General features: G+C 49.8%; 1 protein-coding gene across 1 annotated transcript; it reads left to right on the forward strand.

Annotated features, from left to right (window-relative positions):
- The first annotated feature begins 1,389 nt into the window (after positions 1 to 1,389).
- Positions 1,390 to 53,206, forward strand: NRAP (nebulin related anchoring protein). The gene is made up of 54 exons (XM_078859424.1): positions 1,390 to 1,534; positions 3,638 to 3,732; positions 4,833 to 4,920; positions 9,112 to 9,216; positions 11,436 to 11,534; positions 12,339 to 12,422; positions 13,540 to 13,644; positions 14,896 to 14,997; positions 15,844 to 15,939; positions 18,559 to 18,675; positions 19,173 to 19,277; positions 19,879 to 19,989; positions 20,992 to 21,096; positions 21,931 to 22,029; positions 22,782 to 22,886; positions 23,318 to 23,425; positions 23,556 to 23,663; positions 24,036 to 24,233; positions 24,366 to 24,470; positions 24,803 to 24,901; positions 26,016 to 26,120; positions 26,887 to 26,994; positions 27,116 to 27,223; positions 28,616 to 28,813; positions 29,214 to 29,318; positions 30,068 to 30,166; positions 31,210 to 31,314; positions 31,846 to 31,953; positions 32,090 to 32,197; positions 33,099 to 33,296; positions 33,670 to 33,774; positions 34,416 to 34,514; positions 34,708 to 34,812; positions 34,955 to 35,062; positions 35,190 to 35,297; positions 36,046 to 36,243; positions 36,759 to 36,863; positions 37,244 to 37,342; positions 37,885 to 37,989; positions 38,775 to 38,882; positions 39,938 to 40,048; positions 40,503 to 40,700; positions 41,524 to 41,628; positions 42,785 to 42,883; positions 43,569 to 43,673; positions 44,311 to 44,418; positions 46,557 to 46,868; positions 48,293 to 48,397; positions 49,180 to 49,278; positions 50,174 to 50,278; positions 51,039 to 51,146; positions 51,402 to 51,725; positions 52,266 to 52,412; positions 53,059 to 53,206. The coding sequence occupies exons 1-54, from the start codon at positions 1,466 to 1,468 to the stop codon at positions 53,155 to 53,157; spliced, it is 6,510 nt and encodes a 2,169-aa protein (XP_078715550.1). The 5' UTR covers positions 1,390 to 1,465; the 3' UTR covers positions 53,158 to 53,206.
- Positions 53,207 to 72,089: the final 18,883 nt, after the last annotated feature.

A 72,089-nucleotide genomic window follows, 5' to 3' on the forward strand; every position in this document is an offset into this window, starting at 1 on the left:
AGGACCTATTCAGTTTACCGTGACTGGTGTTGTCCGTGAGCGGGAATCGGGTCACCGGGTTCGGAGCGCAGCGCGCTTATCCGTTCCACGATCACACCCCAGTCTGCCAAGGCTATACGGGAGATCTTTGTCTTAAGTCAACAGAGACACCATATTGCCAGTTATGAGAAGTGAGTGGGCCTGGGCAGGAGATGTCACTGGAAGTGACGATGTCCGGTAGTTGAGACCAGAGGTCGCAACCGGGTACCCGATACCCGTACCCTACCCGATACCCGGCTACCCGTACCCGGCCGGGTACGGGTACCCGTTTGCGACCCTGGTGCGGCCGGGTACGGGTACGGGTAGACCGTGAGTCACTGGTGAGTAACCGTTTGTCACTCATTTCCCAACGTCTTGTCTCTTCTCACAATTCAAGTTCCTAGACTCAACCCATCCGCGCCTGCAACATGGCTTCATCCCAGAGGTCGCAATCAGGTACCCGATACCCGTACCCTACCCGTACCCGGCCGGGTACGGGTAGGGTACGGGTACGGCCGGGTACGGGTACGGGTACCCGTTTACGACCCTAGTACGGCCGGGTACGGGTACGGGTAAGGAATCAAACCCGTTTGCGACCTCTGGTTGAGACTCACGACAGAGTGACAGCAAAAGGAGGGAACGCGTTTGAGGGTTACGTCCACCGCGGAGATGGAGCGATGAGATCAGCCCATAAGCAGCAGCTGAGATGGATTCTTTCTTCACAGCACCATGAACGATGGCGAAAGCTGTCGAAGACTTTCATCCAGCAGTGGGTAGATCCTGGCTGATGAAAATAATGATTATATGATGAATGTTGTAGTTAATAATACAGAACTGAATATAGATTTGTAACTCATCGGTGTTGATGGAAGGACATGTACCATTTTGCAGTTGTTTGGAAAAACTTCTTGAATGAGATATTAGCAGCCATCTGCATGCTATAATTACAAAGTGTGTTTGAACACACGTTTCAATTTAATATAGCAGCAAGAGCGCATGATTGGATTGAAATAGACCAAATCTGTTCAGCTTCCCAAAAAAAGACCATGCCAACTACGGAGAAAAGTTTCACACACCATATTCGGTCAGAATCAACATAATGCACACTTGCTTAAAATACGCGACTGATTATTGTTCACAGAATGCTTAGGAAATTGACAACAACAAAAAAAACGACTGTACATTGAGATAGGTTGCAGCAATATTTAATTTCTGACCTCTGACGGCAACTTGGTATTATTGGGCAGTGCACATTCCCGGCTGGGCTAAGATTAGCCGGGCGACATGATGCCCTGAAAATAGCCACCGACAAGCAGAGGCAGCGAGAGAGAAAACGGGCAGTTGGGAAGCGAGCGTGAGTAGTAGATTGGATCTGAGCGTGTGCGTTGAGTGTGGAAGAGATAGCGGTGAGTTTTGAGTGTTTCGTACTCTTGCCTGAGATTTCAAGATGAACAAGCCGTGTGCACGATGCCAGCACCCAGTTTACCCACTGGAAAAACTTGACTGCCTGGGCCAGGTAAGATTTTCTTTTCTATTCTTTTAAAAAAATAAGACAAACGGCTGATGTTATATCTCAAGTTATGTGGGATAAGTCGCACTAACTATTAGTGCCTCCGATTAGCACGGTTGGTTCGAAAGAAGTTCAACACACGTACAATTGCTATTTTATTTTACCAAGTATAGCCCATTGAGCTATGATCTCTTTTTAGAGGCGACCTGGTCACACGTGATAACTAATCGAAGTGGCTTATATCAAATGTGGGGATTTATACTATCAAAATAATGTAAACGCATGTTTCTAAATGTGGAATGCAAAACCGGAGAAAAGTCAACGTGACCATGGGGAGGGAGAACACACAAACTCCAAATATACAGGCGTCAGGGTCAGAGTCGAACTCGTGACCTCCTGCGTTATCAGGCGAGGGAGATAACATCTCACCATAACATGCGGAACATCTTACAATACATTGGAAAGTCTTGTTCAGTCATGTTTTTGTACAAATCGTTGTGTAAATTGGATGCCACGGAGAGCAACGGTTGATGGGAATGAGAAATTTGGGAAAGTTTTGTTTTGACAGTAAAGCATGTCGCATAGCTGCTATTATTTTTGGCTATAAAACACGGTAATAGAAGTGATTATACTTTTCGGAGGTGCCTGTGGTGTTAATATTTAGAATTTAATATGTTAAAGCTGTGACAAAATGTTAATATTGTACAGGATATTTAAATACAAAATTTTATTTTCTGTAACACAAGTGCATATTATCAGCCTAAAACATACTCTACTTATATTTAAGTGTATTCACATTGTTGGTTAGAAATATATTCCGTTTGTTTCTTATCCCATTTAAGAACGTGCTAAGATTAGCTTATCAAATGCACTACATTAATCAAATACAGCCAATGTGTCCCATTTCTATAAGTTCCACATGTGAATACATCAGAGTACAAAAGGAAATATAAGTACCGTACGGTAATACCAATATTTAGAGGTGCAACGGTTGATTGTTCCACGGCTATTAGATGAATTGTGATGATTTACGGTTGAGATTTGAATTAATAATGTATTTTTTTACATTGTGGGGAATGTAGCGGCCTCTAGTGACTGCGGGATCATCACACGAACCCATTACCTACAACACTGTATATAAATCCAAAAAACAATTCTTACAAACATGATTCGATGCATGTTTTGCGAGATTGAGAATCAATGTTAATCAAATTACTCGACACATTGTTACACCCACATCTGTGATACCAGTAGTTGCAACACATTAATGGCGTTTGTATTTAAAATTAAATATTGGATATTATAATCTGGTGACCTATCATTCGTCAAGTGGTGAATCCACATCTGTTATACCAGTAGTTGTAAAACATTAATGGCGTTTGTATTTAAAATTAAATCTTGGATATTATAATCTGGTGACCTATCATTCGTCAAGTGGTGAATCCACATCTGTTATACCAGTAGTTGTAACACATTAATGGCGTTTGTATTTAAAATTAAATATTGGATATTATAATCTGGTGACCTATCATTCGTCAAGTGGTAAATCCACATCTGTTATACCAGTAGTTGCAACACATTAATGGCGTTTGTATTTAAAATTAAATCTTGGATATTATAATCTGGTGACCTATCATTCGTCAAGTGGTGAATCCACATCTGTTATACCAGTAGTTGCAACACATTAATGGCGTTTGTATTTAAAATTAAATCTTGGATATTATAATCTGGTGACCTATCATTCGTGGTGAATCATTCGTGGTGAATGATAGGTCTACCATGTATGAAATCATCCATGTTTCAGTGGCACATGTGTCACAAATCCAGGTTTGGTTCAGTGGTGTCGCTATTCTAGTGGACAGTAGCGGCCCTCCGAACCAAGAGGGCCCAGGCGCCAGTGGGCCCCATTAAATGTTTGCATCAGGGCCCATTCCAACCACACGATGCCACTGGTCTGGTTAAAGTTATTCAGAACTTTGCAGTGAGAAACATTCCTAAAAATAAACTACATAGCCTAGTACAAAAATTCTGCTATTCTTGAAACTTGGCCTGATTGTGTTCATGGATAATGTGCACTTGTAAAATGTATTTTGCTTTCTGTCCTGACAGACATGGCACAAGATGTGTTTCTACTGCGAGGAGTGTGAAACGGTGCTCACAGTCAACAACTTCAAAAGCTTCGAGAAGCGACCATACTGCCATGCGTGAGCTTGAACATCTGTGACATCTGTTGTATTTCACTTTGATGCTATATGTCTATTCTGCATAAGATTTAAGGAAGCCAAGGAGGAACCACATGCACTACAACAGGACATACTATCGTGTCTTATTTACACTTGATCATAATTGGCAGTGTACGGTGATGGACATGTGTTCACAACATGACGTTGTTAAAAACAAATCCATGAATAATCCCATGAGCCCAGACGAGATATTTCACTTCTCGGTTCCACCTGAGGTGGCATAACATTTGTGGTTCCAGTTTCTTTATCTTTCCATGACCTGATGACCATTTGAAATGAGCGGATTATACAATAGTCCATTCTTATTAGCCATATAAATAAATAGGCACCTTAGGAGGTTCCGATTTATGCTCAGGCCCATGGACTATGACTGGAAGATTCCGGAAGAACATTAATCGCACAAACAGGCGGTTTAACATTTGAATGAGAAAACAAACATCGTAAACTTGGAAATATAATGAAATACAACACAGAGAGTCGGCCAACACAACAGTCAACACCCCACCTGGTTTATTACGTTCTTCCAAAGATTGCTGGATTTGAGAGAGAGACAAAACATAGACACACAGAAAATGTGTGCCTATGTGTGTGTGTCTCTCTCTGTGTGTCGCTGTGTGAGTCTCTCTCTGCTTGTGTGTCTGTGTGTCTACGTGTCTATGTTTTGTCTCTCTCTCTCTCTCAAATTTAGCAATCTTTGGAAGAACGTAATCAACCAGGTCGGGTGTTGACTGTTGTGTTAGCCGACTCTCTGTGTTGTATTGCATTATATTTCCAAGTTTCCTTTGTTTGTTTTCTCATTCATTTGTGCCTGATGATGGTTGCTTGTGTTGTAATCGAAACGTCGTATTCTATTATTATTAAATTACATTTCTTTCCACGTGACTTTACCGAAAGAACCAAAGAGTAATTATGCAAAACTGTCTCTTCCCAACAAGTCTTTGGTGTAATCCAAGAAGTGCACTTCTACGGAATGTCGTCCACCTGTAAACTAAGTGTGTTATTGCACGTGTGCCTGGTTTATTGATGTCTAGAACTCACGCTTCATTGCTTTGGTTGCGCAGGCACTGTCCCAAACCCAACAAGTTCACGAGCGTGCTGGAAACTCCTCTCAATCTCAACGTGAAGCAGCAGAGCGTCAATGCCAGCGAGGTGAGCCCATCGCTACATCCACTCGACCTCATCGCTACATCCACTCGATCTCATCGATACATCGACTTGACCTCAAAGCTACATCGACCTGACCTCATGGCTACATCCACTTGGCCTCATCGCTACATCCCAGGAGCTTGGGCCTGGGTACAAGTTCCTGGACGTTGTTGCTTAGCCCCTAGGGTTGGCAACCTTCCAAACTGTGATCGAACCGTCCAAACTGTGACCATGCTCGCCTGTGTCTGATCAATACAGGGCCCAAAGCAGGACACCTCCTGAAAATGTGGGTCAGTGAGGCTTTCCTGGATGAATTCATTGAATTATTGAACTGTACAATCAATCACTGAGCCTCCACCGTGCTGCGTGGAACGTGGGGGGTTATTGGACTAAACTTCAGCACGGGATTGGTGAAGATAAGGAGTGTACATATGGGGCCATATAAACGGAACACAACCAATAGATTGTGCTCCACTGCCCTCTGCTGGCCACAGCTTAGCACGGCGGCAGCCTGTAACACTTGTTGAGCCCAGCACTCATCCAGGGCTCAACCTGGACAAAGTGCTGAGATCTGATCGGATCGTTCGCAATCCAGTCGATGCGGCCAAAGGCAGAGGAGATCGCATTGCCATTACGGCATTGTGGATTTAATCAGTCTGATCTAATGTTAAGTTAGAGCAGCATTAAATGCCGTGCTCCAGTGCGCATGCCGTTTGCTCCTTCTGGCCGTGTGCTTGAAGCGTGAGTGAGTCCCTATTTCAGCACGAGTGAGACTCGATATGAGATTCCAAACCGAGGCGTCACATGGATAACAGTGAAGCTGTTGTTGTGGCCTCGTGGACGTGTGGAGCCGCGGATGAGGTGACAGGTTATTCTGGGCGAAGCTCAAGTGGCGTGACCTGTCCACCCACCATTAGCAGGGCCCCATTAGCGCACAATGGCAAAGATCCCCCGTATAGCCTCGCCGTGCTTATCGCGCAAGTGCTGTTAGCGGGCACCAATGAAGGCTGTTACATGTACATCATTGTAACATGTACACAGTATAATACAGGTTTTTTGGGGGGGTTATATTGCGTAAATAGATAAATGTGTCGTTAAACCCGCCACCACCCGACACAGCCAATTAGTAAGGTTTGTCACGTAAACAGAACGTGCCAATTCGTTACTATTAAGGCGACAGCCTGCGTGTTAAAATGTAGACAGTAGTGGCTAACAAATTGCACTGCAAACCCAGCTATCTGGATTCCATTCCTGGTCACGGCTAATATCAGTGCCGACTGATGTCTGAATCCAGTTCTGGGCCCGCGCCTATGGACAAACAAACGACGCATGTACACGTAAACAACAACAACAACACAGCAGTAAACAAGCACAGACTAAGGTACATTCACGTAGGCAAATGGCAAAGACCACCCTATAGCCTACATAGACTGTGGGGACAAGTGCTGTTAGCGAGCACCTATGAAGGTTGGAAGAGCGTGCAAGGGGATTTTGGGGTGAGAACCACGCCTAAGACGCTTGTATCTGCCCAGCGCTGATGTTCGAACACACTCACACCGCATCAGGTCGTAATTTATGGCCGGGTCGACATAGGGGAAGCCCAGGACCGGTTCAAATATCACTGGACACTGATGCGAGCCTTGGCCAGGAATCGATCCCAGGTCGCCGAGTTGGTAGCGGCGCACGCTAACCACTCACTACCCCTGGGTTCTCAGCACCGGTGTGTGCTGACCACCGCTGACACAGCACGAACAACAACAACAACAACCGCCGTTCGCCACTAATAAGTGGCGGGTACTGAGCTTGTGCCGGGCTAGGTGCCACCTTGAGTCCACGCGAAGTGTGGCTGGCTGGCTGGCAGGAGAGAGACGCTGCGTGCACGGTCCCAGCTGTCTCTGCCACTCCTGCTGCTGCTGCTGAAGCCGAAGCTGTTTACGGCGAGAAGGACGCATTGAGCTCCCGTGGGATCCAGTGACAGCTCTTGAGATTATTTTGTTAACATTCTGAGGTTTACTTCCCCCCCCCGCTCTCTAAGTCGATTTTATTTAGAACGGACGCAATTTTGCACCCGGAATTAAGCTGGGCGTGACTGGGAGCTTGTTCTGATATTGGAAATAAAGAGTGCAACTTAGTCAATTCAGAGATTGAAATATATTCTCAAGCTCCCAGTCATCTGGTCCAACACCATGTGAGACTAGGCTCTAAGAAAAGCTGTCTCGGGTGTGGACCAATCAATTTCAAGGACAGTGCATACATTATCAGAGTTGTGTTTTTGTTTGCATTCCGACCGCAGGTATTGTGGTCAATGCAAACATGACTCCTTGTAAAAAAAGGTGTCAGTTTTGTTGCCAGATAAAAGGGTAAAAAACCAATGATCATATTTTGCTACTGGAAAAGGAGGTTCCAATATGTGATTCTATGCCGTTCATGCAAATGAGACGCTAATGTTAAAATTTGGCTTCGTGAGTAATCAAAACCACAACCGAGACAAAATAAAACATTAACAATGTGAAGGAAGCGATAATAGAGAGGCGAAAATAAATATTCTCGTTTTTAATCGCGGATTTGAATTCTGGAAAATCATACACACACCCTGGGGTGTTGAATCGTTCCATTCCGAATGTAAATCCACTTACGTTTACAGCACATTTCAGTCACAATAAACTATAACTTACAGCCCTTTGTCAATCCACTGCTGGATGAAGGTCGTCCATTCCCGAGTCGATCATAGAAGTTGTTCGAACTTTCCTCACCACGCTGGTCAGTGCCGGATGGTAATGATGGCCCACACATCAGTCGGTACTGGTGTTAGCCATGGCTGGGAATTGAACTCAAGTTGCTGAGCTCACTGTGCAGTGTGCTAACCTCTGTGCCACCCCCCCCCCCCCACTAGCAGTTATTAGCGGCACGCTACTTAATTAATTAACGCATAGCTTTATGCATGCGTGTAGCACGGACAGACTTATGTCCGTATCTGTCTGCTACGGCGTAAACAATAACACATTAGGAAAAAAAAGTATAATGTGTAACGCATGGATTCTGCAACACTTTCCAGTATGTGTGTTTAACTTTGGAAGTGTTGTATTTAATTAGGAGTAAGGAGGCCGACGGGTAATTGTTATGTAATTCCTGTCCACCCCTTATCAGTGCCCTACCTTACTTACTACAGAACAATGCAGACCTTATTGGTCACCCCGTACCCCTTATACATCTCAACGTTCACCCTACAGAGTCCCATCACAAGGGAGAAACACAAACAAATAGACACTTTTTTTAAATTGCCCGTATTGAAACGGCTGTGCGCCGTTTCCCTGTACAAGAATACGGGGCTAAAACCGTATGGGTCGACGGCTACGTTGTGTTTTCATATATCCCATGGGTATCCGTGACAGTGACATGCATTTGCATTCTCGCAAATGCAGTGCCTGTAGTCGTTTCGCTCCACACCTCCAAGTGTGAGACACCTCCACTCTGATGGATTTGTCCGGTCTTCAACAGGGATAGTCCCGATCGGCGACTGAACTCACCCTCTAGGCTCAAGCTCAGGGTGCTTGCAACGTTGCGTCTTCCTGTCACGGACAGAGGGACGGGGGTGGGGGGAGTCGGCAACGAAAATAACTCGACATTTTTGTTGGGGTATATGTAAAAAACAAACTCAACATTTCAAGAGGCGATGCGATGCGGTGAATACGGGACGGCGGTCCTTGATCAAGAACGTGACGAAGCAGCAGCAGCCCTTCACAGAGCCGCACGCACTTCCGATCTAATGCACACGCGCTTTCAACTTTGGTTCCACGGCATTCGGAAGCGATTGACGCCGATCCTATGGCTACATAGGGCGCGACATAAGTTCAACATACATACTACACCACACACTCAACGATACACCACAATACACTACACTATACACTACAATACTGTACACTGCACGATACTACATTAAAAACTCATTTTCTTTAGAATTTTTTTTTGTGTTCAGATGTGTTGTCCTTTCCCCACGCCTCCGATTAGCGCGGGCCGGTTACGTACGGCGCGAAAGAAGTTTCAACACCCACACAGCACGTACAAGGATACAGCCACGTGCACGCTGCGCACACACAGCACGTAGAATGATACAGCTACGTGCACACACACACCGGAGCCGATCCCGAAGCTCGCCATGACCAGGGCGTCCCATCCTCGTTGTGCGCGCAGAACAAATACCGCGAGGCGAGCGAGAAGTTCCGCACCGAGTACCACTGGGACATGCAGTCGCGCGAGATGGAACACATCCGACAAGTGGCTCACCTCTCGAGCCAGGTAACGTAGGGCCCACCCACCCCGGTCCCCGCTCGCATCTCCCTCGCCTGCCTGGTTACGCACGAGGTCGTGGGTTCCGATCCCGACCCCTGACGCCTGTTGTATATTGAGAGTTTGCGTGTCTCTCTCTCTATCTCTCTCTCCCATGATGGTTATGATCAAATCACCAGGTTATAATGTGCCGTTTTGGAAGATCTGGAAAGCTAAGCAGGGATTTAAGCCTGGATAGCGCTTGGATGCGTGATCACCTTGCACGAACAGGTTGTTATAGGCTGCGGTCAGCAAAGGGGCAGTGCAACACAGTTCATTGTTATAATTGAATGACAGTGTGTATATGGTTTCACGTCTATGGGCGCCGCGGTGGCGAGATGTTAACTACCTCGCCTGGTATGCAGGAGGTCGTGGGTTCGATCTTGACCCTGACCCCTGCTGTATACTACTCTATGAGACCTCCTTTACCAGTGGCAAAATCTAGTAATAGGTTTTTACCCTTTCAACTGGTACAAAAACTGACACCTTTATACAAGGCATCATGTTTGCAATAACCACAACACAAGCAGTCAAAATGCAAACAAAAAGAAACAACTCTGATAATGATATGCACTGTCCTTGCAGTTGATTGGTCCACACCCGAGACAGCTTTTCTTAGAGCCTGCTGTATAGTTGTAGTTTGCGTGTCTCTCTCTCGCCGTGGTCGCGTGAATTTTTCTCCGGGTCCTCCGGGGTTTTCCTCCTCATCTAGAAACATGCGTTTCGAGTATTTGGCTGCTACTTTAACTTTCAACATGATAAAATACTTCGTTGAGCTATCATTTGTGGCCAGGTCGCTTCTGAAAGAGGGCTATATAGCTCAGTGGGCCTTACATGGTGAAATAAAATGTGTTTATAGTATTTCTTTATTTATAGTTTATGAACCATCGGGGCTCTCCAGCTCTAACCTCCACAACCCTCAGCCAGTATTTTCGATGCTCAAGCAAGGTTAGCGTGGTGCGATTATATTTATCCCTCTGAGTCAGAAATTGCCAGTGCCTTTGTTGCATGTACATGTGTACATCTACAGCCCTTGTGACGATCCACTACTGCATTGTAACAACTGTGACCCATCAGGCAGGTCACGCACACATTGATTGTACTGTGGGGCCCGATGCGGTCTGCATCGCATCCAAACACAGCGTTGCGCTGTACTTCTATGCTTCCCGCTATTACCAACTCCCAAGAATCCGCACATCGCGTGAAGGCCTCCATCCAGCAGTGCGTGGGCAAAGGGGGCTGCACGTGGCCTGCCCCACACATTGGTGTGACCTGCGCAAACGTGATTTGAAAAATGAGAAGAAATAAAATATTTAAAAATACTTAAAAAAAAAACACGCTTTAATGAAATGTACTGTCCGAGCTGCCCTTCCCCCTGCCCCCTTCCTCCATCGCTCCTCCCCTCCTTCCACATCCCCCGCCCCTCGGCGTGACTCCCCGTGGCTTGCCGTGACGTCAGGGACCGTGGTGATTGACAGGCAACGCGAGTTGAGCGTCGACAATTAGTGCCGTAAACGTGGACAATTTGAGCCGTAAAAAAGATTTTTCAAAAAAAATTTCATTTTCAATGATAGAATATAGTATTGTCATCAGTATGACATAGCTATACCAAGTTTGCAGTCGATAGGACATTGGAAATACGGTTGAAATTGAGTTACAATATTTTAGCATACGACAACGCACAGAGTAAGTTAAATAAAAGCGTGTAAAATGTTTAAAAATATAATGGTAGGTTTTTACCCTTTTAACTGGTACAAAACTGACACCTGTACCAGTTAAAAGGGTAAAAACCTACCATTATATTTTGCCACTGGTAAAAGAGATCTCATAGTGTTTAAAAATATGTTTTGGATTTTTATGATAGAATATAGTGTTGTCATTAGTATGACATATGCATTTCAAGTTTGCAGTCGATAGCACATTGGGAAATGGGTAAAAAATGAGTTACACGATTTATTTTTGAGGATACAACAGACGGAGTTAGTTAAATAAAAGCGTGTAATAAAAATAAAATAATAATAAAAAAACGTTAATATATCGTGCTGTTATTGTGCACTCGTTGTATTTGTTGCGTTTTAACAAACACCCCTCCACGTTAAAAAAAATGTTCCATCCTGAGGTAGAAAGTACTCGAAGCCCGTGTTGCTGAAGCTTGATGGCTCGTAACCGAGGTGGCGTTTGTGCTGCAGGTGGAGTACAAAAAGTCATGGGACGCCCAGAAGGAGTTCTACCATCTCCCTCCCGACGTTATCGCCAGGAACTCCGCGAGCGAACAACTATATGAGCAGGTGATCACAACCTTGCTACACTCTTACAACACCTCCCCCGCGTGTCGTGCAGTCAACTCGAGATTCTGTGTCGGGTGGAATACCCCAGTTGCGGATTCACCGAGCTTTGGAATATAAATCTTTCTGCGGCTGTGCTAGTTTTCATTGTCAGATGTTACTCATTCGTCGAGGCTCAGTGAGTCCGTTCCCAGTTTTGACCGATTTCTTTTAGAAACAATTCAAACAGAACGCGCATTTTTTTTTACATATTTCTCCCATTATACATAGGTAAACAATAAACACATTGATTCATCGTTGATATTTGGTTTAGGCCACGTAAAATCTTGTTAGGACCATCCACCACCTGACAGTGAAATACGACGTGTTTAGTGAAGAGAAGACATTTCATCGTATAATTAAAGTACGTTTTGCATTTTTGTGTTTTAGTTTTATCTTGGTCCCCTGCATTTACCCTGCATAATTGAGAGTTGACTCTTAAACCCCAAAGTGATGTTCCTGGAAATACCATTGTCTGTTTGTGTATTCCAAACGTTCACACTCAGAAAACTCTGGGGTTGTTGTTTAATAAGTTTATTTGCTTAAACAGCTGATAACTCAGGAGGCCATGCCTCTCTACATGCCGTATGTTGAAATTCTTTCACACCTCCGATGAGCACGGTTGGCTACGTATGGTGCGAAAAAAATGTCAACATATATTGTATTATTTTTATTTTTAAGACGGTGTTGTTAACGAATGGGTTGAGGATAATTTTTTTTTTAAATGTGCAAGATAAACCTTGGTCGCGATGCCCCATCCCTCATCAGGAGATGTTGGTGGAGGGGAATCTCGTCTACACGGAGACTCCCGAGTACAAGCGCATGGTGCAGGCACAGAAGAACGTCAGCGATGTACGTCCTGCACGCACAAAGACAAAGATCCCCCGTGTAGCCTTAACAGGCTGTAGGGGCAAGTGCTGTTAGCGAGCACCTATGAAGGCTGGAACGGTACACGAGGGGGTGGGTGGGGTGGCCAGCACCACGCCTGACCGCCTTTGTCTCTCTAGTGGCGATGTTTACTACACACCGCACCAGGTACTCGTTTGAGGCTGAGTCGACCTAGGGGAAGCCCAGGACCGGTTCAGATAATCGTCACTGGGTGTTGGCCGTGAGCGGGAATCGAACCCATGTCGCCGGGTTCATAGCGCAGCGCGCTAACCGCTACACTACCATTCCCCACGGGCACACACACACACACCCATATCATCGTCGTCATCGTAACCGTCATTGATTGCTTCATGTCTATCGCACCTCACACAAATGGAACAAAAAAAGTCCCGTAGCGGCGAATGGAATTAAGAAGCACATAGGTAGCTATGTGCACAGGTCGTACTCGTTACGCACAAAGTGCTTGACACAAAATACCTTGCTGATATCGTGAAGGAGCATAAACCATCACGCAGACTCCGGTTATCTTCACAGCAGCGGCTTTTGTCTAGGCGTCGAACAAAGACGGCTCATCTTCTTGGTTCTTTCGGTAAAGTCACGGAGAAGGGACTGCTGCTTGCGTTGTGGCCGAAACGTCGTGAGAATTATTTTATTATGTTTTATTATTATTGTTTTATTATTTCCCTTCTACGTGACTTTACCGAAAGAACCAAGAAGATGAATCCCTGCAGTCACGAACGCTTTAAATCGAAATAAAGACGGATCACTGCATCGCGTGCTTTCAGATGCGCTTCTGCGGCCGTCTGGAACGCTCTTCCTTCCGATATTAGGAAGCCGCTGGAGCTATGCACTTTTAAATCTAAAGTAGATTGAAAACACACTTTTTTTAAGAACTGCTTTTTGTGTTTAATTTGTTGTCCTTCCACCCGCACCTCCGATGAGCGCGGTTGGCTACCTCCGGTGAAAATGATAAAAGCTGTATATAATAATAACAACAACAGTAATAAATGGAAGTCACAGTGAGGCAGGCGGGTGAGAGTGTTTACGCTTGCCTCGTGGGTGGATGGATGTGTGTGTGCAGGTGCAGTACAAGCGCGAGTTCAAGGAGAAGAAGGATCAATTCACGTCCGTGGCGGAGAGCTGGGACATGCGGCACGCGCGCGTCGGATCCGCTCTCGCCAGCGAGGTGAGCCGCGCGCACGCGTACAAAGATCGCCCCTTTTGTAACATCATGCTACAGGCCCAGCACGAGCTTAATCCGGCACTGACTGGCACCGTTATTAGTTGGAGCCTGTTATTAATCGGCGCTGGCAGCTAATATGCAGCCAGCCGATAAACGACCTCGTCACGGCATTGCCGACGGACTTGAGCTGTCTTGATGGCCGCCGTGAAGGAGGGCGCGCACCTGGATTTAATACGGAGATGTTCATTTGCAACTACATTTCGTTTTTGATGCAGCAGTCTGCATGCGCTCCACCGAACGGTCCGACGTGGTTTGCCGTAGCTTCCACAGCATCTGCATTGGCCTGATGGGGTTGTGTTGGCTTGTGGCATTGTTGTTTTTTTTGTTATTCCCGCGGGATTTCTGGCAGTGTCTATGATCCTTGTGGTATAGCAAGCGACGTGCACTGATTGACAACTTTGCTGGCGTGTTGCTCATCATTATACAATTACAATTTTTCTTCAAAACTAGTATTGCAATCTGTTGTTTGGCACTTTTTAACTCGGAAATGCATTCGTCACGTAAAATTACTGAGGATTTAAGTCAGCTATTGCGCAAAGTACGTTGGGACTGAGAAGCGTTTAGACAATTGGGTGTACAGCCACTCAAAGTTGTGCACAGCTTGCAAATTAATGAATACGTGCATTTCTGGAGTTAGCTATGATGGTGAACGTTTAGTATTTTTTTCCACCACTCATCATCATCATCATCGTCGGCAATGTTCAATCCACTGCTGGACGAAGGCCTCCCAAAGCCGTCGCAGTCTCTCACATTCCTGCAATGTAACAATCCACCTGGCAACTGCACACGAGCTGATTTCATTGTTCCATCTCCACGATGAGAGTCCGGTAAAATCTAAATGTATTGATCATTCTTAAAACAAACAAAAAATCCTTTTGTTTGACAAGCGCATCGTGATGCACTGTGAATCCACGACACTCCCACGTGCTTCCCTGAGATTACCGCTCCGTCTCTCCTTCGGTGGTCTCGTTTGCTCGCGTTTCTTCCCACGGCTGACGTTCTAGTGCGTGCTGGTCTTTCTGCCGAAGTGTGGCCGGTAGCGAGTTTCGCGCTGCCGTGCCAAGTGGTGCGTCCGCCTTGCGTGGTGCCATGCTTAGTAGTGCGGCCCGGCCCGAGTGATGCCGTGCCGTGCGGTGTGGCCGGGATGAGTGGTGCCAGACCGAGCGGGGTGTCCGGGGCTGCGTGCGCGAGCAGGTGAAGTATCGCGAGGCGTACGACAAGGAGATGAAGGGCCACCAGGCGAGCGGAGGGCTGGAGATCACCGCCGGCGCTCAGAGAGTCATCGAGGAGCAACAGGTGGGTGGGTCAGGATGGCACGAGGCGTTCGTAATAAGCAAATTCAGCGATAGGCTAAGGGACCCTAACCACTGCTCCCCCGATGTGGGTAGGGGTCAAGTTTTGACAGGTTTTTGCGTACCTACTCAATGGAATGCTCCCTTAGCGCACCGTGCTACAGACTCGACGACCCGAGTACGTTTCCGGCTCAGTGACAATTATCTGAACTGGTCCTTGGCCCTCCCCTAGGTTGGATCAGTCATAAATAAGTGCCTGGTTCGGCACTGGGGAGACAAAGGCGGTCGAGCGTGGTGTTGGCCACCCAACCCCTCGTGTGCCGTGCCGGCTTTCGTAGGTGCTCTAGAACAGCACTTGTCCCAACAGTCTGTAAAGGCTATATGGGGGATCTGTATCTTTTTATGCGTGTGCACACTGTGTGTTTTTTTAACAACAAAGACAAAGACCCCCCCCCCCCCGTGTAGCCTTAACAGACTGTAGGGGCAAGTGCTGTTAGCGAACACCTATGAAGGCCGGCACGGCACACGAGGGGGGTGGGTGGCCAACACCACGCCCGGCCGCCTTTGTCTCCCCAGTGGCGATGTTTACACATCGCACTCAGGTACTCATTTGAGGCTGAGTCGATCCAGGGGAGGCCCAGGACCGGTTAAGATAATCGTCACCGGTGTTGGCCATGAGCGAGAATCGAACCCCGGGTCGTCAGGTTCGCAGCGCAGCAAAGCACTAACCTCTACAACACACACACGCACACGCGTGTGCATTGCGTGTGCAAAAGCTCCGAGACTTATTCAGGCGATGCACAGACTCCAATGCCCCCCCTCCCCCCCCCCCGTGCGTGTTGTCCGACAGGAGGGGCGTCAGCTGAGAAAGATCCGCGGTTCGTTCCCGGCCAACGAGACCCCAGGCTACCGCTGCGCCAAGCAGGCCCACGAGCTCGCCAGCGACGTGAGTGCCTCTCCTACCCGACTACTGCCTCGCCTGCTGGGGGAGTGGGGGGGGGGGGGCACGGGGGGCGGAGGGGTGGGATGTACACGGGGGGGGGGCAGGGGGCGTTGGGGGCACAGCGAAAGCAGTGTTCGTATTCATTTAACAGTGGGAGCTGGTGATGAGAAATGTGGCCTCAAAGTGCACCTAGCATGGCACAAGAGCTGTGGTGACGTCACCGCCACTTAGTGGCGAGCGGCAGTTGTTGTTGTCAAAATTATGATTACTGGAGGGGTGCTGGAGAAGGTGGTGGTGCTGTTTTGGTGTTTTTGTGATGCTGGTGTTTGTCTTTGGTGGCGGTAATGGTGTTGTTGATGGTGGTGGCGATGTGGTGGTGTTGGTGGCAGAGAAGGCAGACGGGCGTTTGAGGATGATGGTTATGGTGGTGGTGGTGTCCGCGATTGAGTAGGTGATGGAGGAGGCGATGGTGGAATTGCCATGCGGTTGCGGTTAGCGATCGGGGAATCTGGTGGCAGAAATCTGGTTACGCCGGTGGCAAGCGCAGTTTTTGTCACCCGAGTACAGAGGCCGTGTGGATATGCAGGCAGGACCCTGGAGCTCTAAGATGTAAGTCCCGTGAGATTCGAAGAGGATAAAACAGTCCTTGACAAAGTACTTTCTGGCTGAGCCAGGTGCTAGTTAGGCTCATACAAGGTCTGCACGAGCCCGTAATTTAACACTGGCCCACGAAGCCGGCGGAGTTTTCGGAGGGTGATGCATGCCCCACGCATTTCGGAGAATCTTCCAGATAGATTTGTGGACCGGCCTGTCGTGCCAGCCGGGAGCGTCCCCGCGGTTATTTGCGACCGCGTAACCCCCATTAAACTGTACGGTTATAATTAGCCACACCGCCAACCCACACGCCACTGCCACCCCCCCCCCACCTCGTGACCTCTCGTCGAAATGAGCTATTTCCCACTAATTTACGGGGGGCACTTCCTTTTAAATACCTGGGTGTAAATTGTAGGTTTTCCCACTTCTATGCCAGGAGTCGGCATCCGAAATAACATGAAGAGCCTTGACAAGGCGATCTTCCTCCCCTAACCCAGCTTAAATATACGCTGCCAAGCTTGGTGGTGTTCATTCAGACGCTGTCTTTCCGACAGACCTGTTCTTCACCTGAGGACGGCTGCTTGCGTTGTGGCCGAAATGTCGTGAGAATTGTATTATTTTATTATATTTCATTTTTATTATTTTATTATCTCCCTTCTACGTGATTTTACCGAAAGAACCAAGAAGATGAATCCCTGCAGTCACGAAAGCTTTAAATCGAAACATTTGGAGCCTTTTATAAAAAATTTATGCAAAAGTGATATTTCAGGAGCCACAATGGCACGTCAATATGAGACGGTCACGAAGCTCCGGAGATGCAGGTTGCCGACCCCTGTTCTAGCGGCGTCCGGACAGCGTGGTTGATTGATTCAAAACACCCTCCAGAGGGGCTCTCTCTCGAGAGTTGCCTCGAGCCGGAGGACTTTTCGCCAGCAGTGGCTTGAACCGAGATACCGTGGGACTGCATCTCTACCCTTGGTACTCAAGCCGCGTCAAGCCGCGTCATCATCGTCTCGTGCCGCGGCACCGTAACGATGAAATAGTCCGTCAATAGAGGTTAAAGCTTTCGTGACTGCAGGGATTCATATTCTTGGTTCTTTCGGTAAAGTCACGTAGAAGGGAAATAATACAAAATATAAATATTGTTTTATAGTTTTATTATTTTATTGTTTCCCTTTTACGTGACTTTACCGAAAGAACCAAAAATAATGGAGGTGCAGTCAATCCCCCCCCCTCCCCCGTTGGAATCAAATCCCGGTTGGCTGCACTGAAATGAGTGTGCCTAGGGGCTTACGTTAAAAACATAAGGGTACAAAACTCTTGGAAATTAAGACTCTTGGAAGATGCCAGGGTAGTTTAGTTTTTTTTTTCCATAGCGATGTGCCAAAGGGGTATGGGTTGAGTATCAGTGTACGCGTGAGGCTGTACTTTCCTCTCCCTGCTCCATGCAGAGTGACTAATTGCAGTCGGAGTGTTATTTAAATTCGGTTTTCAGTTACCTCCATAGCTGCCAACTGGTCCTCATCGTGTCGCATAACAAACAGCAGCCTTCTCGGGAATTAGCGGGTGAGCAAGCGGAGTGGTGATGGGCAGCAGGCAGGGTGAGCGATCGTTTGTGTGTGAGTGGGGAGGTGAGCGATGATAATTGTTTTTTTTACCCTTTTATCTGCCAACAAAACTGACACCTTTTTGACACCTGCACCTTTTGGGCGTCATCTGGTCCAACACCATGTGAGACTAGGCTCGAAGGAAAGCTGTCTCGGGTGTGGACCAATCAACTTCAAGGACAGTGCATACATTATCAGAGTTGTGTTTTTTGTTTGCATTACGACTGCAGGTATTGTGGTCTATGTAAACATGACTCCTTGTAAAAAAAGTGTCAGTTTTGTTGCCAGATAAAAGGGTAAAAAAACAATTATCATATTTTTCTACTGGCAAATGAGGTTCCATTGGTGTAGAGGTGAGCGATGTCGGTGAGGGATGTTGGTCAGCGTCGTCTGAGCCCGCTCGCGCGTGCGTCGTGCGCAGGTCAAATACAAGGCAGGGAGGGAGCAGATGAAGGGCGCTGCGCGGTTCCACTCGCTGCACAGTGAGGGAAACCTGGAGCTGCAACGCACGCAGAAGGTCAACAAGCTCGTCAGTGAGGTCAGTACCACAGCCACATCACCACCACTCATAACAACAACAACCATAATTATAATGCAATCAAGTGAAGCTGAAGAATCTCAGTTCCGTTAGACCGTTTGGAGCCGCATGTTCGAGGCCAACCTGCCATTTGAGCGATCTAGATTTGGAAAAGGTTTTTCTACCAATGCCCAAAGAGCCGCGGATCCAGAATTGGACTCCTCAGCCACGTCAAGAGCCACCACCAAAGCTGATGGACATCATCTTCGGACCCCGAGGGACTGCCAACGACTAATAATACAGTAAATATGAAATCAACTTATAATCATAAAAAATGATCACGTTATATTTATGCGGGTTGTATACTGCAGGTCGAGTATCCAGCATCAGTGAGAGTAAAGTAAAACAACAACAACGACAACGGCAACGCAGCCGTTGCGTTGCGATTCCGCTGAGCGTGAACCCCTCGCGGGCAATCCCCGTGCCACCCCCCCTGTGCCCCCCCTCACTTTCGACAGAACGCGTACCGGAGGGACATGAAGAGCGCCAAGGGGCACAGCGTGAACTACTGCGAGACGCAGCAGTTCAAGAGCGCCAGCAAGGCCGGGGATCTCGCCAGCGACGTGAGCGCCGCACACGCAGCGCCCGGGATCCCACCGCGCGCTCCGGTTGGGCCCTCGCGGAAACGTGGCGGCTCTTCACGCTTCGCGGTCACACTTCGCTTCATTCGACCCGCGCGTTGGGTGGAGGGGGGCTGCACGACGCGAATTTTACTTTTTGCGCTGCGTTGCACCGCTAGCTGGGTAGTTAACCTCGCGTTCAATAAACCCTCGGAGCCAGGATGAACGTCCGACTCCAAACGTCATTTATTGAGTTTAACGAGGTTAACTACTCAGCTAGCGGTGCAACGCAGCGCACAGCGAGGCCGAGACAAAAAAAAAGACATTGGTCAACGATCTTGATTTGAATCTTTCGTGACTGCAGGAATCCATACTCTTTGGTTCTTTCGGTAAAGTCACGTAGGTATAAAAACTCCGTGATATATTATTTTTTTTTTATTAAACTTTTCTACCTACGTGACTTTACCGAAAGAACCAAACAGTACGGGGGTCAACAAATTTACGTCGAGCGTTGCGGGATCCTTGTTGGCACGAATGACGTGATGTAAAAATGAAAGTGTCATCATGAAGTATCGCCGCGTCTTCGCGTGGTGTCGGCGAGCAGCTCAAGTACAAGGAGGCGTACGAGACGCAGGTGAAGGGCCACTACGCCGGCGTGGCAATGGTGGACAAGCGCACCGAGCACTGCATGAAGGTGGCCAATCTGGCCAGCAAGGTGAGCCCAGCCACCACGTCCCCCTCTGCCCAACCTCCGGCTCGTCGCGATGCCGCCAGCCGCGGCATTGGGCTCATTTAGCGTCTAACCCTCGGCAACGCGCTTGGGCCAAGCGTGGCTGGCTACGTACGGTGGGAACGAAGTTCAACAGAACAACCACAACCGCCGTTCGCCACTAATTGGCGGTGATGTCACCACGGCGCTTGTGCCAGGCCACCAGGGACGTGCGGTCCGGGGAGGCAGGGGAGGCACAGCCTCAACTGTCATACTCCGATGGAAATAGCTGTTAAGAAAAGTAAAAAATAAGAAACTAAAAATTTAGATCTTTCCACTGATCTGTGTTATAAATGTCATTTCTGTACGATTCCAATCATTTTTATAGTCAGAATCGCCAAATTTGCGGAGCTCCGCTGCAAATACAGGGAGAGACGAGAGGTGAGGCAGCGACGAGCTCAGCCTCCCTCTGATTGCGCAACCCCTCAGTAACTGGATGGAGCGTGGGCAATAAGCGCGCGCCTGTTACTATCACAGTATGTCACCAATGTAATGTTTGTAGACCCCTTCATTTCATGTCCTCGCCTTCCATACTCCAGGTAACTTATTTCACGTATGTGTATAAATATATTTAGGCTCGCTGGTCTCGTCATGAAACTGCAATGAAAAAGCACCAGGGGAGGCAGCTATCACATCTACCTCACTGAGGGGGCCGTGTCAGACACGCCCCCCTCACTGCAGACCACGTGAACTTTAAGGCCACGCGAAGTGTCGAACGCCCGCTGACAGGAGGTCACCTGGGACAGACCCAGGTGCCATGGCTCGACTGACTGAAATGACCGGCAGATGCACCACCTGTGCCCACTACTGTGCCAACTTGCTGTGTATTAGCCGCCCAGCGCTCAGCTCCATTGAAGTTCAACAAACGTGCAACGAGACGCGTGCACTACGATCTTGACACTTTGTCCTTACTCATCTAAACAAGCACCACGAATTTTCTCTGCGCAGAGGAACTACCGCGCGGAGTACGAGGAGGACAAGGCGTACGTCAACTTCCCAGCCACCGTCACGCCCGCGTACGAGTCGCACAAAAAGCAGGAGCTGTACCGTGACGTAAGCACCCAAATACGCTCGTATGGAGAAGTCTGAAACATCATGCACACGCACCCGCAAAGCGCACTTGACTACAGCATTAAACAGCAAATATCACCAGTCGCTCGTCCATGACTGCAGGGTTAGGGAATTGGTCCAACACCGAGTGACTGCTCTGACTGTACCAGGCGCCCTGGTGTGCATCATGGGACCTCTGTTGGCAGTCTCAAAATATAAGAATAGGTTTTTACCCTTTCTGGCAACTAAACAGTTTGTGTTAATACGTGAAAACACCAAACTGAAACCTTTTGCAAGGAATCATGTCTGCGTGAACCACACATGACAGTGGCATTGTCTTTGTGCTGTTCGCCTTTTGGCGTTGACCTCTGGTCTAACGCTGTTTGAGACTAGGCTCTAAAGAAAGCTGTCTCTGGTGTGGACCAATCAGTTTCAAAGACAATGCACGTACTGTCAGAGCGTGTTTTTTGTTTGCATTCTGACCACAAGTATGTGTGGTTAATGCAGACATGATTCCGTGAAAAAGGTTTCAGTTTGGTGTTTTAACATATGAACACAAACTGTTTTGTTGCCAGAAAGGGTAAAACCTATCCTTATACCTTGGTGTGCGTCACATGTATCTCGCGCGTACTCTACGATTACACGATGCATAATAAATCCTCATCCTGCATCCATACTCAATAGCTCCATCTCTGTGTGATCCACCAACCTCACTCACGAATCGCTCGATTAGAGGCGCGCGACAGGACAGCGTGACGATTCCGTACATCGAGGGACTCCGGCGCCCTAGGATAACGCCTGCCGCTGCTACAACCGTGGCTGCCCGTGTTTCCACAGCCCCAGTACCGCCAGCGCGTGGAGAAGCTCAAGTTCACCAGCGTGTCGGAGACTCCCGAGATCGCGCAGGCCCGGATCAACGCCCACCAGCTCAGCGACGTACGTGGGGGGGGGTCAGGGTCGTTTGAAGGAAAAAAAACTGAGGTGGTTTCCGTGGATGTGACGGAGCTTGGTTGTGTTCGCGAAGGAGGAGTTTGTGCCAGGGTGATGAGGTTGTGGGTGCCACGGTGGCGAGATGTTAACTACCTCGCCTGGTATACAGGAGGTCGTGCTTTGATCCCGACCCTGACGCATGGAAAACTTGGCGTTTGCGTGTTCTCTCTCTCCCTGTGGTCGCGTGGATTTTTCTCCGGGTCCTCCGGTTTTTCCCCCCTCCGCATTTAGAATCAGCGTGCATTTAGGGCATTTGGCTGCTAGAATTTCCCACGTGATAAGTCACTTCGTTATGTGGCCAGGCGGTTTCTGAAAAATAGCCGTATAGCGCAGTACCTGCTAAAAAATGAAAAAAATTGCTTAAGTTTTGAAGTCGGGGAAGATCGTTCACATCGTCAAGGATGCGGAGAGAGCATTCGTGACCGCACCGCTCTGCGTAGGCCGTCGCGGTTCGTGCCGCGATGGGTTTTCCGGGTCGTGCCGCGCGTCGTTGGGCGCACTGTCCGAAGTGCCGCTTCTCGCGGCCGGCAGCTACTTCAGCAACTGCTCCAGAAACTCCTGAAAAAGGCCCACCTCTGCACGCGGAGCGAAACGTCGGACAACGTTTGCCGAAAGACGCGCGGCGCAGCCCGCAGAAACGCTGCATTTCTCACGTCGTCGCCTCGTTTCCCCCCCCACCCCCCCGTGGCATTCCGCAGATGAACTACCGGGCCGACTACGAGAAGAACAAGACGCGCTTCACCATCACGCAGGACAACCCGCAGATGGAGCACGCCAAGGCGAGCGGAGACCTCCTCAGCGACGTGAGTGCTCGTTACCCAGGCGTCGGCTCGTGTGTGCGTATGTACATACGTGCGTTGAGCGATTTTTGCACCGCACGTAGCCAACCGTGCTAATCGGAGGTGTTCGTGGGAACGTAAGAATGTACGTATGTATTTTGAACTTCTTTCGCAACTGTATGTAGCCAACCGTGATAATTGTAGGTGCGGGGGGAAGGACAACAAACTAAATACAAAAAGCAGTTCTAAAGAAATGAGTTTTCAATTTAGATTGTTTTTAAATGCAAGCTTAAGTGGCTTCCTAATATCTGAAGAGTGTTCCAGACTCCCGCCGAAGTGCATTTGCAGACATTGGTGTGAGTAGGTGTTGTGCCGTGTCTGTTTTTCCGTTTCTGCTGCTTCGTGGAACTTCGAATCATGATGGATGCCTCCCACGCCGCGGTTGCCTTCACCAGATCAAGTACCACGAGCAGTGGCAGAAGACCAAGGGCAAGGGCTTTGAGATGAAGATGGACGACATCTCGCTCCTGGCCGCTCGCGCCTCCGGGGCGTTGGCAAGCGACGTGAGTCTCTCCCGCGACTCGGCTCCCCCCCCCCCTCCCTTTCCGGCTTCCCGCGTGGCGATGGCTACCGTCGACCGTGGCAGCGTGGCGGAGGCCCGCGGCTGACGTGCCGGATGTTCCGTGTGCGCAGATTAAGTACCGGGAGGCTTACGAGAAGACCAAAGGCCGATCCGTGGGATCGTCCGAGTACGACACCAAAACCCTGCACTCAATGCACGCCGGCAGGCTGATGAACGAGGTGAGGAGTGAGCACGGTCAGGTTTTGCGTGCTATGAAGAAGGGTCATTGTCTGAAACGTCGCCTATTACCGTATACATACTTTTTCCGTTTAAGGCCACATTGTTTTTGACGAATGCGTTGTGCCTGCCCGGAGTGTGGTTTAAAATCTGTTTCTGTGCACCAGATCTCACTTCCCACCATCGTGACCCATTCCAGTTATTCGTCGATCGAGAACACCATTTTCTTCCCCAGATGCATCCATTGCCTGTCAGTGAATGTAGCCGAATGGGTCCGTGCGGCAGTGTGAGTGTTACTTATCCCATTCCAATGAATCTTTCATCGTCTCTGGACTCTCCCTGCCCTCCCCCCCAACCCCGCACCGTCCCCGCAGCGCGAGTACAAGAAGGGCTTCGAGGAGGCCAAGGGGCGGCTGCACATGCCCATGGACATGCTGCAGATGCAGCACGCGCAGAAGGCGCAGAGCCTGGCCAGCGACAGGGACTACCGCACGCTGCTGCACCGCTACACCGCGCTGCCCTCTGACCTCAAGGTGGAGTGGGCCAAGAAGGCCCACCAGCTGCAGAGCAACGTGAGTGAGCGACCCGCCTGGCTCGTGCTCGCTTGCTTGGCCTCGGCACTCCAGCCAGAGCCGCCCTTGTCGCTGACGGTCACTGTGTGCGTGTGCGCGTGTGTACGTGTGTGTGCGCGTGTCTCCGCACAGATGGATTACAGGGCGGACCTGACGTGGATGAGGGGTGTGGGCTGGGGTGCTGAGGGCAGCCTCAACATGGAGCAGGCCAAGAAGGCCGGGGACATCCTGAGCGAGGTGGGTCTCAATGATGTCCACGATCTCATCACAAACTTCCACGAGCACCCATGTTAAGATTATGTGAATAAAACCAGAATCTTGCAGTCTATTAGGAATGACTGTGTGCATCTAACCCGTGTTTGTGTGCGCGTGTACGTTTGTGCGTACATCTCGGTCGGTTCGCCCACAACACATGGGGTCTGTCGGGTGACCTCCTGCTAGTGAGCCTTTGACACTTTACGTGGCCTCAAAGTGCACATAGCCTGGCACAATCGCTGCGGTGATGTCACCTTAACTCAGTGGTGAATGGCGGCTGCTACTGCTGTTGTTGATGTTGTTCGTGCGATCAGCCCAAGTACCGCCAGCGCGTGGACCAGCTCAAGTTCACCAGCGTGTCGCAGACTCCCGAGATGGCGCAGGCCCGGATCAACGCCCACCAGCTCAGCGACGTACGGATCACTTGAGTTGATCAAACTCTTTCTGTTTAGCTCATAAGAAACCGCACCAGTGCCGCTTTATCCTAGCAGCAAAAGTAGCACATGCTACGGGCCCGGCACTTTTCAAGGGCCCCGCGCTAAATGCTTTAAAGCTATAAATTCCAGTTCAGTGATTCTGCACCTGCTCTAATACTATAGTACTATACTGCCTTCAACTTTTACGAACGACTGGGTGTTTAAGGTTAGCGATTTGTCGTATTATCTGACTGTATAGTAAATAAAAAAAATACAATTACTTTACTATGCAAGTAAAAAATGTGTGTTTTAATATTTACGTGTTATATTTTTACTTAGGGCTGCTTAATAACATATGCTACAGGCCCCGCACTAGCTTAATCCGGCACTGAACCGCATCAGCCAGGAAAATGTGTGCGGGGCAGAAACACGATGGTAATTATTAAAATAACAAGTATAACCCGTAAAAACAAAGTTTTTCACTATAAATCCCTTATATGTGTGGTGGCTAGAGTCCTCTCGTCCTCTGGCTTGAGATGGCTGCCACCTATGGGTCAGATGATTGCATTGCACCATTAAGCAATTGGTAATTAAATATAATATTTTTGTCCTAAAAAGTGTAAAATTTTGGGAAAAAAATGTCACGAACATTAATTGTCACGCACAACGAGTCTGTGTGGAATATGTCAGCTCGATTGGATCACGGGCAGTGGGTTAAAAAACGACCAAAAGATTTGCACGGTCGTAAGCAAGCAAGCGAACTTAATATAAAGGATTTAAAAAACGTTGGATCTGAAAAGCGCAATAAAAAGTCTCTGCATCCTTTGCGCATCAACATTAGAGGGCCATTATTATTTCCAGCTCGCGGCTGTTCACAGACTGTGCAGGATATATGCTAGAATGGTGTTGTCATCTCAACAAGTTATGCATGGCAGCATCTCTGTTGTGCTTTCATAGCCTCAAACGTTTTTTGCGGAATTGTTTTCATCGCATTCATATTAATCAAACGTGTATGTTTGGTGATATAAATAGTAAAAACAAAAAAACGCGCAGAACCCTCGAGCTGTTGCGAGTGTGTCCTTGCTCCACACCGTGTCTCCCGAATGTGCAGACGAGCTACCGCTCTCAGTACGAGCAGAACAAGTCTCGCTACACCCTGACGCACGACACCCCTGAATTGCTGCAGGCCAAAGCCAACGCCAGCACCTTCAGCGACGTAAGACATCTTGACAGCCGTCGCACAGCAACGTCTTAAAAAGTTTCGACGGTGACACGATCCTTGAACAACAAAAAACCTAATCAGTTTCACTGTCATCGCCTTTATTAATTACACTGGTCAAAACAATTTTTCTGGCATAAGGTATTCTAACGGTTTTAAGGGGTGCTGATTCCAAATCTGGCATCAGTTTTTGACTATCACATCAGGTTTTTGAGATATCAAATATTGCATTTTCAATAAAAACTGCAGAAGAAAAATATTAAATAAATGTGGATATCTACATAAAATGATATTATAAACACACTATCCTAAAAATACAGCACCATATTTTAACACTAAAGCAGTCACTGACTCGCAACAACTTGCAATCATAAGTGACAGAGTTAATTTCGGGTAATATCAATGAAAATGGGGTATGCCGATAGCATAAAAATGAGATAGAGCAAATCTGAGATCAGATTTGGAATCAGCACCCTGAAATTAGTCTAAAACAGCTGCAAAAGTGCAGGCCAGAATTTTTTTTTTGTTGACCAGTGTTATATAAGCTTCTTGGAAATAACATCGATCATTGTGTTTGTGACAATTCAGGCTTTGTTGTTTTACAGCATGGCTATACATTTCTCCCTTTACATCCTAACCGACTCCCAAGACACTAGGGCTTGAACATTTCTTTTTAAAAGCCTCACATAGCTTCGTTCGGGAACGTACGAACGGTTGCCGTCGTTTGTGACTGGTGCCTCTACGCCGTGTTTGCCTTCACCAGCTCAAGTACCACGAGCAGTGGGAGAAGACCAAGGGCAAGGGCTTTGAGATGAAGATGGACGACATCTCGCTCCTGGCCGCTCGCGCCTCCGGGGTGTTGGCGAGCGACGTGAGTCTCTCCCGCGACTCGCCCCCCCACCCCCCGGTTTCCCGCGTAGCGACGGCTACCGTCGACCGTGGCAGCGTGGCGGAGACTCGCGGCTGATGTGCCGGATGTTCCGTGCGCGCAGATTAAGTACCGGGAGGCTTACGAGAAGACCAAAGGCCGATCCGTGGGATCGTCCGAGTACGACACCAAAACCCTGCACTCCATGCACGCCGGCAGGCTGATGAACGAGGTGAGGAGTGCGCACGGTCTTGGGTAAAAATTACACCTTGAAAAAAAATATTTAACAAAGAATATAATAGGTTCTTTAGCCATTCAGCGGGGCTGGTTGTGAGCCGGTAAATTGCTTAGGAATGGCGTGACAATACTTGTGCGTACATGGTCAGCCTCGTGCCACCTCTGCTCTTTTGTGCGGCGCGCTGCGCAGAGGACCAACCGATTTTGGGAACCGCAAAAAAGTTCTAAATCGATGTCCACGTTCTTTAGCCGTCCAGCGGGACTGGTTGTCACCTGCAGGATCGCTTTGGTGCTGCCGCTAAATCAGCGTTCTTCATTGCAACGCCCGCGGGGCCACTGGCGGCCTTAAGCACGGCCCCTGACGTGCCCCCCCCCCCTCGACTATACACAACGAGTGACAAACACCCCCCATCATAAGCATCATCGTTCAGTCAAATCACAATGGTTATGAAATGCGTGGCGGCCCTCGCACGCTGATGATGTCTTATCGGCGATAGTGGCGGCCCCCCTCCACCTCTGAAAATGTGTGAAGAGCCACTGCTGCTAAATATTCGCGATGAGCGGCGGTTGAACCCATGTGCTCCGGCGTTTGCTCCGTTCTGCGGCCGCAGTTGGTGCTGCCCCCGCTTCACGAGCTGTCGGTCATGACGTGAAGTGAAGCAATCGACCTCAACGCAGGACCCCCTTCCCAGAGAGGGTCTTGAGTCTAGACGAAGTTCTGCTGGGTCAAGGGCTTTATTATTATTATTGCCTGTGCAGTCTTCCGTCTCGTCGTAGTATTGCGTGGTGTGGATATCCGAGCTCATCTGGATCTCTGCAACAAAAACTAAAACTAGACGATGACATCCCCATGACAGCTCATCTCTTTTTAATTGAACAACAGGAGTTTTGTGATGCGGTGTTCGCGTAGCGGCACACAAAGCACATAATACAAACTCAATGTGTTCGTTTTAACACGTAGCAGGCTATCGCGACCAATGTTACTCTTAATAAAGGTTTTTGGGTTAGATCGCGTAAGTATAAATGTGTCGAAACCCTCCACCACCCAACACGGCCAATCAGTAAGGGATTTGTCACATAAACCAAACGCCAATTAGTTACTACTCCAGCCCATCGGTGTGTTGAAGAGTGAATCCACAACATTTACAAGTTGAGTTCCGTGACGTTTCGCTGGTAATTACACCCGGCATCATCGTCAACATCACTGCTCTGAAGGGGAAACAATATACAGAGTAGGCGGTGTTTCTTCAAGATCATGTTTAACCTTCTGCACTGTGGGATGATGCCCGATTGATTCATATGCAATAAGGGTTTCGAGTGATTTATCTCAGCACTATGATCTCATTGTTGAGCACTCCTGATGTGGCTCCCACCACCGTCCCCGCAGCGCGAGTACAAGAAGGGCTTCGAGGAGGCCAAGGGGCGGCTGCACATGCCCATGGACATGCTGCAGATGCAGCACGCGCAGAAGGCGCAGAGCCTGGCCAGCGACAGGGACTACCGCACGCTGCTGCACCGCTACACCGCGCTGCCCTCTGACCTCAACGTGGAGTGGGCCAAGAAGGCCCACCAGCTGCAGAGCAACGTGAGTGAGCGACCCGCCTGGCTCGTGCTAGCTTGCTTGGCCTCTAGCCTCCATCCTGTATTCCGTTCGCAATGCGTGCGTGTGTACGTGAGCGGTAGGGCAACAGTTAGCGCGCTGCGCTACTATCTGGGTGAGTTTGATTCCCACTCACGGCCAACACCGGTGACGATTATCTGAATTGGTCCTGGGCCTCCCCTAGATTCACTCAGCCTCAAATTAGTACCCGGTGCGGTGTTTAAACATCGCCACTGTGGAGACAAAGGCGGCGGGGGCGTGGTGCTGGCCACCCACCCCCTCGTGTGCCGTGCCGGCCTTCATAGGTGCTCGCTAACAGCACTTTCCCCAACAGTCTGTTTAGGCTACACGGGGGATCTTTGTCTTTGTGTGTGTATCCGCACAGATGGATTACAGGGCGGACCTGACGTGGATGAGGGGCGTGGGCTGGGGGGCGGAGGGCAGCCTCAACATGGAGCAGGCCAAGAAGGCCGGGGACATCCTGAGCGAGGTGGGGCAACGCTGACCTCATAACTTTTTTATTTCACTTGCTGATTGGGTCTGTGATGTGGGGATTCCTCGGAGTGTCACCAACGCCTCTGTGTCTTCCATTGACGTTGTTCTGCAAATTTCATCAACTCCTTTGTCATCGCCTGTGCTCCTCTCTGTGCATTGCGTGCGCAGCGAAGAGCACGGTGGGACGGTGGTTGTTTTTTTTTGCAGGATGATTACAAAAACTCCTGTTTAGATTCTTAGCCTCGCACACATACGTACGTATGTTGCACTTTTTTCGCACCGCACGTAGCTAAGCGTGCTAATCGGAGGTGCGGGAAAGAAGCAACACAGCTGGCAAGAAGTAACTGATTCTGCCCTAGGCTTCCCGTAGGTTGACTCAGCCTTAAATGCGCGGCTGATGCAGTGTGTAAACATCAGGACTGCAAAGGCCAACCTGGTCGGGCGTCGTGATGGTAACACGACCTCCTCGCGTTAAGCGATGGCCTTGATGAGAGCTCACTGATGGCAATGAATTTTGTGGTTGTTGTTGTTGTCTTGTTTGTTGTTGTAATTTGCTGACCCACCCCTCCTGGACACCTGTGAAAAAGAGCTTCATAGCCCATCGGATACCTCCAGTCTCCATAAATATCCCGATTCTGAATAATGCCAACAGTTCCATGTGGCGTCACGGCGGGGGGGGGGGAGAAACTTCGTCCTAATCTTCGTCCGTGTTTTTGTTGTTGTTGCTTTCACGACATCTCTCAGCCCAAGTACCGGCAACGGGCGAAAGACTTCAAGTTCACCAGCGTGTCGGAGACGCCGGAGATCGCGCAGGCCAGGATCAACGCGCGTCAGCTCAGTGACGTACGTGCTGGATGAGGACGTTGATGAAGGGGGCGGCGGGGGTCAGAAAAGACCAGGGAAATGTTATCCTCCGATTGCCTTTCGTCTACGTTGGGTCATCGGGCGCGAGCGACGACGGCTAATATTCCTGTTTAACCTTATTGAGCAAGTCGAAACCGATTTAAAGCTTTCGTGACTGCAGGGATTCATCTTCTTGGTTCTTTCGGTAAAGTCACGTAGAAGGGAAATAAAATAATACAAATAAAACATAAAATACAATTCTCACAACGTTTCGGCCACAACGCAAGCAGCCGTCCTCAGGTGAAGAACCGGTCTGTCGGAAAGACAGCGTCTGAATGAACACCACCAAGTGGTGTCCTTCCGACAGACTTGTTCTTCACCTGAGGACGGCTGCTTGCGTTGTGGCCGAAACGTCGTGAGAATTGTATTTGATCAAGTAAAATTTTTATTATTTAATTATTTCCCTTCCACGTGACTTTGCCGAAAGAACCAAGAAGAAGTCGAAACCGGTCAAAATTGGCCTACTTGATTTTCACGTTCGTTGGTCTTTTTGTCCGCGCTGTGGATGCCGTGAATGGTCCACTCCGAACGCTCTAAGAGCGGTGCGTCGCCCTATGTTGGACGACGATCTGCGGATGGGAACATCACAGGAGCTGCTTCTGAAATCCTTCATCCTTACCGGCACTTTCACACCGGCATGACTCCCAAACTGATCATTTGAATTCTTACAGCCAAGAGTTAAACACGTGTGTTAAAAAAATCAAGTCTTCCATCCAGTCATAGACGACCAAGCTGAGACCATCAACTTCATACACTTGAGAATCTGTTTTGATAACGGGCGGCTGCTGGGATTCACACCCAGGATGTCAGTGGTGCCAGTTCAGGGCTCTGCCACCTCGCCACCTCTAGGGATTGCCTCCTTCAATCAACGCCGGTGCCAAACGTTGCTTCAGAATGCCCATCGTCGGAAAGGACTGTCTTGTCAGAACAAAAAAAGTAGTGCGTATGCGCCCTCGTTCACTGTCCATCTGCTGTGTGTGCAGACGAACTACCGCTCTCAGTACGAGCAGAACAAGTCTCACTACACCCTGACGCACGACACCCCAGACCTGCTGCAGGCCAAAGCCAACGCCAGCACCTTCAGCGACGTGAGTTCCGCGTCGCGTTCTAGAGAAAGCACAACACGCGATTCGTTTTCGTTCACGTTGGATTAAAACGCACCTTGAATAACAGGTGCGCCGAGTTGTTTCGCCAATTCAGGAAACACGATCACAATACATCCCCTTGTCCGCGAAAGCGCATTGGTCAGTCTCCAACAGGTGGGAAAGGAAAAGGAAGCTGGGGTGGGGAAGAGGGTTGATGGGAATCAAACGACCTCAACTGGTGGAACAACCTCGAGCCAACCCGGTCGGCGTCAAAGGGGTTAATTGGCCGGTCCAGGTTCGGATCTGGGGAGTAGAGACAGAGCGGCCACGGTATCTCTTCCAGGGTGACAGCCGCCGCAATTATATTGGCAGTGAAGTGTTTCGCACCTCATGTCGCCGCTGAGTGAAAGTTTCGTTCGGAGGAAGTGTGTGCCGTGCCTTTCACTTTGTACGCACGTTGAACTTCTATATAGCCAACCGTGCTCATCGGAGGTGCGCTCCGCTTGCTCGCGTGCGCTCACCTCTCCCCCGCAGCTCAAGTACCGCGAGCAGTGGGAGAAGACCAAGGGCAAGGGCTTTGAGATGAAGATGGACGACATCTCGCTCCTGGCCGCTCGCGCCTCTGGGGTGTTGGCGAGCGACGTGAGTCTTTCCCGCGACTCGGCTCCCCCCACCCCCCCCCCCCCCCCCACGGCTTCCCGCGTGGCGATGGCTACCGTCGACCGTGGCAGCGTGGCGGAGGCCCGCGGCTGACGTGCCGGATGTTCCGTGCGCGCAGATTAAGTACCGGGAGGCTTACGAGAAGACCAAAGGCCGATCCGTGGGATCGTCCGAGTATGACACCAAAACCCTGCACTCCATGCACGCCGGCAGGCTGATAAACGAGGTGAGAAGTGCGCACGGTCTTGGGTAGAAATTATTCCTTGAAAAAAGAAAATGTGCGCTCGTTGAACTTACGCATATTTAATAAAGACTATAATAGGTTCTTTAGCCATTCAGCGGGGCTGGCTGTGAGCTGGTAAATTGTTTAGGAATGGCGTGACAATACTTGTGCGTACATGGTCAGCCTCGTGCCACCTCTGCTCACGCTTCAGCGCCGTTCGGATTGCCGTCCTCGGCTATGCTCTGGGTTTTCCGTAAATACTCTCTCGAGTTGCTTCGTTTCCTGTTCACCCGACTGAACTAAACACCTTAAAAGAAGAATAAAGAGAACATACTCATTATATGGCTGTCACTCATTCATTCAATCCATTCATCATAATTTACTGTCACCAACTTCGCTTTGACCGAATTCACGCATCATCACAGATTTGCCCCCATTGCTTCCTCTCATCTATTTCATTCACCTCATCACCGCCATCACATTCTATATTCTCTGTAAAGCGCCTTGGTTAAGGCGCAATCTAAATTTTGTTTCGGTAGGATAAGGTTCGCAAGTTCGAGACGCCATCGCGGACAACTGGATATTATTTTTTTAGTTACCACCTCTGCTACCTACAAAATATCTCATTGCATATTTCCCTCTATGAAGGTGTGGGAATGTGCCAAGGCGTATGGCAAGGATATTTCGTTTACTTGAAGGAATATCAAAAGTATTCCATAATATCCCTTCTCGGGGACACTCAAAACACACACGGGGCGACTCACGGCTCTGTGAGAGTTCCGTACGGCAACTTTGTCTCATCCCACGACGCAGACAGCCAAGTTGGATTGCCATTTGGAAAAGACATTTTGAAAAGAAAATTTTATTTTTCACTCATGCCCCACCCCCCGCACCGTCCCCGCAGCGCGAGTACAAGAAGGGCTTCGAGGAGGCCAAGGGGCGACTGCACATGCCCATGGACATGCTGCAGATGCAGCACGCACAGAAGGCGCAGAGCCTGGCCAGCGACAGGGACTACCGCACGCTGCTGCACCGCTACACCGCGCTGCCCTCTGACCTCAACGTGGAGTGGGCCAAGAAGGCCCACCAGCTGCAGAGCAACGTGAGTGAGCGACCCGCCTGGCTCGTGCTCGCTTGCTTGGCCTCGGCCCTCCAGCCAGAGCCACCCTTGTCGCTGACGGTCACTGTGTGTGTTTGTGTATGTGTGTGTACGTGAGTGTGCGCGTGTCTCTTTGTGGGAAGTGGCGGCGTAGTAGTTAGTGCGCTGCGCTACGGCCAACACCGGTGACGATGCTCTGAACCGGTCCTGGGCCTCCCCTAGGTCGCCACTGGGGGGACAAGGGCAGCCTGGCGTGGTGCTGGCCACCCACCCCTTCGTATGCCATGCCGGCCTTCATAGGTGCTCGCTCGCAGCACTTGCCCCAAGAGTTAACGCTACACGGGGAATCTTTGCCTTTGTGTGTGTCTCCGCACAGACGGATTACAGGGCGGACCTGACGTGGATGAGGGGCGTGGGCTGGGGGGCGGAGGGCAGCCTCAACATGGAGCAGGCCAAGAAGGCCGGGGACATCCTGAGCGAGGTGAGGATCGGTGACTTCGAGGGCCTCGTCACAAACGACTCCGGCACCAGTACGAGATCGTCTTTTAGAATCTACCACCGTGTGCAGGGTCTCAGGAGTAACCGGTTCAGCACTTCTACCTGGGATGTGGCCGCGTGGTAGCGTGCTTGCTGCTTGTTAAACAGCCTAATGGTAAAAAGAAAAATCAATGTTAAGAAGTAAATCAATTGAAACGCAGCCTCGCTGTTAGAGCCCCACGGCCGCCCTGGTTAATACTGCAGGTGCATTACCCACAATGGACGTTAAAGGTTACCGTGACGCTATTCGAAAAAAGTAGGCCATCCGTGCCGATGTAGTAGTTCACATTTTGATAAATTCACTGACGCATTACCTAATCGTGAAGCCGCAAAGCAACATCGCTCGCATACTTTGCCGGCTAATGCCCACTTGCAGGCCGAGGCTGCGTTCCCCTTGTGCTGCTCAGGACAGCTGCCACTGGGGGTCCCCTTAACTTGATTGTAGCAGGGGATTGGAATGGTCGAGATGAAGATGTTATGCATTTAGTCTCTTTGAGTTCCTGGGGCATTTAAGAACCCTATGAATGGGAATCCTTAAATCCTTAACCGTGCTCTGTGCTTGTGTGTGCGTCTGTGTGCGTTCAGCCCAAGTACCGCCAGCGCGTGGACCAGCTCAAGTTCACCAGCGTGTCGCAGACTCCCGAGATGGCGCAGGCCCGGATCAACGCCCACCAGCTCAGCGACGTATGGGAGATCCACGCACCGCCGCTCACGCAAGCAGAGAATAGCCACCGTTCTACTTGAATTTCGCACCAAGTGTATAAAAAAATTTTGCTGCAAATGTGCATGGCTTTTTTGTGTGTGTAAATTAACGTGTTTTGGACATTCTCCTGTGTTTGCGTATTTCTGCAACTCTGCGCTCTACCTGTCTGTGCAGACGAGCTACCGCTCTCAGTACGAGCAGAACAAGTCTCACTACACCCTGACGCACGACACCCCAGACCTGCTGCAGGCCAAAGCCAACGCCAGCGCGTTCAGCGACGTGAGTTCAACGGCCGTGACACAAAACAGATTACTTGGTTGCTTCTTTACACCTGGACATAATATTAGTGCTGAGGAGTCGTTCCGAGGACTCTTGACCCCGTGTCTGCTGTGTTCTTGACCCTTGCCTCGGGCCGTTCCAGATCAAGTACCGCGAGCAGTGGGAGAAGACCAAGGGCAAGGGCTTTGAGATGAAGATGGACGACATCTCGCTCCTCGCCGCTCGCGCCTCCGGGGTGTTGGCGAGCGACGTGAGTCTTTCCCGCGACTCGGCTCCCCCCCCCCCCCCCCCGGCTTCCTGCGTAGCGACGGCTACCGTCGACCATGGCAGCGTGGCGGAGGCCCGCGGCTGACGTGCCGGATGTTCCGTGCGCGCAGATTAAGTACCGGGAGGCTTACGAGAAGACCAAAGGCCGATCCGTGGGATCGTCCGAGTACGACACCAAAACCCTGCACTCCATGCACGCCGGCAAGCTGATGAGCGAGGTGAGGAGTGCGCACGGTCATGCTTTACGTACTTTATGAAGACGGGTCATTGCTTCATACCTCGCCTATTATATATTTTTCCATTTAAGGCCGCAGTGTTCTTGATGAATATGTTGCCTTTTCCGGAGTGTGGTTTAAAATATGATTATTTGCACCAGATCTCACTTCCAACCAATGTGACCCAATGGAAGTTATGAGTTGGTAGAGTCCATAGTTTAGTTTTATCACTTGCGTCGTCGTCTCTGGATGAATATGGATACATCTGCGCGGAGTCTTAAATTGGCTCAAATATTTAAATGCAGCAACTGCCTGTCACGTGTTGAGACTCAGTGAGATTGGCTGATGGTGATCGATAAACTCAAGGCTTGAAAAGGCTCCTTTTATAAACACATGGTTTCAGAGACATCGATGCATGCTGCTTATTTTCATTCCACATTCACATTAACGGACGAAGTGAGTATAGCAACGTAATAAAAATTAATACTCCCAAACGAAGTATTCCGTTTGTTTGCTTTTTCAACGCAGCAGAACAACTCGTTTTAATAACTCGTGCATTTTAACTTCACGGACGACACGAAGCAACTCGAGTCATCCAGGAGTAAATATCTGGCAACCAAAACAAACGGCGCGGCGGTCACAGCACATCACAGCTAAGGGACCATTTCCTCGCTCCACCTGTGTTGAATGAATCTTTCATCGTCCCCGGACTCTCCCTGCCATCCCACCCAACCCCGCGCCGTCCCCGCAGCGCGAGTACAAGAAGGGCTTCGAGGAGGCCAAAGGGCGGCTGCACCTGCCCATGGACATGCTGCAGATGCAGCACGCGCAGAAGGCGCAGAGCCTGGCCAGCGACAGGGACTACCGCACGCTGCTGCACCGCTACACCGCGCTGCCCTCTGACCTCAACGTGGAGTGGGCCAAGAAGGCCTACCAGCTGCAGAGCGACGTGAGTGAGCGATGAAATGTTAACTACCTTGCCCTGTACACAACCCATGAACCTCCTGGTATAGCGGAGGTCGTGGATTCGATCTCAACGCTGAAGCTCGCTGTATACTTGAAGTCATCATGATCTCCCCGTGTGCGCGTGGATCTTTCTCCGGGTCCTCCGCTTTTTCCCCTCCACGTTCGGAATCAACGTGCGTTTTAGAGCGTTCGGCTGCGATAAATGTCCACAAGGTGAGCCGCTTCGTCGAGAGTTGTCACTTGTGGCCAGGTCGCTTCTGAAAACCAGAGCTATACAGCTCAGTGGGCCTCACCTCGTGAAATTAAAATCGTTTGTAGTTTCGTTTAGAGTGAGCGCCCCGCAGAGTTTGTGTCGCGTGGATTTGCAACCCTTCATCGTGACGGCGTCACGTGGCCTGTGTCTACTCGGTGCTGCTCGAGCTGCTGGAGGGAGGCCCGGTGGCTCACGGCTGTTTGTGTTGTTTGTGTTTGTGTTGTTGTTGTTGTTGTTTGCGGTAGACCGAGTACCGCGCCGACCTGGCGTGGATGCGGGGAGTGAACTGGGCGGCCCAAGGCTCGGTGCACGTGGAGCAGGCGAAGCGTGCGGGCGAGCTCGTCAGTGACGTGAGAGCCCTCAACTCGCCCTCACAGTCACCCCCGACACGCACACAGTCACCGCCACACTCACCCACACGCTGACACAGTCACCCTCACAGCCAGACTCATCCACAAACTCACCCGAACGCTCACAGTCACACTCACCCTCGCAGACACTCCCTGCTACCATAACCAAATGGGACCCATAACTTCTCTCCACGTGAGTGGCCTCGCTCGTGCGCTCCTCTAACCCTGCATTTGCGGGGAAGATCCGTTGACCTCAGCGTCTGGGGACGACGGTTGCCACGAAATGTTCAACCCTCTTCGAAATCTCCTCCGCCGCGGTCACCTCGCGGCATTCGTTTGACGGCGCGCTCGCTCCCCTGTGCTCCTGTGCCGCTTTTCAGAAATCCTACCGGCAGCACCCGAACTCGATGAGGTTCACATCAGTGTTGGACACTCCGGAGATGAACCAGGCCAAGATCAGCTACCAGCAAGCGGTTGATGTGAGTCTCTCCCTCTCTCTCTCTCTGGCCGCAGTCACGAAGACGGTGACGGTGACGATTATTATCGTCGTATGCGTACGATCAAATCACTCACGGATCAGGAATTGGTCTGATGTACAAACATGGCCCGAAACAAAGACAAAGATCCCCCGTGTAGCCTTAATAGACTGTTGGGACAAGTGCTGTAAGCGAGCACCTATGAAGGCCGGCAAGGCACATGACGGGGGTGAGTGGCCAACACCACGCCCCCCCCCCCCCGCTTTTGTCTCCCTAGTGGCGATGTTTACACACCACACCAGGTATTCATTTGAGGCTGAGTCGATCTATGGGAGACCTATGACCGGTTCGGACAATCGTCACTGGTTTTGGCCGTAAGCGGGAATCAAACTCTGGTCGCCGGCTTCGTAGCGCAACGAGCTAACCGTTTACACCGCCGCTCCCCGCTACATCGCCACGTGGCGAACAAGACCCACACACAACCCACCCACACTTCAATCCGAGTGTTCACCCTGACCGTGCGTGACGCGTGCTGTCGCTGGCAGAGGCTGTACCGGGAGGACGGGGAGGCCGTCAAGCACGGCTACACGGGGCCCGCCGACCTGCCCGAGATGGCCCGCGCGCGCACCAACGCGCAGAACATCAGCGAGGTTCCCCTGCTGCTTCCAACATTCAACCTGCCCTTGCAAAGGACACAAATAACGATCCACCATATACTCCCCCCCCGCTCCCTCTACCTAAGCTCTTCTTACTCTTTGGTTCTTTCAGTAAAGTCTCGTAGGTGACTTTTAATTTTTTATATTTTATTTATTTATTTTCACCTACGTGACTTTACCGAAAGAACCAAAGAGTATGGATCCTTGCGGTCATGAAAACTTCAAATCCAGAATTAAGCTCTTCTTCCCTCATCTTCCACTTCCCACGTAAGAGGACAGGCACCACGCTCGCGGCTCCCACTCGATGGGCCAGCGAGCCCAATCCCCTCCATCCTCTCAACTCGCGAGCACAGAGTTCGGGACTTGTGTCCGCAGAGTTTCGGTACCCCCCCCCCGCTCCACGTCGCGGTTTGTGCTCTGTGCTGGGCTCATACTGAAATATGTAAACCGTAAAAAAAAGATCTCCCATAGAGCCGCGACAGACTGTCGGGGGCGAGCGCTGTTGGCGCGTGTCACGACGAACAAAACGACGAGCGGGATGACGAGTGGGATGACGAGTGGGATGAGGAGCGGGATGAGGAGCGGGATGAGGAGTGGGACGATGAGTGGGATAACGAGTGGGATGACAAGTGTGACGAGTGTGACGACGAGTGGGATGATGAGTGGGATGACGAGTGTGACGACGAGCATGATGATGAGTGGGATGACGAGTGGGATGATGAGCGTGATGACGAGGAGTGTGACGAGTGTGTTGTGCCGGCGCTCCGTGCTGCGTGCAGAGCGGGTACCGGCGCTTGGGGCAGCAGAGCCGCGCCCGCGGCTACAACCTCCACCCCGACGCGATCCCCTTCCAGGCCGCCCGCGCCTCCCGCGAGATCATCAGCGACGTGAGTGTCCTCCTCCTCCGATGACGACGACGACGACGCGCCAGCATGCACCCCACTGCGCCTGGAACGTAGCCGCGTCGCTACGATCCCCTCGCTGCGGTGTGGCTGTGTGGGGCTACGTCGTGACCATCTACGTAGTGGAGCTGTGTCTGTGTGTACATTGGTGTAGTTGCGATATGGCCCCGTCTCAATCCTCCTGGTGGTGTGGACGCAAGCTGTGTCTGCATGTGCACCTCTACAGCTCTTGTGGGGAACGGTATAGCAGTGATTTTTGACTTGAAACTTTCGTGACTGCAGGAATTCATATGTTTTGGTTCTTTCGGTAAAGTCACGTAGATGGGAATTTTTTTTTAAATAACATAAAAAAAATGTAATAAAAAACCAAAACTCACGACGTTTCGATCGCAACACATCTCCGCCTGATGACGACCGCATGTGTTGCGATCGAAACGTCGTGAGTTTTCAGGTTTTTATAAATTTGTATTTTATTACTTTTATTATTTTGATTCTATTATTTTCTATCTACGTGACTTTAGCAAAAGAACCAAAGAATAGGTATTGCAGCGGTTAGCACGCTGCGCTACGAACCTGGTGGCCCAGGTTTGATTCCCACTCATTGGCAACACCAGTGACGCGTATTTGAACCGGTCCTGGGACCTCCCCTAGGTCGAGTATCTGGTGTGGCGTGCAAACATCGCCATTAGGGAGACAAAGACGGCCGGGCGTGGTGCTGGCCACCCACCCCGTCGTGTGCCGTACCGGCCTTCATAGGTGCTTGCAAACAGCACTTGCCCCAACAGTCTGTGTAGGCTATACGGGGGATCTTTGTCTTCATCTTATAGCTCTAACACAGCAGTACGTGCATCTGTGTACACGTATTGCTGTTAGTCTGCTGTGGCTATGTTTAATCAGCACTGGCGTGCAGTGCTACGATGCGGCTAATACATCAGCCCACTCGTGTGTACATTGCATGTACGTACGTTGAACTTCTTTCGCACCATACTTCGACAGGCGTGCTAATCGGAGCTGTGTGTGTACGCCCTCCTCGCGCACAGTACAAGTACAAGGAAGCGTTTGAGAGGCGCAAGGGCCACTATGTGGGAGCGTCGGCGAAGCAGAACCTCAACCTCCTGCACCTCCTGCAATCGTCACACCTGCAGAGCGACGTACGCACCGAGCAGGGAGCAAAACGAGGCGCACGCAACCGCCGGGACGACACCGAGGAGTTTGCATCATCCGATATCTCACGCGGAAGGAAACATGTGGCCAGGAGATGGCGGCACCGTGATGGGTTCAATCCACCTTTGTGGCGCTTTGAAATGTTATCTCCTGACATGCATGGAGTTTTTTTTTTCTCTGGGTACTCTGGTTTCCTCCGACTAGCCATGGACTCGTTTAATCGAATTGGTCAAGCATGGCAATGAACGATTCTCCTAAAAGAAAGTCTTGAGGCTCAGTGAGGCTTTCTTGGATAAACAAATGGCAGTATTATTTTTCATGATTATTTAGAGGGGAAAACGCGGGTGGTTAAGTCTCATCGTGGAACTCTAGTACCGTATCTCACTCCACGATACATTTTCATAGTCCCTGGACTCTCCCTTCCCCCCACCGTCCCCGCAGCGCGAGTACAAGAAGGGCTTCGAGGAGGCCAAAGGGCGGCTGCACCTGCCCATGGACATGCTGCAGCTGCTGCATGCGCAGAAGGCGCAGAGCCTGGCCAGCGACAGGGACTACCGCACGCTGCTGCACAACTACACTGCGCTGCCCTCTGACCTCAAGGTGGAGTGGGCCAAGAAGGCCTACCAGCTGCAGAGCGACGTGAGTAACGGACGTTCTCCGAAAGCGCACGTGTAATGTTTTTTTTTTTCGGCTCTTAAAAAGATCAAGGCGTCCTCATGGCTGGAGCCGTTCATGCCACCGTGCCTCGCCAACTCTTTATACCCTTTGCCAGATCCCGCAGCTGCAATATATTTGTCGTGTCTTTTCCCCCAATTAAATCCCAATTGTGCCCTCGGTGCCATGCAATCAGACAAAAGTATCCGATCTGGATATCTTGCAGAGCAGTGCCGCGTTTCATGATAGAGAAAGGCCCACGGAAGTGGCTATCATAGAGTTACCTCTGAGGTCACCTTCAATTCTCGCTGCATCGCACGCTTTCAGATGCGTTGTTGTGGCCACTCTTCCTTTTGATATTAGGAAGCCACTGGAGCTATGCACTTTTACATCTAGACTGAACTTCTTTTTCACCGTACATAGCCAACCATGCTAACTTGAGGTGCGGGGAAGGACACCAAAAACTAAACACAAAAAGCAGCTCTAAAGAAATGAGTTTTTCACGTGTGATGGTTTTATGTTCCTTGACGAGATCATAAAGGCATTTTGGTTTATTTGTGGCTTGTGTGCAATGAGTGCGACCTGAAACAACGTATTCGTTCGGCAACCGGAAGCCAATCCATCTCGGCGAGCACTGCACAGACATGGTCCGATCCTGCAGTACCCGTCACGACACGTGCCAGAGAATTTTGCACACACTTCAGCTCGGTAATGTTTTTTTTGCCAGACGTCCCGTAGAGTAGCCAGTTGCAATGAGAGTAGTGATTGCCGCGCGTCCTCACGGCTCGGCTCTGCTCGGTGGAGGCAGAACCTGTACCGCTCGGAGGGAGGGGCCCTGCGTGGCGTTGGGTGGACGCCGCTTGGATCCCTGCAGACCGCGTACGTGAAGCATGCTGGGGACATCATCAGCGAGGTGAGGCGCCCGCACAAAATGGCGATCGCGATCCGCAAAACGAACACAGCTGAGGTCGTTTTTTTTCTTCGGCCAGTAATTGTGTGTGCGTGTGTGTGTTAAACTGTGGGGAGCGGTAGTGTAGTGGTTAGCGGGCTGCGCTACGAACCAGTCTTGGGCTTCCTCTAGGTAGACTCAGCCTCAAATGAGTACCTGGTGCGGTGTGTAAAATCATCGTCATTGGGGAGACAAAGGCGGCCGGGCATTGTGCTTGCCACCCACCCCCTCATGTGCTATGCCGGCCTTCATAGGTGCTTGCTAACAGCACTTGCGATCTTTGTCTTTTTGTTTGTGTTAAACTGAGAAATTTGTGCCACATCATTATTATCATCATCTTCGTCATCACTATCATCATCCTGCTCAATGTGCCCTGCCTAAGAATCAGATTCTTTATTTATACAGGTGGAAGCAGTGAAGCTCTTTTTCACATATGTCCAGTAGGGGCAGGTCAGAAAGTTACAATCACAAACAATATGAAAAAAACGATTAGAGTGCAATGTATAGGATAGGTAAGTATATCACATTTTTGAAATATCTACGTTAATTTTACCAGGTAAAGTCCACTAAGCCATTAGCTTATTCTTCAGAAGCCACCTGGCCACGAATGATAATATTCAACTAAGTGGCTTATCATGTGCCAAATTGATCGCAGCCAAATATTTTTTAAATGTTGATTCTAAATGTGGAGGGAAAAACCAGAGGACCCGGAGAAAAATCAACGCGACCACCGGGAGAACATTCAAACTCCAAATATACAGGCTTCAGGTTCGGGATCGAAGCCAAAACTTCCTGTATACCAGGTGAGGGAATTAACATCTCGCCCTCGCCACCGTGTTGACCTGACCTGGAGAGCGAGCAACACGTGTAACGTAATGTTTGTTGGGTCGTGACGAGAGACGTCTAATTGAAGGGAATCTTAGCTGCAATATTTATCAAATCATCACGATGATATCGATTTGTTGTGTGGAATGGTATTTATCTGTCTGTCGTCCCGCATTTTTCTTGACGACCAAAAATCAGCACGCGGGGACCCCACGTGCACGGCCCGCCTTGGCGCACCCGCGCACGGCCACGGCGGCGATGCGACGCCGAGCTTATCGTCTTATTTTCGCCACAGAAAAAATATCGGCAGCACCCGGACGCGCAGAAGTTCACCGTGGTGGCCGACTCTGTGGGGATCCTGCACGCCAAGAACGCGTACCTGCAGTCCAGCGAGGTGAGAGAGATGCCACCGGACCAGTGGTGGCGAGCCGTTGAACGTTCTGCGGCCATTTGGGCCTTTCAGAATCAGAATCTTTATTTATACTGCAGGAGGAATCTGACGAGCTATGAAGCTCTTTTTCACAGATGTCCAGTCGGGGCAGGTAGAGCAAGTAATAACAACAGACAATACAAAAAGCGATCGGAGGGAAAAATAGATGAAAGATGATGAAGCCACTAAAAAGAAATAAGTATATCAGTACAAATTTCGATTTAAAGCTTTCGTGATTGCAGGGATTCATCTTCTCAGTTCTTTTGGTAAAGTCACGTAGAAGGGAAATAATAAAATAATAAAATAATACAAATAAACCATAATAAAATAACAAAATAAATATTTAATTATGTTTTATTATTATTTTATTATTTCCCTTCTACGTGACTTTACCGAAAGAACCAAGAAGATATATTAGTACAAATTGCATGAGTACGTAAATTCTTGCCGATTTGTCAATACCAAGTGCAAAAGCTTGTGAAAGGCATCAAAACAGTAACAAGAACAGTCCCAGATCACACAAAGGCAAAACACCGTCCCTCAAATTAAATTGCACTTGAAAGCTGAACAAAATTGCCGGGGCAAGCCATGGTATTGAGGGTGTGAACGCGCAGCGATTCGTAGCGTGCGGTTGCTTTGCCATCCACAGCGGCGGTACCGGGAGGCTGGGATGAGCAGTCAGCACCAGTACACCCTGACCTCCGACCTGCCCGAGCACATTCAGGCCCGGATCAACACGCACAACCTGAGCGATGTAAGTGGCTCGCGATTTGCTCTGCAGGGTCTGGCCCTTTACGTTGTTTTGTATTAAAAAAGCGGGGTTCCCGTCGTCTTGTGGCACAAGACACTTTACACAAGGGTGGGGTTCTGCTCTGGGTGAGTTTATAAACACCATTTATTTTGATGGTTTTAACCATTCAGAAAAAAAAAACAACTCCCACGAGAACGTGAATCATGATATATTCTGCAATTATTTGAGATTTAAATGGTTCAGGGGTGCCGCAGTGGTGAGATGTTATCTCCCTCACCTGGGATTCAGGAGGTCGTGGTTTCGATCCCGACCCTGACGCCTGCATATTTGGTCGTGTAGATTTTTCTTCACTTCCTCTGGTTTTTCCACGTGATAAGCCACTTCAACTGAGCTTTCATTTGTGGCCAGGCCGCTTCTGAAAAAGAGCCATGTTAGCTCAGTGGGCCGTCCCTGGTCAAAAATAAAAATAGTGTCGTATAATCCCATGTGAGTGGGTTTAAAAAAAATTATATTAAATAAAAAAACTTCGGTATGCTCTCTGCTGCGAACACGGCGATGGGGCGGATTGTGTGATGCATGCTGTGACAGTCCCGGACCCCCGCCACGTGCGTGTGAACTGTGTCTGCCGTGTGGCACACAGACGCAGTACCGCGACCTGTGGAGGAAGTCGCGCTCCCTGGGCTACACGCTGCACGCCTACGACATCCCCTTCCAGGCGGCCAAGTCCTCGCAGGAGATCTCCAGCCAGGTGAGGCGAGGTGCACGCGTCTGTGCTGCAGTACCTCCTACGCATTACACAAGTAGTACTTAATCGCATATCTGCATTTCCCATAAATATGCTAAATTCCTCTTGATATCCAAATTATTTTGTCAAGATGCTCTCCCTCCTCCAACCCAGCTTAAATAGACGCTCCAAGCCTGGGGTTGTCATTCAGACTCTGTCTTCTCGACAGACCTGTTCTTCACCTGAGGACGGCTGCTTGCATTGTGGCCGAAACGTCGTGAGAATTATTTTATTATGTTTTATTTTTATTATTTTATTATTTCCATTCTACGTGACTTTACCGAAAGAACCAAGAAGATGTGCTGCAGTACTTCACTGCATCTCAGTCACGCTTTCGTTCATCTTCCCTTCCTGATCCCGTTCACTGGAACAAACTCCCACTGCACATTAAGACAATCGTCTCCACTGACCTGCTTTTCTTCCTCCCTTCGAACAACCCATCTCTCCTCCCCTGCCTATCCTACTGCTGCCCCCTGCCCCAGCCAAACAGCTACGACCAGGCCTACCCCAACCCCTGTCACTACCCCTACCCCAAATCCCTCCTTGACCACTCCCACGTTGTGCTGCTGTCACCATAATTACACCACAACTTGTAATAACCCCACTCTCTATTTAAACCACTGCCATCTAATGTACAATTTTATGATTATTGTAAAGCGCCTGGGACTAAGGCGCTATATAAATCCATGGAAGGTAAGATCAGATCTCTAGTTCACAGCGTTTTCCATGCATTTCAGTGTTTAAGGAGAATGGTTTTGTAGGGCATTTAAATGCCCCAGCAACTCGGAGCACTTCTTAACTCATGCTCTCATCTCAGCCATTCCGATGGCCTGTTGCAGTCTGGCCAATGTGGCAGCTGTCCCTTTGCGGCACAAGCTTCACGCAGCACCGGCCTGCACGTGGTTGCTGTGGGTTTCCTGAAATTCTAGATTTTAAGCTTTCGTGACTGCCCTTCCCCTCTTCAACCATTATATATACGGAGTGGTAGCTCTTGTAATCTCTCATTTACTTGATACAGCTGTCGTGGCTGTGGCGGTTCCACCTGAAGACGGAGGCTTGTGTTGCCTCCGAAACGTCGTGATTTTTATTTTATTTTACTTTTATTAATTTAATTTTTTTTTACCTACATGACTTTACCGAAATAACCTAAGAATAGGTTTCCTGAAAATTAAGTGCATTGTCTGCTTGACAATAACTATTGAGTTCTTGGTCAGCTCTAGCCATTAGTAGGAATTCGAATAAGTGAGTAATGATCCGTGCTAACTTAGTCATAATAATTCTACTGATTTGATTAGTTACTGGGGGGAGGTGGTTGTAGGTAGTGGTTTGTGCGATGTGATGTGAACCCACATTTTGTAACAGTTGCCAATACTCCTTTGTCTTGGTAAATATTTCATCAGCAGTATTGAGCCAACGGGTATCCGTTAGTATAAAGCACGTTCACATATTTGCAAATTGTAATTTTGGCTCTGGTGTGCATCTCCAAGATTCGTTGCAGCCCTTCGAACTATGAGCATCCCAACTTTAATGTACGACGATGTTCATACTTGCATCATCTTAACGAGTAACAGAGGGCTAAGTCACAAACGCTTTCAACCTTGATAATTGCTTTTTTACCCTTCTATCTGGTAACAAAACTGACACCTTTTTTTACGAGGAGTCATGTTTGCATAGACCACAATACCTGCAGCCATAATGCAAACAAAAAACATAACTCTGATCATATATGCACTGTCCTTGAAGTTGATTGGTCCACACCCGAGACAGCTTTCCTGAGAGCCTTGTCTCACATGGTGTTGGACCAGATGACGTGAGACTAATGATGTGAGACTAGGCTCTAAGGAAAGCTGTCTCGGGTGTGGACCAATCAACTTCAAGGACAGTGCATATATTATCAGAGTTATGTTTTTTGTTTGCATTATGGCTGCAAGTATTGTGGTCTATGCAAACATGACTCCTTGTAAAAAAGGTGTCAGTTTTGTTGCCAGATAGAAGGGTAAAAAAACTATTAGCATATTTTTTACTGGCAAATGAGGTTCCAATGGTGTAAACGCTTTCAACCTTGTCTGGAAAACGAGCTCCGTGTCACTCTCTGCCTGCAGTACAACTACCGGCAGGCGTTTGAGAGGCAGAAGGGCCGCCACGTGGGGGCGCAGAGTGCTGAGGGCGACCAGAACCTGCAGCACTGCTTGCACGCCAGCCAGCTGAGCAGCGGCCAGGGTTATCGCCGCGGCTTCGAGGACACCAAGGGGGCACTGCATCTGCCCAATGACATGCTGCAGCTGCTGCATGCGCAGAAGGCCCAGAGTCTGGCGAGCGACAGGGACTACCGCACCCTGCTGCACCACTACACCGCGCTGCCCGAAGACATGAAGATACAGGCCGCCAAGAGAGCCTACCAGCTGCAGAGTGAGGTCAGTGTCGCGGTGTTCCAGGAAATCAGTGGCAATGAGCTACCATCGCAGCCCCATCACCACGGCCACCGTCACAGTCCCACCACTACAGCCCACCACCATGGGCCTACCATCACACCCCCACCACTACAGCCCACCACCATGGGCCTACCATCACACCCCTACCACCACGGCCCACCACCATGGGCCTACCATCACACTCCCACCACTACAGCCCACCACCATGGGCCTACCATCACACCCCCACCAATACAGCCCACCTCCATGGGCCTACCATCACACCCCCACCAATACAGCCCACCTCCATGGGCCTACCATCACACCCCCACCAATACAGCCCACCTCCATGGGCCTACCATCACACCCCCACCAATACAGCCCACCTCCATGGGCCTACCATCACACCCCCACCAATACAGCCCACCTCCATGGGCCTACCATCACACCCCCACCACTACAGCCCACCACCATGGGCCTACCATCACACCCCCACCAGCACGGCCCACCACCATGGGCCTACCATCACACCCCCACCACCACGGCCCACCACCATGGGCCTACCATCACACTCCCACCACCACGGCCCACCACCATGGGCCTACCATCACACCCCCACCACTACAGCCCACTTCCATGGGCCTACCATCACACTCCCACCACTACAGCCCACCACCATGGGCCTACCATCACACCCCCACCAGCACGGCCCACCACCATGGGCCTACCATCACACTCCCACCACCACGGCCCACCACCATGGGCCTACCATCACACTCCCACCACCACGGCCCACCACCATGGCCCTACCATCACACCCCCATCACCACGGCCCATCACCATGACCCTACCATCACACCCCCACCACCACGGCCCACCACCATCGCCCTACCATCACACCCCCATCACCACGGCCCACCACCATGGGCCTACCATCACACCCCCACCACCACGGCCCACCACCATGGCCCTACCATCACACCCCCATCACCACGGCCCATCACCATGACCCTACCATCACACCCCCACCACCACGGCCCACCACCATCGCCCTACCATCACACCCCCATCACCACGGCCCATCACCATGACCCTACCATCACACCCCCACCACTACGGCCCACCACTATGGGCCTACCATCACATCCCCACCACTACAGCCCACCACCATCGCCCTACCATCACACCCCCATCACCACGGCCCATCACCATGGGCCTACCATCACACCCCTACCACCACGGCCCACTTCCACAGGCCACCGTCACAACCCTACCATCACAGCCCCAACACCACGGCACCACCACTGTGGTGTTGGCCACACCAACACCACAGTGCCGACGTTCATAGGTGTTCACTTAACAGCCACTCTCCCAACAGTCTGTTGAAGGCTACACAGGCGATCTTTGTCTCTGTCCTGTGTGCGTAGTCGCTGTACAAGGCCGAACTGTCTCAGCTGAAGGGCGTGGGCTGGCTCCCCCAGGGCTCCGTGCAGATGGAGGGTGCCCTCAGGGCAGGTCAGCTGGTCAGCGAGGTGAGTGCTGGAGCTCCGTTGGATTTGCAAGTGGCCGTGGGAGCCACGAGCACCCAACACTCCCTCTCATTTAAACTGCGCGAGCGTTCATTGTGGTCCGTGGCCCTGCAGCGATCGTGACCAAGGCAGCAAGAGGTCAAACCAAAGGCGCATTTCTTTATGTGGCATTTTAAAATGTCATAGTGGATTCTGTGACAACACTGAACTGTTTACAGCCGTGGAGCAGTGGTGGAATTAATATGGCAGGTGTCAATAGAACAGCCTCGTTTGGCTTCCTACAAAGTGGTACTCGTATAACTGAGTTACTGACTCCATTTTAACTTTGAATTACATTTTAAGTTTACATCTATTGAAGGGTTACATTTAACCCAGATGGGAATTTGAACTTGTAACCTTGCGATTGTCATTTGTGAGTCACGTTTTCTAACCACTGTAGCACCCAGTATGAATCTCAGTACGAATAACGATAATAATAATTTACAGTCCTTTGACGGCCTTCCAATGCAGTTTGTCATAGAGGGTTGTTTGTCTATACGTCACCACGCTGAGTTGGAACCGGTTGAGTTACGGTCACTCAGCCATGGGGTGAGACTCAAACTCAGGTGGACGGGTTCACGGCGCAGGGCACCAGCCACTCCGACACTGACTACCCTCGCACGTCACGTTGACACCACAAAAGGACGATGCCATTCTCCGTCACCGTTTTCATCAGTCGTTGCACGCAAACTCATTTTACACGTACACTTTTTTTCCTTTCACTCGTATGAATTTTTCTCGTTCAGAAAAAGTACCGGCAGCAGCCGCACAACTTTCAGTTCACGAGCATCGCGGACTCTCCCGACATCCTGCACGCCAAGGCGAGCTACGAGAAGTCGAGCGAGGTGAGGAGTGCACGCCCTGGTCCTCGTCGCGGCAGCGACCGCGGGAGCTCTCAGAATCTTTCAGAACCTCCGAGTAGCACGGTCGGTGATGCATGGTGCCCGAGAAAGCTCAACATGCGTACGTACGTACAAAGATTTTTATTTAGACTGGATGGGCTGCAAAGCTACTTTTCACAGATGTCCAGTATCTTTTTCGATTTAAAGTTTTCGTGACTGCAGGGATTCATCTTCTTGGTTCTTTCGGTAAAGTCACGTAGAAGGGAAGTATTTTATTACTTCCCTTCTACGTGACTTTACCGAAAGAACCAAGAAGATGAGTCCAGTATCTTATTGACGCTGCTCAACTCCAGGTTGAAAGCGTCCAAATTTGCCAAATTTGAAAATGACCGTCAATTTACCCAATTGGCATTACACAATTCACAAACTTCGCACCTCTACCCTCGACAGAGAGGGGGTCATGATAGCGATCCGCAACGGTGTGGAGAAACCCTCGTCATCCAGCAGCGGAATGATAAAAGTGCCGCCCACACACACACGGGCTAAAAGTTTCTACATTTTAATTTGACCAGGTAAGGCCTCACTGAGCTGTATAGCTCTTTTTTCAGAAGCGACCTGGCCACAATCGATAGCTCAACAAAGTGGCTTGGCAAGTGCAAATTTATAGCAGCCAAATACTCTAAAGGCATGTTGATTCGAAATGTCGAGGGAAAAACCGGAGGACCCGGAGAAAAATCCACGTGACCACGGTGAGAGAAAGAGAGAGAGAGAACACGCAAACTCCAACTGTGCAGCAGCGACCACTTTTCAGAAATGCATTTCATGGATAGACGGCGTGAAGATGAACGGTGCCTCGACTCTCCCCCCCCCCACTCCCCGCCCACCCCCTCGTCCCCAGCTGGCGTACCGCTCGGCGGCAAGCGGCGGCTCGCACGCGTTCACGCTGCCACCGGACCACCCCGAGTTCCTGCGAGCTCGTGCCAACGCTCTGCACAGCAGCGACGTGAGACTCGCGGCGGGGGGGGGGGGGGTCACGCGTACGGGGCTACGGGGTCGACAGCGGAAGGCGGTTCGGCAGAAACCGTTGTTGTACTGCACTCCGACTGTTGTGCTCCCACGTCGATTTCACGCCGACCACCACCACCACCACCTCCGCCTTGAAGCCGCATTGACCAGTTTGGTGAATTGTGGTCAAATGACCGCGCAGTTGCGATTTACTTGTCGATGCGGGTAACATTCAGCCATGGGCTGCTTAGCAAGAGAGACCCGCGGAGTGCCTTATAAGAGATAGTACATCGTTATCATACAGCACAACAATAACTGAAAATGCTGAACAATGAATAGAAATCAACAAAGGTATGCAATCGAGGGCAACAGGAAACGAGGAACAACAAACGAGTTAGTAAGGAATTTAAATGAGGGCCGGCAAGGGGAGCAATTCTATTCTAAATCACGAGGCGAGCTCGTTCCAATAACGGGGAGCGGCGACAGCAAGTGATCTCAGAGCAAAGTTTGACTTCACTCTTGGCACGAAGAGGAGCAATAAGAGAGAGGGACTCTGAGTCAGCGTGAGGATGGCTGGGGGATCACGTGGGGGAGGTTCTCATCCAGCAGTGGATTGACGAAGGGATGCCTGTTTACGTGACGAAAATATTCGTGATTTTTTATTGCGACGTCTTAAAAAAAATGCGTACTCATTTTCGTTATGTTACTTCGTGTTCATTCAAAAATCTCTCGTCCCCACACGCGCGGCGGCGTGGCAGAGGGCGTACCGGGAGTCGTCGAGGAGCGCGCGTGCACGCGGCTACGACCTGCGCCTCGACGCGCTCTCCTTCCAGACGGCACGCGCCTCGCGCGACATCGCCAGTGACGTGAGCTCCCAGCGCCGGCACTGCCCCCCCTCTCCTTTCCTCTACCTCATCTCAACTGCTACTCGTGTTTAGTTTGTTGTCCTTCCCTCGCACACCTCCGCCTAGCACGGTTGACTACGTACGGTGCGGAAAAAGTTTAACATTCACACACTAGAACGTAAACCCGTTCCCATCCCTCTACAACGACGACGACGGCAGGCGATAAACCAGTCCCCCTCCCCCCTGCCTCTCTCTCTCTCCGCTTGCCCGCCCCAGTACAAGTACAAGGAGACGTTCGCCCGCGAGCGCGGGCGGCTGGTGGGCACGCAGAGCGTGAGCGGCGACGCGCGCATCCTGCACGGGGTGAGCGCGTCGCGCATGCAGAGCTCGCTGCGCCAGCGGCGCGACTACGACGAGGCGCGCGTCGCCACCGGCGGCCACTACTCGCTGCCGGCCGACGTCGCCTCGCTGGTGCACGCCAAGCGGAGTCAGGAGCACGCCAGCGACGTGGGCTACCGGCAGCCCGTGGCCTCCGGGACGGCCACCTCCGAGCAGCTGTCCATCAAGCACGCGCAGCACTCCCACTCGCTGCAGAGCGAGGTGCGTGCGCAACGCGACTCGTCGCACCGTGGCGGCGCCGATGCTGCTGCTGCCGCTGCGCTCGCGCCAGGATAGGCGCGCTTTGAGGACAGGCGAGGTGGTGAAGGGCCCTCTCTTTTGTTTCTGAATTCGGCACGTGTGGTCACTTGTTAAGGTGACCCCTTGTTGTTCAGAATCAAAATATTTACTGGAGGAATCCGATGAGCTATAAAGCTCTTTTTCACAGATTGTTCAGTAGGGGGCGGGTAAGAACGTTGCAACAACAAAACAAGACAACACGGTAGGAGTGAAAAGTAGAGGAGAGGTAAACAAATCGATAAACTATTGGGAGAACGCCAATGTGTGTGCGTAGGGTGTAGCGTGCGGCCAAAGGCATTTGCAAGTCCTATTCGATGCCTGGGCAAGGCAAACACCCCCTACGTCTGTAGTAGAGGGTAGTGACACGAGCGCAGAAGATTCGCGACTCTCACAGGAGCATGCACGTGCTCAGGCAAGTCGTCGTTTAACTCCCCCTTCCCCGTCTGCCGCCTGCTCTTACAGAAGCGCTACAAGGCAGACCTGGCGTGGATGCGCGGTGTGGGCTGGGTGCCCCCGGGTTCACACAAGGTGGAGGTGGCACGGAGGGCAGCGGAGAGGGCGGCATCTGGGGCAGACTCGGGTGGGCCGCAGCGACTGCCCCCCGCGAAGGTGAGGATTGTACCACGTGATCGTCGTCGTAATCGTTATCGCCATCGTCATTGTCGTAATTGCCACCGTCATCATCGTTATCACGAATACCGCCGCCATCATCACCATGATCACAACCACCGTAATCAACAGCACCAGCATCACCATGCACATTATTGGCACGATTTCAACTGCCATAATGATCATTTTCACCAATACCACCATCGGCACCACCACCATCATCACCAACACTGGAGAACGTTATCGTGACCAACCCCACATAAGCAATAGAAACAAGACCGTACAAAAGAACAACAATCTTAACAATTATTTGAATCGCCAGGGGGTGTATGGTACATCTATAGTTTCTTTATTTTATTTAAGTAAAAATAAGTGCCTGTTCTTTTACTACAGCTCCTACTGTATTGAAACACGACCAGTAAAAAAAAAACTTATTGCACTATATCTGAATCTTCACCGCCATTCAACACATGTAAACTTTAGTAATTTTTTTCTTTAGTAAATTTGAACATGTTTTCAATTATCCCGAGCTTTTTGGTTTTCATCTCGGCCATTGTCGCGGATAATCGAGAGATGACCGCATCGGTTGGTGCAAGTTCACAATCTGCGGCCGTTCGACCCCCTAACACCCCCGGGGTCCCACCAGCCCAAGGCGGAGATGGAGCGCCAGCGCGTCCAGGGAGAGGAGGTGATGCCGGACGCCTTCGAGGTGCTGCACAGCAAGCGGCGGGGCAAGCGGATGTGAGGTCAAGGGTCGTGCCCAGTGGCTGCACCGCATCTGGCGCGGCGCCACAGTTAAAGATGTCTTACGTACGGCCCCCCTCCCACCGCACCACCCACCCACCCCCTCCTCCTCCCCCACACGAACATATTTATGAATGGTTTCGTACAGAAGCACGGCACATGAGTGAGAGTTGACACGGTCACCGGTCACGCGTTTTCAGAGAGCGGCTTAAACACCGCAGCTGCACGTCCCACTCATCACTTCTTCCGCGCGCGGAATGAATAGCAGTGCTTTTACGATGATTGTTATTATTGCTGTATTTTTATTCAGGTTTTGTTTGAGTGACGGATTACTTTAAGTGTAAATCCTTTATAATGTTGCCGGCAAACGACTGTGCTAATTTAGGTGTGTTTTGCTACATTTTTTTTTGCTGACGAAGTATATTTAATGATCAGGTGAACTGTGGAGCGGTAAGTTAATTGTGATGGTGCAGGCGTTCATTGTGAGATCGCGGTGGGGGATAGAGGAAAGTAGCTCTGAGGTTAGCGGCGGTGTCGGCAATGAGACACCGTACGGGGAATGCTGATCAAGGTTGTGAGTTCACATCCCGGTCAGGGTGGACAAAGCACATCATCCCTATTTAAAGCTTTCGTGACTGCAGGGATTCATCTTCTTGGTTCTTTCGGTAAAGTCACGTAGAAGGGAAATGATAAAATAATAAAAATAAAACATAATAAAATAATAAAAATAAAACATAATAAAATAATTCTCTCGACGTTTCGGCTGCTTGCGTTGTGGCCGAAACGTCGTGTGAGAATTATTTTATTATGTTTTATTTTTATTATTTTATTATTTCCCTTCTACGTGACTTTACCGAAAGAACCAAGAAGACACATCATCCCTGTTCTGGGTGGGTTAAACGACCATCACCTCGGTACCCAACCTTCGCCTGTTGGGATATCAGTGGAATGAAGTAAGGATCATTGTTTTCGTGTTGTTATTGCGAAGCCATTCGAGCGATATCACAACAGTGTCAAAACAGGTGATGTTAGCAAACAGTGCAAATGGATCTTCAAGTGATTTGTGAAGGGGCATGAGGAAAGGAAGTCGGACAGAGGTGTACAAGATAGCAAGTGAAACATAGCGAGTGATGTGTATTGAAAGATTGAAATGAATACTTTTAAGTCAGCATTTCCGCCTGTTTTCCTAAATACGCCAATAATGTTACTAAACATTATGATGCTTTGCAAATAAACCATGAGTACAAGGTGTGTTGGTACGGTGTTTGGAAAGTGTCCTTTGATTAAACATGAACGTGAAATGAATGCTCGGTGTCAATTTATTGTTTATTTCAGCACCAGCAGCGGCGTACCTACGGATGATTTGGGCAAATTGTGCCTTGAGCCATTGGGCCAAAAATGTTGCATCGATACCACCCAGGGGGACAAATACTAACAGTGATTTTCTACGAACATTTTATCTGAAGGTCGCCGTGGTAGCTGTTCATGAGACAAATATCGTTGGGAAAGAAGGGCACGATGATGAGTGCGTTTGATAGATAATATTATTTTTGAAGAAAAACGCGAATACGATATGGCACACCTACGGAATATGAAAATACAATTTTACGTGTATCAATAAAAGACTATACGTTCACATTTCTGCTCATGGTGAACACTACCCATGGCGGATCCTGGTGGAATTCGCCAGCCCCCAGTAGGTACCGGCAAACCACCCCTTTGGCTTACGGGCCCCAGAGTTGCAGTCCGAGCGAGCACTGTGCAATAATTTGCAAGCCGGCATTGGCTCGCGAACTGGGTGCTAATCTTAACGTGGCACAACCGGGCGCAGTCCGCTGACCACACACCAAGCGGCATCTCTGGGAGAGTGGCGGCAGGAAACGGCTCAGTTTAACACGCAGAATGCTTTCGCGAACATTATTACCCATAATAGAGGTTTTTGGGGGTTAGATCGCGTCGTTAATCCTGCCCACACCCCGACACCAGCCAATTAGCAAGGTTTGTCACGTGAGCAAAAACGTTCAAATAAGTTACTGGTTCAGCACACCGGAGCGTTGGAGAATAAACCCGCAACATTGACTATTCGAGTGCCGTGACGTTTCGTTGGTATAATTACAACGACCTAGCCTCGTCAGTCGACAGCCAGAATTGTGGAGAGAGAGAGAGAAAAAAAATCCTTCTCCTCCTCCTGTTTCGGGCTCATTGTGAGAGCAGAGCTCAGACGCTCGGTGCCTCCCCTCGTTTTCTTTCAGCCACAGTTGCGTCTCATTCCGCGCACGAAGATGAACTCTGGCCTGGGTTTGGCTCACGCGGAGCCCTGCTTAGGTGTCCCCCACGAGACATGCACCGAATGGCTACGGGACATTCTATGCTGTCTGCCGCGACCGGCGTAGAACGCCTGGGCCGTTCGGAGCCAAGCTTGAAATGCACTCGCCCGCCTTGAGAAGTCACTGCGCACCCATTGACGGCGACGTTCAACTCGAGTGCCGTGTTGTTTTATGGTTTGTACCCGCCACTTGGAAATATCTTTATCAGCGTGATCGCCACTGGTCATAATCTATCCGCTGCCGGACAATGAAGGCTTCCCTAGGCTTATTTTACTTGGAACTTAATGAGCGCAGTGACGTGCCGCAATTAAAGAGCAAGGGCCATATCATGACTCCGTGATTTGACGTGAATTTTAAGATTCTGTGATCCGTTTGAGAGGTGCGCGCACAAAGGCGCTTTCTATGAACAAACAAGGAGACGCGTGTCGCTGTGCTTGATACATCACACAGGCACAGCGGTGTGGTTTGCAGTGCATCTCATCAACATTCTGGCCCAGTATGTGGGACATCTGTTTTAGGGTTGACTAAAAAGCAAACGGCTTGAAGCAATAACAGCGGCGTGGGCCGATGAAATCAATGGGTACAGGGCCTCTCATGGGGCCGCAAAATCATGATGAGTGAAAAGCGACAGAAACTTCCTGGGGCGTTTCCCTTCCAACCCCGCCTTCGTGCACGTCCCTTGCCACCGCTGGTCCTTAACATTTGACCTTGTGACCCTCTCGCCGGCTCCCACTGTCTCCCTCGTTCACAAACCCCAAGTCCCTCGGTGCCGCGGATGTGCGTTGTCTGAGCTCGCGGGGGTGGCGAAGGTGGCGGAGGTGCGGCTCAAGGTGACGCATCCCGCCACGGCTGGCACCTCCGAATTAGAGAGACGGTTGGTTACGCACGGTGCATAAGAAGTTCAACATACCTATGTGCACGGAAACCAAGTTTCCTGACCTCCAGCCTCATCGTTCACGTTGGCTGGGCAATGCCCCGCGTGTGCCATCCTCGCGTTTTTTTTTACAAAGGTTACACTGGTCAACACACTTTTTCTGGCATAAGGTATTTTAACGGTATTAAGGTAATTTTGGGGTGCTGGTTCCAAATCTGGCATCAGTTTTTGTCTATCACAGCAGGTTTTTGAGATATCAAATATTGCGTTTTCAATAAAAACTGCAAAAGAAAAATATTAAATAAATGTGGATATCTACATCAAATGATATTATAAACACACTATCCTAAAAATACAGCACCATATTTTAGCACTAAAGCAGTCACTGACTCGCAACAACTTGCAATCATAAGTGACAGAGTTAATTTCGGGTAAAATCAATGAAATGGGTATGCCGATAGCATAAAATGAGATGTGATAGAGCAAATCTGAGATCAGATTTGGAATCAGCACCCTGAAATTAGTCTAAAACAGCTGCAAAAGTCCAGGCCAGAATTTTTTTTTTGTGTTGACTAGTGTTATTATTCGGCCCTCGATTTGCGAGGGTTTGCGTGAATTGCACGCGTCGGGTTTTACGTTGAGTTAAAATGCCTTCCCGTACCCCACATCGGCGGCCCAAGGCGGCGTCAGACAGACGGGTCCCACACCTGTGCCAGCCGAGCAGAAGCGTTCGTGTTGAGTGGGGTGCAGCCACACACGTGGCACAAGACACGGGGGGGGGGGGGGGGGCTCGCTGAGAGACGCCCCTGGGGCAAAGGCGGTGAGACCAGATCCAATTAATCTCGCCAGAGTGGCGAGATGTTAACTACCTCGCCCGGTGTACAGGAGGTCGTGGGTTCGATGCCGACCCTGACGCCTGCTGCTGTATATTTGGAGTTTGCGTGTCTCCCTCTTTCCGTGGTCGAGTGGATTTTTCTCCGGGTCCTCCGGTTTTTCCCTCCCCATTTAGGAATACGCGGTCAGTGCATTTGGCTGCCGTGCGTTTCCACATGATAAGCCACTTCGTTTAGCAATCATTTGTGGCCAGGTCGCTTCTAAAAAAGAGCTACAGAGCTCAGTGGGCTTTACTTGGTAAAATAAAAAATATGTACTTTTAAATAGTTTAAATCCCTCAGTGGGAATGGGTTCGCAGCCTCGCCGGCGGTGGCTTCCCACGATGGACCCCGGCCCAGGAAAATCTGTCCACCTTTCCCGCGGACACCGCATCGATACTGACAGAGCCATTCCACATGCAAATGTGACCCCGTGCCCACTTCGTGACAAAGGGGCCTGTTCGAATGGGCAGAGAGATAGCATCGGACCGTCCACGGACTGTACCTGTAAGGTGTAATGAGCGACGTGCCCCTTTGTGAAGATGCGGGAGCGTGCTCCGGAATTCTCTCGGTGGGTGGCGGGGTGGAGAGTGTAGAGTCCGTTAGTGCAATCGTTGTCGTGCGCATGAGACGCGAGGGGGGGGGGGCGCGCTGCGGCGTCGTCATTAAAAGGAGACTTTATTATCGCAAGCACAATTCCAGCTCTGTCGCCCGCAGTAGTCGTGCTGCAGAGCTGTCAAGCCAGACGGTTTACCCCGTAATCTTGTGCAGGGAAATTGAGTTTTCAGATCCATACGGCCGTACATGCGTCTCAATACGGGCAGAAAATTAAAATGTTTTTGTCTCTTTGTTTGCGTTTTCTCTATTGTGATTGGACCTTGTAGGATGAACGTTGAGATTTATAACGGCACGGTGCGACCAATAAGGTTTGGATTGGTCTGTATTCAGGTAGGGCACTGATAAGGGGGTTTTGGTACGGTAGCTGCAACAGAAGCCGCAGCAGCAGCAGCGCGTTAACCCCGCGGTGCTGGTGAAAGTAACGCGCTTCAGACGCGGGCAGAGAACGGCCTAAGTTTCACGTGCAAGTATCACGCACTGTCCTGCAACAAGCAAAAAAGTACGAAGTCATAAAATAAACCACATGTTTTTATTTATTTACTTACCCGTGTAGAATATACACATTGTGATTCGTACTCAAGGTAAATTCATCACTCGCCGCGCTTAATTTCTTCCCCCCCCCCCCCAAAAAAAAAGAGAGTTTTCCCAGCTTCAGCTTTGGCAAAAGTCACCAATGTGATCACAAAACATTTCCGACGGTCGCGCGACCGTCGCTCTGCTGCTCCTGCGACGTTGAATGGAGGGCCGAAAGGATGGCCCGCAGAACGAGGGCCCCTGGGTTAATCCGGCCCTGGGCTCTGCGTACCGATGCGAAAATTCAACTCACCCCCCCCTCCCTGCTGCCTCCGTGCTTGGAAGTTGCACGTGCATCGTTCGCTCTCTCGAGGGAGGTTCGTTTGCCGAGCGGCTACAGAAGCTAGTCGCCTGAGACTCGTGACATTGCCTTTGAGAAAGCGCTGCGCAACTGGAAGGCCCGGCCACCACGTCCCGTCTCCTCGTCTTCGTAAACGCCGCGAATCAACGTTGGCGTTGAGCTCCTTAGTTCGGCGACGTGGGCCCCCTTCTTTTGTAGAGCCGCGCTGAGGTCTCTCTTTTTTTTTTACGATCAGTGGAAACAAGAAGATGCTCGGTGTATTCGGCACTTTGTTTCGTTCATCATTTCGTAATTTCTTTTTTTCTCTCGTCTCGATGACGCTTCGCATTGAGCATCGACCCTTAACGTGAACGAATTCAAACTCAGGTTTTGATGAATTTGTGCCACGCACTAAGATGCCGTTTGAATTTTGCCGCGGCATCTAAGATACCGAGGGCATCTCAAGAACGCTGCACGCGTCCGTGATCCCTCCGCCTTCACCGAGCCCACACTGACCGGCGTGGTGAAGTATGGTCAAAACAATACCCACGAGTGGCACAAGTCGTGGGGGAGGCTTTCATCCAGCAGCGCACGGGCGGTCCTCGACTCCCGACGATGATTTGTTCCCGAGGCCCGTGCGTAAGTCGACACGGTTCGTAAGTCGGAACACACTCGCCGACAAAGAGCCGTGAATTCTCATCGGACACTCTGAGCGCGTGCATCTGTTACACGCGGAAGTGTTGGCGAGCCGAGTGAATTTCATATCGCGTTCGTTTAAACGCATGCACAGCAGCTGCCTAACACCTTAAATCCTTAACAACTGTCTTAATGCCATTGCGGGGGGGGGGGACGACGACCGCAGTCACGACCGCTTGCGGGCAAAAAAAACTAGAATGAAAGGGGGGGGGGGCGAGGGGAGATGCCCTTCGACCAGACGCCGCTGGGGCCGCATAGCGCGCTGCTGCTGCTGTGTGTGGTCGTACCCAGTGTCAGATCCGCACCGAACGGCATCAAAACCTCTTCCACCCACCCCCATCTCCTGCCCCTGCCCCAGCCCGCCCGCACCCCCCCCATCCCCGCGCCATCCGTCCCTGTGCCTCTAAAAACTTCTCTCGCCCTCCGGCGATGAAAAAAAAGGAGTGAGAGAAAGGGTTCGGGGTGGCTGACTTTTTCGTGCAAACAGTAGACTTAACCTTTATTATGCGAAGTTGCCTGTGCGTGACATGTACAGTATTATGAGCGGCGCTAATATATTAATCCCTCTTTGGTGTGATTGAAATAAATGGGCGGATTGTGTGCGACGCGACTGACGGAGCTGAGCCGATGGGAAACGTGGGGCAAGATTATACGGCGAGGGGAGGGCGCGACACCAGCTCCGAGGCCAACCCTCCCCACCCACCCCCTCTCCTCTCCTCTCTCCCCTCTCCTCCCTCCACCGAGCGCACCGAGACAAGGGAGCCCTGTGTGGGGCCACGGACTCATGTCGCTGGCACCCAGACGTGGGCACGGCAGCTCCCCCCCCACCCCCCCAGTTAGCCACAGTCCCCACCAGCACCCCCCCTCCCTCCCCCCTTCATTCACATTTAACATTCATAGTATCCGCTTTTCTCTCCGTGTTTTTTTTATGCAACTCATCTGCATCTTTCTAAACCAGGATTTCTTCAACTCCGTCCCCACGCCCGCACCCTCTGGGTGCAGTGTTCCCGTGTTTACCAATGTCCTCCATTCTGATGTAATACCAGCAACGTGATTTATTCTCTCGCGTGGTGGTGGAGCAGTGGTTAGCGCACTGGGCTACGGAGTAGGAAAACTTGAGTTTTATACTAAACGAAGCTTCTTCTTGGTTCTTCTTGGTTCTTTCGGTAAAGTCACGTAGTAGGAAAATAATAAAGTAATAAAAATAAAACTAATAAAATAATTCGCTTTCAGACTCTGCCTTGTCGACAGACCTGTTCTCCACCTGAAGACGGATGCTTGCGTTGTGGCCGAAACGTCGTGAGAATGATTTTATTATGTTTTATTATTATTATTTTATTATTTTCCTTCTACGTGACTTTACCGAAAGAACCAAGAAGATGAATCCCTGCAGTCACGAAAGCTTTAAATCGAAACTTCTTCTTGGTTCTTTCGGTAAAGTCACGTAGAATGGAAATAATAAAATAATAAAAATAAAAACATAACAAAATAATTCTCACGACGTTTCGGCCACAACGCAAGCAGCCGTCCTCAGGTGAAGAACAGGTCTGTCGGAAAGACAGCGTCTGAATGAACACCACCAAATCGAAATAAACGAAGCTTTTCATTTTACCAGGTAAGGCGCACTGAGCTGTATCGCTTTTTTTAAAGCGACCTGGCCACAAATGATAGCCCAACGAAGTGGCTTATCGTGAGGAAACTTACAACAGACAAATACTCTAAAACGAATGTTTTTAAACATGGCGGGAAAAACCGGAGGACTCGGAGAAAAATCCACGCGTCCGCGGGGAGAACACGCAAACTCCAAATACAAAGGAGTCAGGGTTGGGATCGAACCCATGGACCTCCTGTCTAGCAGGCGAGGTAGTTAACATCTCGATTGCTGGCCACGACTAACATCAATGGAGAGTGATATCTGAGCCCCTCTTGGCCTTTCCCCATTTCACCAACCCGTACTGACCAGCGTGGTGAAGTATGGTTGAACAACAACCACAAACAACATGGCGTAGGGAGGCCTTCATTCAGCAGTGGATTGACAAAAGGCTGTAATGACAAAGTTGTTAGAAATGTTTTTTTTCAAAGCCTTTATTTGTGATAGCTTGGATGATTTTATAAATTTATACTCAGACAAATGCCTTTTTAAATCCTTTATATTAAGTTCACTTGCTTGCTTGCGCACTTACGACCGTGCAAATCTTTCGGTCGTTTTTTAACCCACTTCCCGTGATGAAATCGAGCTGACATTTTGCACACAGACTCGTTGTGCGTGACAATTTATTTTCGTGAAATGTTTTTTCCTAATTTTTACACTTTTTAGGAATTTTTTACAAATATTTAATTACCAATTGCTTAATGGTGGCAGGCAATCATCTGACCCATAGGTGGCAGCCATCTCAAGCCAGAGGACGAGAGGACTCTAGCCGCCATGCATATAAAGGATTTATAGTGAAAAACTTTGTTTTTACGGGTGAATTTTTTATAGTCTACAACAGTCAGGCACAACGATATTTCCCATTTATGACTTTTCTCAAATCTGATTGACAGTTTGCATGCATTCGATGGTAAAGAAATCTTCATTAAACCTGGCCTGCTCATGCGGTTTGTTGGCCTCTGAATGTTGAATTATTATTCTAATGATCTTCGTGAACAGAATATACACGTGCATAAGAGGCTGATGGGACTCGCATTCTAGAAGTAATTTGTATCGCTGTTTTAATCGAAGAACAATTAAGGTATTTTATTTACACGTAAGAATTTAGGAAACGGGTCTAATAATGTTGTCCCGACAACTGATCCTGCTTGTTGGATGATCTCCACAGTTACACCATCTCATCCAGGATCGTTCCCTTTTCTTACACTATGAAAGGCGGTACATCTTCAAATGTGACGTTGGGAGAGGCTCTTCGTCATTTTAAAAGTGGTTTGACCCATGGGATATATTGATTGCGGTTTAAGTCGATTGAAAACATATTTTGGAATAGAGGTGAAGGTCATGTTTGAGCGATTTTGGAAAACCATGAGTAATATTGGAAGCAAGAGCGTTCCAGACGGCAGCCGATAGCACATCTAAAAACGAACGATGCAGTGACCGTATTTGTGGCAAGTACTTTACGTGTAATGGGACTTTGTGCTTTGGCAGGAGAGGTCACTGGAGGGCATGAAGGCTGGTGGTCGAATTTTTTTTTTATCTACGTGGCTTTACCGAAAGACCCAAAGAATACTAATAATGGAGTTGCAGCCAGAGGAGGAGGAAACATCTATGAGATAACGTCGCCCACAGAGAGATAGAGCTACTGGATTCACTTGTGTACAGGAGCCTGATGGATTGTTGCTTGACCGTCAGAGATGGCGATGACTTGTGGAGGCATTCCTCCAGCAGTGGATAAATCATGGCTGATTGTGGACATTCTATAGAGTACGTTCTGTTTTATTTATAGTACCGAAGGATGAATGTTCACAATGCACACACTTTATATACCATCACTGCAATGTTAAATATTTCCACAAACTGTTGTTCATGCCTCCTACAATTATTATGACACTATTATACTCTATTAGGCTGAACTGTGTTTAGTGGAAGTCATCATTGGGGTCATTAGAGTGACAACTGAAGGTTTTTACAAAATAAATTATGTTTAGAAGCTTCGGCTAATTTCCAACACACTGACGGCCTCTGAGCAGCGTACAATCGTTCAGGTCGATTGCAAAATATGTTATAGATCTAGAACTTGTATGGATGTGTAGATGTAGAACCTTCTTTCGCACCATACAGAGCCAACCGTGCTAATCGGAGGTGTGGTAGCCAATCGTGCGACGGAGTTGTGGGGGAGTGACTGTTATCTGCTGCTAATTTCTGTCGGTTTTTTAAAAATATATTTCTGCTTCTTCCCTCGCAACTGCCCGACTTTGGAATTCCCTCCCACCGTTATCTTTTCCCACTTGATTGTAGCCTCACTCAATTCAATACAATGTGCTTACTCTTAATAATTGAGCAGCATTTGTTTAACGAGCCTCGCTCCGCTCATGAGACTCGGAAGGTCTAAACCGGTTTTGGAGTTTGCTTGCTCCAATACAAATGCTGCTTGATAATAATTATTTGTCCAGAAGGCCAATTGGCTGATGGACTACAATGGACTATTTATGCATGGAGACAGAACGTGTTTCACGTTGGGTGGCAAATCCTTCTTTGTTCTGTTTAAAAATGTTTTTTTACCCTTAACGTTCCAACGTGAAGCATAATTCATTTGTGTATATATGTATACGTAACTTTTTTCAAATCCAAGAAACGTATTAACTCGTAGCCATTGCAACTTCATTGGTGATGTTGGTTGCTGACCTCTTGATGTTTTTGGGGCATTTGAGCCGTGTGCTCAGCAAAAAAAAAAACCTCCCACGATGATTGGCAGAAACACTGTTCAGTTATAACAGCAAATTGCGTTTACGTTCCGTGCATTTTATAGACCAATTAAAAAAACGATCTTCAACAAACTCCACACACTGACCAGCGGAGTGAATTACGGTTAAATAAATACGATGACCTACAAGGCGTAGTAGGGATGGTCCTCTTCCAGCAGTGGATTGACAACAGGCCTCTTGTATGTGTACAATAAATATATTGGGACGTTATTTAGAAGTACAAGCTTAAAAAAAGGCATTTTAGCCGTTGGAATTAACCCAGGATTATTTTTTTTATAACTGAAACGTGGATAATGAGCCGACTCTTTTCGGCCAGCGATTCCTCCTCGGTGAATGTATAAATAGAGGCAATTGCAGGGAGATTAATTGTGATCTCGCCAGAGACAGCGTTTCCCCATTGTGTTTCATCCGCACCTGGCATGGGAATTAAAAAGTCGGATCAGACCTCACTGTCTGCCCTACCGAAGTTCATTGTAGCACAAACCCAGCTGCTAAACTTTGTAGTAGTAGTGATAATAATCATAACAATGTAAGAAAAAAAAACCCTTCTGTAATTGAGTTAAACCTCTCATGATCGGACCAGAGATTCACTTACAAAATCCAGACAAAGCGGCCACTCCCAGAGCAGTCTGCAGTCTGCGTTTGACGCACGGCCATCATCATCATCAATACGTATCATTTATACCACGCCTCCCATGCAGTATGTACATATCGAGACATCAACATGAAATACCCAGGAAGAAAGCGATTGGAGACCACAAGGGAACAGTGTAAGTAATTATTGTTATAGTATTTTGTTGTTGTAATACAGCGTCATTCATGCAAAATGTCGAATTTCCAACGTGCAACAATTTGCACACGGAAGCCATAGACAAGAAGAGAACGCGGTCAGAAGCTGCGCCAATAATTTCCCAAGCTCTGCGGTCCCATGCTGGAATGTTTGTCCATCTCCAATCCACGGGCCTTTATCCACGTTCAACATCGCGTACACACACCAAGCGGCCGATGTATGCGTGCATGCACAGTATGTTGAACTTCTTTCGCACCGTACGCAAGCTAATCGGAGTACCTGCACCGTCACCTTACATCTCGTCGCCAAAACCCCACACGCGCGGTTTTTATTGGTGGGGTTGAGAACATGCGCGGAGAGAGAGAGAGGGAGAGAGGGCCCCCTGCCTCTCTCATTGAGGCGGCCGCGCCAGCTGTAAGCCAGCAGTACACCGAGAGAGAAACTGGTTAAGATCACGCCTCGTCGGAGACACTGCGCTGTAATCACGGCCGGCGAGGTGCTTGCCTCGTGGAGAGATTACCATCTCATTAATAGTATCAATGTCCTTTTATCGGCTGGGGGCTATTCCGCTCATGTCCGTTTGTGCGCGGCAGCGTAATCCCCGCGGCGCTTCTGGCTGACAGCTGTCCCTGACGAGCCTTCAAAATGCTGACTTCTGTGGCAGCTCACCGTGAATGGGCCAGGGCGGGGGAGTTGAAGCTGCTCGGGCTTTTTTCTTTTTGGGAATGAGGCGATGGTTGTGGGGGGGTTCGGGCGGGCGGCTGGGTGAGATGCGGTGGGCACGGTGTTGTGGGTTTTAGGGACCTCTTTTTATATTTTTTTTGGTGGGGGGGTGGGGGGTGGGGAGCGACCCCGACCCATGGGCATGGAGGGGAGGACACGGGCGGGCGGGAATGCGAGTGGGTCGCGTGTGCAGAAGGCCCACGCGACCCGCTCTCGACAGCCACTCCAGACGGCCTCCCAAGGAACCTCACGAGTCCATTGCCGTCGGTGCGCACGCGGGCAGCCCGGGCAGCCGAGGGCAGCTGAGGGCTCGCTCGTGTTGCCTGCTCACGCGGGCACGCTCGGAACCCCCTTCTGTTCGTCGCGAGCTGACGGCAATCGTAAGGCTTGACTTACAAGCTTTCGTGACTGCAGGAATTCACATTCTTTGGGTCGTTCGGTAAAGTCACGTAGATGGGTTCAAAGAAAATAAGAAAAAAATAAGAAAAAAACTGCGACGTTTTCGACGTTTCATCCCGACGACGAGCGCTGCGTTGTGGTCGAAATGTTGTAGCTTTTTTGTATTTTTTTATTTTCATTGAACCTATCTACGTGACTTTACTGAAAGACCAGAAGAATATGATCGTCAGACTCTTAGCGCTCACGCCTAGTCATTTTGGCGCAGCAGCGATCACTGCCTGATCGATGATTATTGTGGCGGCGGTGGCGATAACGCAACAAGGATAACGCCCTATAAATTAATCGTCTTTGACTGAGCACCGAAGATTGATCAAGGTGCTGATCACAGTTGAATGTTTTTACGTTGAACTTCGTTCGCACCGTACGCAGCCAACCACAGGGCTGAACGAAGGGGAAACGTCATTCAATCTGTAAATATCGTCTGGAGTGCCAATTCCATGATAATGATGATTGTTCGCAGGGGACGACCACAGTGTCAAGAGCTGAAGAGGTGATCATGACCAGAATCGTTGATGCCACCACAATGCAATCACTGGCTTCCTTTTGCTAGATCCCACAGTAGTCGCAAAGTTATATATATATAAAGCGATTGTATGTGAGCAAAACAAACCAGCTAAGACCCAATATACGGTACTAAAATACAGCATTGTTCAGCTTGAGAAGGCCTCATCCAGCAGTGGATAGAGAGGCCCTTAGCTTGAGAAGACCTCTAGAAAGTCCGGCACAGAAAGAGCAGCCATGCAGTATGCGTGCAGCATTCTCCTTCAGAGCACTGCGATCCACAGACTCTAATAGTGATCCATCTCGACTCACACGGCGACCCAGAGACTTACAAAGAGACACGTTGGGGCCGTCCATAAATTACGTCACGCACCTTGGGGTGGGGGGGGGGTCAGACATTTGTAACAATGTGTGACGAGGGGGGGGGGTGTTTGAGAAGTGTGACGTCACATCAAAATGCGCAACTTTAAATAAATATAGACAACACGTTCTACTTAATTAAATATACTTTTTAATAAATGTTTTCTCCTACAACATCAGTGAGCGCCACATTAAATACGCACTACAATGACAATAGTTTAATGCGATTTGCAGCATGTTTTATTTTTGAGGGGGGGCAGAGCTTTGTGACGTCATATTTGAGGGGGGGGGTCTGACTTTTCGTGACGCCGTGTGACGAAGGGGGGGGGGGGTCAAAAATCGTCCAAAATCGCGTGACGTCATTTATAGACGGACCCATAGTCTCGCAAAAAGACAGACATTTTCAGCTAAGTTGAACGTACAACTTTGCAATTGTAAACCCAATGCCTCCTTAGCTATGCCGGCTGTGTGTGTGTTTGATCGTGAGATGTGCGTGTGTGTGTATGTTTGATCGTGAGATGTGTGTGTGTGTATGTTTGGTATCTGATACCGATAGCCCGACCGGGATGAAACTTGGCTAAACAAGTCACGGAAAAGCAGCCTCGGGTAGCGGGTTGGCTGCAAGGCACTTTGCAATTTCACCCCAGCTGAGTCCCGATTATAATTGTATTTAGTATGGACCTAAGCTCACCAACAAATGCGTCTCTCTCTACACGTGGGTTGAGCCCAGTGAAAAAAAACCCCAACAAGACGAAGCAGTAAAGTTAAATAAATCAAATTTCGATTTAAAGCTTTCGTGACTGCAGGGATTCATCTTCTTGGTTCTTTCGGTAAAGTCACGTAGAATGGAAATAATAAAATAATAAAAATAAACATAATAAAATAATTCTCACGACGTTTCGGCCACAACGCATTCAGACTCTGTCTTCTCGACAGACCTGTTCTCCACCTGAGGACGGCTGCTTGCGTTGTGGCCGAAACGTCGTGAGAATTATTTTATGATGTTTTATTTGTATTATTTTATCACTTCCCTTCTACGTGCCTTTACCGAAAGAACCAAGAAAAAGTTAAATAAATCAATTGAACACACCGCGTGCACGAGACCAACGCGAGAGCGAGAAAACAGCGAAGTTGAGATGTAGGCGGGCAGGACGGAGACATTCGCGAGGGCGAACAGGCAGAAGAGACGGACAGGGCCAATGGGAAGGGCCTGGGGTTGGTGAGTGGCTGGGAGCTGCCATGGGAGGTGGTGTGTGGGGAGTGAGGGGCGGGGCCGTGGGGGGTGGTGGGGGAGTTGCAGCGGCGGGGGGGGGGGGTGAGAGACCTCGGCTCGCACTGCGGGAGGTGGGGGGGGGCTCCGTGTGGGGCCGCGCCTGGACTCAGCGGGGGTGGGGGGGAGGGGGTGTGGATGTCCAACCCCGAGGCCCAAATCCCATCAGCGGCTTCTGCGCCCTCCTTTTCATTGGCGGGGGTAACGCTTTTGCCGTTGCGCGCATTAAATAGTGTAAGCACATTAGCGGGATATTCCATACATTCTTTCGCTCACTTTTCATCTGTGCGCTACTCCATTTCCGAAAGGGGCTCCCCCCTCCCTCCCTCTCCCCCCCCCTTCTCCCCCCCCCTCCATTGGAAAGCAATGGATTACAATTGGCGGTCAATTTCATGGCGGAATTTTGCGGACTTACCATGGGAATTCGCCACGGGTGCGTGAGATTAGGTGCGGTTCAAGTGCACGGCCCGGGGGCGCTCTTTACCTGCTGGGAGATGCGGAGCCTCGCAGGGGGGCGGGGGAGGGGGTTGTAGGGGGGGGGAGGGGTGGGGGCGGGGGGCTCTTTGACAGCTCAACAAAGGCACGACACGAACTTAAACAACACAAAAATTCAACACGCCCGTCAATAAGACTGCGGCCTTGAAAGAAGAAGACAAAACAATCTATACAGATAAAATAGGCGACGTTTCAGACAATGGCCCTCCTTTATAGCACATGAAAGCCACGTGCACAGGAATAAATGCCATTTTAATGTCGCCTAATACGTAATAATTAATTTCTTTAAGGCCGCGCAGTCCTATCGACGAATGCGTTGAGTTGTTTGTGTGTGTTAGTTGGGCTTGTGCATCACTGCCGAGGCAGAAACGGCAGCATCACCGATTGATTTGTGACATTCCTCTTCTTCTTCCGTATGGCTGATACAGATGCGGAGGAACTACTGCACACCAAAACGAAACAATTGTTTTTACTCTACCAGTTAAAACCCGCCGAGCTATGTAGCTCTTTCTCAGAAGCGACCTGGCCACAAATAACCGCTCAACGAAGTGGCTTAACATGTGGCAATGTCTAGCAGTCAAATACTGTAAATGTGAAGGGGAAATCCGCAGGATCCGAAGAAAAAAAACCACACGACTACGGGGTGAGCGAGAGAACACACAAAATGCAAATATACAGCAAGCGTCAGGGTCGGGATCGAACCAACGACCTCGTGTATATTAGACGAGCTAGTTAACATCTCCTAGCCACCTTGATGACGATGAGAGAGAGAGAGACACGCAAACTCCAAATATACAGCAGGCGTCAGGGTTGGAGTCGAGCCCACGACCTCCTGTATATCAGGCGAGGTAGTTAACATCTCGCCACCTTGATGACGATGAGAGAGAGAGACACGCAAACTCCAAATACACAGCAGGCGTCAGGGTTGGAGTCGAGCCCACGACCTCCTGTATATCAGGCGAGGTAGTTAACATCTCCTAGCCACCTTGATGACGATGAGAGAGAAAGAGACACGCAAACTCCAAATATACAGCAGGCGTCAGGGTTGGAGTCGAGCCCACGACCTCCTGTATATCAGGCGAGGTAGTTAACATCTCCTAGCCACCTTGATGACGATGAGAGAGAGAGAGACACGCAAACTCCAAATACACAGCAGCAGGCGTCAGGGTTGGAGTCGAGCCCACGACCTCCTGTATACCAGGCGAGGTAGTTAACATCTCCTAGCCACCGCGGCTCCCCTGCAATTTCACATGCAGGTGGAGTGTATCGCTGCGATGTCTCCTTTGTATTTTGTGGATGGGGCATTGCATCGCATATATGGAATACAAAGCATCGACAAAGCGATGCGTTGACGCACCGAGTCATACCGAAGCCTCCAGTGAGTCGTGCGTGTGAAAGCATCGAGATTACGTGGATTTGTAAACATTGCAAATAACGGGGTTCACGTGACCCCTGCAAACACTAGGGGGGGGGGGGCGCAGTAATCTCGATAACGAAACAACGATCTTCTTGGTTCTTTCGGTAAAGTCACGTAGAAGGAAAATAATAAAATAATAAAAATAAAACATAATAAAATAATTCTCACGACGTTTCGGCCACAACGCAAGCAGCCGGCTTCAGGTGGAGAACAGGTCTGTCAAGTCTGTCTACTTGCGTTGTGGCCGAAACGTCGTGAGAATTATTGTATTATGTTTTATTTTTATTATTGTATTAATTTCCTTCTACGTGACTTTACCGAAAGAACCAAGAAGATGAATCCCTGCAGTCACGAAAGCTTTAAATCGAAACAACGATCATCGAATCAAATCACCTAACCCCTCTTAATCGGTGAACTACAATGGAATGGCGGCGGTGAGGACGCATCGTACGAGCCCAGCAGTGGTTGTGATCACGCCGCAGGTCGTGAGTCGTGCTGCTGCAGCTGCTCACACGTTCATTGTCATTGCACGCGCCGCTCATTACTTAGCCGCGTTTCGCCGCTCTGCGCGTGCCGGCGATCGACGTTCGTTCCCTGCCCCGAGTTTGCCTCGTCGTCTTTGTCGGGGCTCAACGTCACGTGGGAGATATTGAGGGCTTCCACATCCCACACCCCACCCCTCCCCCCCAAATTGTGGCGAGGGAGTTGGCAAAATATTTTCCGGAGCTCCGACCCGGACAGCTTCGATTGTAATGAAGCCCCGCGGTCATCACCAGATGCACATGTTTCCCCATTCCTATTCTCTTCAAACTATTCGTGATTAAGTTACAAACTATTCCCAATTAAATTATAAACCATTCCCAATTAAATTACAAAACCATTCCCAATTGAATTACAAACTATTCCCAATTAAATCGCAAACCATTCCCAATTGAATTACAAACTATTCCCAATTAAATTACAAACCATTCCCAATTGAATTACAAACTATTATCAATTAAATCACAAACTATTCCCAATTAAATTACAAACTATTCCCATTTAAATTACAAAAACACATGTGTGAATGCAATGAGAGTCGAGACATTTCAACGACAACACAATCTGCAAAATAAAGTATCGGAGAGAGAGAGAAAAAAAGTATTTTAATTAGGGATGTGTTTTGTTTGTTTGTCTTGGCATCAGCAACAGCCCTCCCCCCTCTGGTTCCTTTCCTTGAGAATGAACCCTCACTTGACGAGCCTCGCGACTGACAGACTGACTCAGAGACAGAGCTGAGTTGGCTGTAACGTTGTTGTTGGAGACGGACGTTTGAACGTTGGGATTTGTCCGTCTATCGTGACGATTAAATCACGGATAGAGAGAGACGAGAATAGGTTTTACCCTTGATGGCGATCAAGCAGTAGCTGTGTTAAGACGTTGCAAGGAATCGAGACCGCATTAACCACACGTGCTTGTGGCAAAACATGCGAACAAACAGGTTCTGATCACGCACGCATTGCGAAGATATTCGTGAGCTGGGCTTCTTCGTGTGCAGCAGCGGACATTGCGTCAAAATCCATCGATGTTGTACTCTACTATGCTCCCCGCCTTCGCCATCCCGAGCTTATTCTACACCAGCGTGGTGAAGTACGAGCAAAGAACGCCCACGTGGGCGAGGGAGGCCATCTATCCAGCAGCGGATTGACAAAAGGTGCCGCGCGTGGCGAGGGAGACGTTGGAAACTTCGTCGAGAGCACAATGGAGTTTTGACGTTAAATCAAATCTGTGCCGAACTACTAAGCTCGCGGGGACGACGATGCATCCTCAAATTGTTACGCGTATCGCCGATGATGCGTATTTGAAATGCGGCATTTGAACAGCGGCTAGCCGACGGTGCATAGACAGCATCCCTCCTCTCTCGCGGATCCACCGCCCGCCACTCATGCGAGCAGCTTGTGCCATGAAGCGCAGGGTGACTTGACGCTTGATTGAGCGCGGGTGAAGATCTCTGCTACTATACCGCGTCCCCCCCCCTCCCCAACTCCCTCCTCCATTCATCCTCCTTCCCCTCCTCTCTCCTTAACCCCCACCCGCCCACCCACCCACCCCCCTAGCCGCAGCACGACTTGTCCGTCAATAACTCTGACAATCGGCCAGGCGTGTCGTGTTAGCGGCTGCCAGCGCGGGTCCCTATGCAGCCAAGCGCAATGAGACCTCATTTGCCTCCGCTCTTGCTGCTTGTTCCATAGTCCCGCCGCTCCCGGGCCGGCTCGGTCAGGT

Source organism: Lampetra fluviatilis, chromosome 9 (genome assembly GCF_964198595.1).
Source record: "Lampetra fluviatilis chromosome 9, kcLamFluv1.1, whole genome shotgun sequence".
Classification (NCBI taxonomy): Eukaryota; Metazoa; Chordata; class Hyperoartia; order Petromyzontiformes; family Petromyzontidae; genus Lampetra; species Lampetra fluviatilis.

Excerpts from the sequence above, each read along its gene's own strand:
- NRAP (XM_078859424.1), top strand. The coding sequence starts at position 1,466 with ATGAACAAGCCGTGTGCACGATGCCAGCACCCAGTTTACCCACTGGAA. Across the intron at positions 23,426-23,555 it reads CCGGGGCGTTGGCAAGCGAC|ATTAAGTACCGGGAGGCTTA; the intron begins GTGAGTCTCTCC and ends CCGTGTGCGCAG. Across the intron at positions 23,664-24,035 it reads CCGGCAGGCTGATGAACGAG|CGCGAGTACAAGAAGGGCTT; the intron begins GTGAGGAGTGAG and ends CCGTCCCCGCAG.